Source organism: Heterocephalus glaber, unplaced genomic scaffold, assembly GCF_053883595.1.
Source record: "Heterocephalus glaber isolate CG9 unplaced genomic scaffold, H.glaber_assembly_v1.0 deba00000896, whole genome shotgun sequence".
NCBI classification, from domain to species: Eukaryota; Metazoa; Chordata; class Mammalia; order Rodentia; family Bathyergidae; genus Heterocephalus; species Heterocephalus glaber.
Window position 1 is genome coordinate 6,949,399 of NW_028258170.1, and position 72,089 is coordinate 7,021,487.

The 72,089-nt window shown below is 41.1% G+C and overlaps 1 protein-coding gene across 1 annotated transcript; it reads right to left on the bottom strand.

Moving 5' to 3' along the window:
* Positions 1-19,646: 19,646 nt before the first annotated feature.
* Positions 19,647-23,344, bottom strand: Marcks (myristoylated alanine rich protein kinase C substrate). The gene is made up of 2 exons (XM_087207924.1): positions 22,728-23,344; positions 19,647-21,620 (listed from the first exon to the last, which is right to left on the bottom strand). Exons 1-2 carry the CDS (start codon positions 22,827-22,829, stop codon positions 20,838-20,840), a joined length of 885 nt encoding a protein of 294 aa, XP_087064050.1. The 5' UTR covers positions 22,830-23,344; the 3' UTR covers positions 19,647-20,837.
* Between the last annotated feature and the right edge of the window lie 48,745 nt (positions 23,345-72,089).

Sequence of the window (72,089 nt, forward strand, 5' to 3'; positions counted from 1 at the left end):
GTCAAGGGCAAAAACCTTATGATCATCTCAATAGATGCAGAAAAGCCATTTGACAAAATCCAACACCCATTCATGATACAAACACTACAAAAAATTGGAATAGAAGGTCTTTATCTCAACCTGATTAAGGCTATCTATGAAAAACCAACAGCCAACATCATACTAAATGGTCAAAAACTGAAAACGGTCACCCTAAAATCAGGAAGAAGACAAGGATTCCCACTATCACCACTCCTGTTCAATATAGTTCTGGAAACATTAGCCACAGCAATTAGAAATGAGAAAGAAATAAAAGGAATAAAGATAGGAAAGGAAGAAATTAAACTCTCATTATTTGCTGATGATATGATACTTTACATAGAAGACCCAAAAAACTCAGCCAAAAGACTTCTAGAGTTAATTGACAGATTCATAGAGTAGCTGGATATAGGGTCAACACTCAAAAAAAAATAGTATTATTATACACAAATAGCAGACTCACTGAGAGTGAAATTAGGGAAACAATTCCTTTTACAATAGCATCCAAAAAAATAAAATATCTAGGAATCAATCTAACAAAGGAAGCAAAAGACTTCTACACTGAGAACTACAGCACTCTGAAAAAGGAGATCGAGGAGGATATAAGAAAATGGAAAGACATCCCTTGTTCCTAGGTAGGACAAACCAACATAGTAAAAATGGCCATACTTCCAAAACTATTATATAGATTCAATGCAATGCCAATTGAAATTCCAAAAATGTACTTCACAGAACTAGAGAAAACAATCCAAAAATTCATTTGGAACCAGAAGAGACATAGAATAGCAAAAGCAATTTAAGGCAACAGAGACATGGCTGTGGGTATCACAATCCCCAACTTGAAACTATACTACAAAGCTACTGTGATAAAAAAAAAAACAGCATGGTACTTGCAAAGAAGCAGACTTGAGAATCAATGGAATAGATTAGAAGATGCAGAAACAATTTCAGACTTACTCAGCCACCTCATCTTTGACAAAGCAGTCAACCACCTTCTTTGGAGGAAAGATGACCTATTTAATAAATGGTGTTGGAAAAACTGGATTTCAACCTGCCAAAGATTAAAACTAGACCCATACCTATCACCATGCACTAAACTAAGATTGAAGTGGATTAAAAATCTAAATATTAAGACAGAAACAGTAAACTTTCTGGAAGATAAGTTAGGTAGAACTCTTGAAGACATTGGCATAGGAAAAGACTTTATGAACAAAATCTCAGCATCACAGGAACTAGCAGAAAGAATCAACAACTGGGATCTCATCTTATTAAAAAGCTTCTGCACTGCAAGAGAAACCACCAACAGAGCTAACAGACAACCTACAACGTGGGAAAACATTTTTAGCAGCTGTACCTTAGACAAAGGACTACTATCTAGAATATATAACGAATTGAAAAAAATCAGACCCCCCAAATTCAAAAACCCAATTCAAAAATGGGCACCTGAAATGAATAAACATTTCTCAGACAAAGAAGTAAAAGCAGCAAATAAATATATGAAAAAATGTTCAACATCACTGGTCATTTGAGAGATGCAGATGAAAACAACACTGAGATTCCACCTCACCCCAGTAAGAATGGCTGCTGTCAAGAAATCAACCAATAACAAATGCTGGCAGGGGTGTGGGGAGAAAGGAACCCTTCTCCATTGCTGGTGGGAGTGAAGACTGGTGCAACCACTGTAGAAATCAGAATGGAGATGCCTCAAAGAACTAGGGCTAGAGGTTCCATTTGACCCAGCTATTCCCCTGCTGGGTATTTTCCTGAAAGAATTAAAAGAATCATACCACAGAGATATATGTGCACCCATGTTTATAGCAGCACAATTTGTAATAGCTAAAGCTTGGAAACAGCCCAAGTGCCCATCAACTGGAAACTGGATAAAGAAGATGTGGGGTTTTTTATAAAATGGAGTACTACTCTGCCGTAAAGAATGAGAAACTAGAGACATTCATGGCTAAATGGATGCATATTGAGGCCATAGTCTTAAGTGAAATAAATAGGAGACACATGTGTAAATACTGAATAGTTTCTCCAGTGTCAGAAACTGCAAGTGTAAATAAGGATTAAAATGAGTAATTAATCATTTGAAACAGGAAAATGTCCAGAGGTGTAGGGGTGACGGGAGGGGAAGGGGAAAGGAAAGAAGGGAAAGGAAAAATTATGAGAAAAGAAAAACAGTGGAAACAAAGTCTATGTAAATAGGGAAGGGTGGAGGGGTGAAGGGCACACAGGTAATGGGGAAAAAATAAGAACCAAGATGCATCATGTACATGTACAAGCACCCAAGGATAATTGTAAATGTACTGTATACCTAAAATGTACCAATAAAAGAATTTATGGAAAGCAAAACGTATCTTTTAGGACAATCCAACTGTGGAGATGAAATGTGGAAAACACACACACACACACACACACTCACACACACATACAGGAGCGTGGCATGGGGTTGGTATAGGCCTTTGCAGTCAGAAGGCCTGGCACCTCCCTAACCTGGTGCTCTAACCTGTGAGGCTTTGGGCAGGTAACGCACCTTCCTAAGGACTCAATTCCTCTCTCAGCATGTTGTGACAGTGAAATATGCACATAATCTAAAGTCACTTCTGGGAACATGGTTCTTGTGGGCTCCTCCATTCACTGAGCTGGTGGCTGGTACTTCACAGCATCTGCTTCACTGTCCCTGACCCGGGCATTCGGGGAGGAGGGTGAAAGAGCTATTGGGCCCCAGTCCATCCTCCAAGGGCCATGCATGCTAACAGATGAGGGAAATTGCTAGAGTGGTCCTAGGTGTGTTGAGAAAAATACTGGGGACAGGAGAGAGTGTCAGAGGTGCACTGTGAAGTAATTTGATTAGAGAAGGTTGTGCTAAGAAAGAATGGGCTCTATAAGAGTTAGGTGGTGTGATTATTAGAGTTATAACACAGTCTACATTCACACATGGAATTTGCAAGTTTTTGGGAGGGGACTAAGGAATTGGACACTATTAATAGCAAACACAGAAGACAGGCACGGTGGCACACTTTCATAATCCCAGCACTTAGGAGGCTGAGGCAGGGGGAGTCACTGCAAGTTTGAGGCCAACCTGGGGTACACAGTTAATTCAAGTTCAGCCTGAACTATACAGGGAGAGCCTGTCTCAAAAGAAAGAAAGGAAGGAAGGAAGGAGGAAGGAAGGAGGGAGAAAGAAAGAAAGAGAAAAAGAAAGAAAGAAAAGAAAAGAAAAGAAAAGAAAAGAAAAAAGAAAGGAGGGGAGGAAGAGAAGGAAGGGGGAAGAGATTATTAGGCACACATACACCGGCCATGGTCAGCCTTTCACTGCAAAGAATTTAAGATGCCAGAGTTGTCCTATGGCCTCTTATCATTAAACACTTAGTGTACATAAAATTTTATAGTTATCTGGCATAAAAATTATAATATCGTTATGGTAAAAACTAGCCTGAAGTTATCTAAATAAATTAATAGATCTATCTCTTTAAAATCTTTTCTGAATGAAGATGTATGTATGTGTGTGTGCATGTGTACAGCTATCAGGGCATGAATACATTCTTGTATGTGTACATATTTTATATAGCAGAAAAAGTAAAAATGAAAATGTTTTCTGTCATGCAGTATCCATCTTGCGTTTCCTTGGCTTGGCAATATCACCCATTCTTGCCTACAGCTTCCTTTGAAGCAGGTATCATATCTGAGAACTCAGGCCCCGGCCCTGCCTCAGAACCCGAGGAGGACATTTCACTAATTCACAGAATCGGAACCTTATCCCAGCTCCTGATATACTGACCCCACCTAGCTCTTTACTACATTTCTTACTGTCTTATTTTCCCCCCTACTTTCCTCTTTTTTCTTTTCTTCCCTCAGATTCCTCATCTCCTTCTCTTCCTTCTGTTTTCAGCTCTCTTCCTATTGCAGCCTGTGTAAGGAACAGGAAGTATTTTCACATCAGGTGAGAGTGAGAGAGGCTGTGAGTGAGCAGCTTCCTGACCAAGAGGCCCTGTGCTCTGAGCAGCCTGGATTTTCTGCAAGCTCTTCCCAGCCTCCAGTCCAGAAGTGCAGTCCCAGAGCAGCTTGTGTGTCTGCAAGAAACCCAGCCTCTCTGAATCAGTTTCCTCAACAGAATACAATTAGTCTTTTCATTAAATCTTTTATCAGTTAGAAATATGATATGAAAAGCACTCAGCTCTATGGCAGTGCAGTGCACCAAGTCCTGAGTGAGGTTGATGAATAGAGCTTGGAAGGCTGGTGGTCAGGTCATTGCGTGTTTCAATAGCAACATTAGCAGTTCTGTAAAAGTGCTTGACATATTGCAGACAGCGAAATGTGGGAGCCACGACACCTTGCTGGGAGAGAGGGTTCTCAGTAGTCTCACTGTGACCCAGGCCTTCCTTCTCTTTCTCTCTGGTGTGTCTGTCCCTCTCTTTTAGTCCGCTTTAGCTTTTGGAGTTTCTGATGGCTGCCGAAGCAGCAAGTCCTTTTCTTTAGAGTCTAGAGCCCCGGCCTAGGTCTGGCACACACTGGCTGGTCATTGTCTGTCTCCCATGAAGCTCATTGCTGGCACCGCAGGAGGCGGCACCTGGGCTCTTTCTTCCCAACACCATATGGCCTGTGAGAGCAGCATTTGATTTTCATTTAATTGAAATTCTTGTAGAAGATCACTGACAATAGCATCCAGTCACCAGTTCTTTTCATTACCGGATGCTCTGGTCCGTTTCTGTGCAGATGTTGTCTTGTGAGTGGGTGAACTCCTCCTCAGGGAGGTGGACACCACCCGAATGGCAATCAGCATAGAAACCTAGCAAAATTAGCAACAGATTACCGCTCTGGCTGCCAGGATGTTAAGGCCAGACAGCCTGCTTTTGTTTTGTTTTCTGCACATTGGAATAGGTTGCAATTTGGAATAAGTCTTTGTGGACCGTGAATGAAAATACAGGTTCACACTCAACTGACAAGCTCTGACGGATCAGGCGGCACACACATGGCATGTGTGCATGAATGAACCCAGCCTAGCAAGCAAAGTGTCCCTTCCTGCCACCCCCTTACCTTAATTACCCACGGCAAAGCTAATTAAACTCCCCTTTCTCTTTACACCGCGGTCCTGCTGAGGAACAGCCAGCAGTAAATGGTGCTTCCCGTCCACCAAGGGTAAGTGAGAAGCTGGATCACAACAACCACAGCATGTATGGCTCACCCGGGCAGAATCAAACAAAGCCAAGTTCTCTTTCCACACACGCCTCTGTTTCGAAGTCCAAGGAGCAGAGTGAGTAACATCTAAGTTAGATGCATTTCGCTAAACACAGATGTAGACAACTTTGTCTTATCTCTTCTTGCTGCTGCTATACATTGTGGATTTTCCCCAATGCTTCTATCAGCTTCCCTCAATGTCCTCTTTTACCTACATTGTATAGATTTCCCCCCAAATTTCTGCCTTCTTGAGGCACTTAAAACATAATGCCATAAAATTAAAACAACACACTGGGAACCCTGGGCACACCTTTGAGTGCCGGAGATTTATGCAGCCAAAGGCCACCAGGCCGTCTCTCGCGTGTGATTTTGCCTGCCTCCCATCCTTTGGGAACTGTTACATGACTTCATAGATTAATACTCTTGTGGGTCAAGCAGCGAGGTGCTATTTTCTCCACTCTCTTCTAGGTATTTCTTTTGGACGCATTTTAAAATTCCAGTTTTTTCTTAATCAGTCCCTTGGTCTCTTATTCTGTTTTGTGTTACTATAACTGAATGCCTGAGACCAAATAACTTATAAAGGAAAGTGGTTTATTTGGTGTAGGGTTTGGGAGGTTGGAAAGGTTCCTCAGACCTCACTGGCTCCACCCCCTACCCTCTGCATGAGCCCCTTTCACGGCACAGCTGAGGGATGGGGCACTCTATGACAGGATAAGAGGTGAGCAGAAGAAATGACTTTCAAAGTACTTTGGAGATAAAACTTAATCATCGTGACCATGAAATACTCTCCAGTTTTTCTTTACATTTTCTTCACATGTTTGAAAAGTCACTTTTACATATGTCACTTTTAATATATTGTAGGTTAAAGGTGGTTTAAAAATAGTTTTGAGTTTAAATCTGTATATATTTTATGTAATAAAATGAAATAGTGAGGACTGAAAAATCTTAATGAGTTTTAAAGCTTTATACATCCTATGAAAATCAAAATACTGTAACTGACCTGACATTCCATGTGCACATTGATTTAAACCCAGACTCTTGAATGTAAATGCACAATTAGATGTCACATATGGCTTCTTTCCATTGTAATTCAAGTGGGACATGCCTAGTTTAAAATTCACCATTGCCACTGCTTGCTCTAGATGACTCTTCCTATCAGAATCACCGTGTTTGCAGTCCATCCGGAGGACAGTTCCTGAGCTCCTAACGAGGCACCCTCGGTGAAGCGACTCCGAGTCCTGACACTGTTCTTTTCCTTTAGACAGTGATATACTGAGGCCAAATCTCTGTACTTCATATCCATCGAAGGGTACAGGGAAATGTCAAAGTTTACTGACACCTTCTTGACTAATATCAGGTAGTTTTTCCTTTTTTGCAATTTTCAGCTCAAGTATCTTACAGTGTGCTGTGTCAGGAAGTCCACACACTTGAAGCTAAGCCTTTCCAGAAGAAATTAAGCTTAGTTATCACTCTCCTCTCTCACAATCCCTTCATAGACCCTGAGACTCTCTAGTCTTATTCCTTCCCACCTTTAGACAAGGATATTATTTTAAAACACCTACCATTTTCACAGCTCATCTACAGTCTACACTGACCTTCAAAGCTGCGCATGTTTCCTGGAATGTCCGCGTGTTCTGTGGGCCAGGCAGTGGTCACAGTATTGCACCTCACATACACGATCCCTCCGATTCTCACCTCAACCCTCAGTTGTATTTCTGTTGACCTTGTTTTAAAGGTGAGGAACTTGAGACAAACAAAGGCTAGGTAAATTGCCCAAGGTCACATTGCTTGAATCCAGCAAAGCTAAATGAATGCTTACAGCCCTTGCTTTGCACTCTTTGTCCTTTTGTTGGGCTTGCTTATTTGGAAGCCCAATTACCAAACACAGATGATACACATATACTTAATCGCCCTTAGAACATTTCCCTGGAAACAGTGTTATTACAAGTCTAAAAGTAGGCTTGCCAGTGGAGCTCACTAAAATAATCTGAAAAAGAAATTACACTGTGAACATGGCTATCCCAGCACAATTTTTTCCCCAGCCACTCCCACTCTGTCCTGCATGATTTTTGTTCTTTTTTCAACTACCTTCAATATTTAATCCCTTTTTGATGTTGAGTACAATGACATTCACTTTTTTTCTACCAGGTCTGTCTGTGCAGCATATTTAAAAGTGATATTAGAGATTATATAGAAAATCTTAGCTTAGAACTGTCAGTTGAAAAGTAAAGTAATTATTAACATGACAAATATAAAAATTATATATTGGGGCCAGGAATGTAGCTCAGTGGTGCTGCACCTGCCTGGTAACCACAAGGTCCTGATTTTGATCCCCAGTACCAGAAAAAAAAAGATATATTCTGAATCTTTCATAAGAGATTAAGAAATGTCTTAGGAACAATTTTTGATGTGTCATATTTATCTCAACCACTGCCTGGTATAAATGAATATCTTCAGATAGAACAAACCTAATAAATTGAAAGTAATAGAAATCACAATAAACTGAAACCCTAGTTTGGAGACCAACATTATCATTTCACTAGGTCTAAATTTAGTGCTTAATCTACAGGGCATGTCTCTGGAGGTGGAGCTGAGGTCCAATCCATGCCTGTGACCTCCCTATGTCACCACTGAGCTTTTTGTGGCTCCCTCTGACTTCCCTCTTCAACCAGTTCCCACCCCAGGGCCCTCAGTGTTCCTCCAAAGGCCCCTGAGAGAATGGTTTTTATCAAAACTAATCTTTTCCCAAGACAAATAGTATCCAGTATAAAAAGAAAGCTCTTAGTTAATTTATGTTGCTTAGAAAACCAAAACAGATAAAGGGATCTCCTTTAAAAAATCACCACCAAGCTGTAATATAATCAGGAACTGGGAAAATTCAACAATGGAAGGAAGTCAAATAGACTGACCTTTCCCAAGTTGTTTTAAAACTGACATGAGAGTGGGAGTTACTGCTGTTGTTCTGGTGTGGCTTCTGATTTCCTAAGGAACTTGGAATCAGAACAGGGAAATATCTTGTTCTTTAAACTAGGAGGAGAACAAGAAAGGACATACCCATCCTTCTAGGGAAGAAAGACAGGTATCCTAGCTGGGAGGCATCTTCCCTAAGGATGCACCATTATCACTATCATTTCCTTGTCATTATTAAAGTTAATGCTCTACTGTCTATATAACTTTGATCCCTGGCTTTTCTAGCATGGTACCTACACACTGTTGTATATTCTTTGTCTTTTTATTACATATATTAACACATTATCAAAAATAGGGGCCATTGTTAACCCATGTGTTTTTATTTGGGTTTATAAAATACAGTCTCTAGAATCATATAACCCTGTTGTTAAGTAGGTTTATCCAATTCATATTTTTCAGTTAAAAAAGTAATTTCTCTAAACAGCACAATGCATTTCTAATAAGCAGAACCCTATAGTCTGTCATTCCTTGGATTATGTCTCCATCCAGAATTGTCCGTGTTTGAAATACTCCACTTCACATCAATAATCACCTTAGTTTTTGTTTCCCTTCACCACCCTGGGGCCCACCCCCATCCTCCAGTCCTGGCAGGCACTGCTCATTTTCCAGTCTCCCTCCCCTCTGCATTCCGTACAGGATGGTGTGGCCCTCTGCCTCAGTGGACACATCAGTGACCTTCTACTTCCTCTGCTCGCCTCTCCCCCTGTGACCTCCATCTCCACCCTGCATCCATTCATCTGCACAGAGGAAGCAGAGAAAAATCTCATCCCTGTGTAGATGATAATGTTTCCGAACTCGTGTGTTTTTGACCTAGTATTCTACTTCTTCTTACTCCTCTTCTTCATTTTCTATGAAAATGCTGCTAACCTTTTTCATTTTCTTGAAGTCCTCCTCATTCTCAAAAACTCATATTCAACAGATGGCCTTGCCTGTTCTTTCACATAAAAAATGGACACCACCAGGCTTGACCCCTCTCAGTTCCTCCTTGCTCCTTCTTACTAATGTGTGCAAGTCATCTTTCCACTCTTCAAGACCTGGTTCAAAATTGTTCTCTTTGTGGTGGCAGCCCTGGATTACTCTTTCCCAACTCAGTCCTTTATTCTCAGAGCACCAATCACATTATGAATATGAACACTACTACAATGATAGTTTTTCAGGGATACATTTAAAATTTTCTGCCCTTAAAATTTTGAAAAGAACTTAACTTTTAAAAATAAGCAATGCATTCATACTGCTCAAATTTCAACAGATACAAAGAAGAGTCAGTGAGCATTTTTCCACAACTGGGCCTAATTACCCAGTTTTTTATGTATTCTGTAAGCTATTTTTGGCACACATAAACAATTAGGTATATTCTCTCCCACCCCTACACTTTTGTATACATAGATACAGTACCGTTATGTTATACATACTACTATGCAACCACCACTTAACAATAGATACCAGGAATTTTTCCAAATCAGTAGATGAAATTTTACCTCTCCTGTTTTATAGATCCAGGGTTGGTAGATTAAAGACAGATTCTTTACCATTTCTCTAATTCAGAGGTGTCTTGTCCTTCCCTCCCTTTGTATCTGGCTGGCTCTGTGACTCATTTTGCGCTGTACAATGTGTAGAGGTGACACAGGACCGATGGCTTCTGAGGCTGGCCCTCAGGAGGGGTGCAGCTTCATGCCCTGGGAACACATCCCTGGAAAGTTAGCCAACACAGTTGAAGAAGCCCAAGCCAGACAGCAGCCACAGAGACGACAGCTAATACGAACAGCTTCAGCTGGTTCCCATCCAAATGCCAGCCCTAGTTGACAGCTATGGGTGTGAGGCAGCTTGGATATTCTAGCCTGGTTGAGTCTCCAGATGCTACAGTCCCAGCTGACATCACATAGAACACAATTCCCCAACTAAATTCAGTCACCCAGAGAACATGCATGTCACTGTTTTAAGTTACTATGCTTTGGAGTGGGTTGTTACTAGCAATAGATAATCAAAACACATGTATCCTGTCATGTGGATGTACCAATCTATTTCACCCAGCCTCTATTTTTGATCATTCTGTTTCTACTCTTTTTCTGTTACAAATAACACTGCTGTTAAAAATAATGTATTTAATGGGGTGTGGTAGTACATACCTGTAATACCAGCAGTCTGGGAGGCTGAGACAGGAGAGTCACAAGTTTGAGTTCAGGCTGGGAAACTTAGTGATTTAGAGAGACCATGTGTCAAAATAAAAAATAAAAGGGGCTGAGTATGTAGCTTGGTGTGAAAGCCCTGGGTCAATTTTCAGCGTCAGCCAGTCAATCAATCAATCAATCAATCAATCAAATGATGTATGTCTTTTGGCATGTGTGAGTATAACTGCAAAAGTTTGTAAAAGTAGACTTTTTGGATATAGAAGAATATTCATTTATATAATTGTTATCATAGGAGATTTCACTAGCTTACATTTTCTTTTTTGTTTTGTTTGTTTGTTTTTTGGAACTGGGAATTGAACTCAGGATCTTGCGCTTTCAAGGCAGGCACAGTGCCACTGAGCTAAATCCCCAGGCTCTAACTTACACTTCTACCAGTAAAAAAGTCACTATTCTCCCACATCCTTACTCTGTCTAACACTGTATATTATCAAACTTTATTTTTGCTAATCTAATAAGAAAATTTTAGAATTTTAATTTATAGTTACATTTTAAAAATGAATTTGAGTAATTATAATTTACTGAACAACTATTTGTATTTCCTTTGAACTGAACATCAGATTTAACTTTGCTCAGATTCTGTTGGAATATTGTTTTGTTTAAACAATACATAAACACTCTTTAGGAAATACAACCTTTCATTTATAAATCGCAAATAGTTTTCCCAGTTTTTCATTTTTCTTTTGATTTTAATTGCCATGTGTAACTTTTTGTTTTTATGTAGTTAACTTTATCGGCGGAGTCATTCTGCTGTGATAGAAATTCTGCCTCAGATTCTTCAGTACTTTCCTATATTTTAACAATTTTTACCATTTATGTCTCCTCTGGGTCCACCTTTTTGCTCCAGGTGGCTTTATATTTTATAGTCTATTTACAAGATGACCCATTGCCTGTGTACTTCTCAGGCAGGAAACTTGTCTTTTTTCAAGGCTGTATCCTGAAACCTAGCACAATAGCTCATATATAAAAGAATTTCAATAAGTATTGATGAGCACATGAGAGAAACTTTAGTGCTACACAGAGTTCCATGGATGAAGTCACTTTTTATCTGGAAGTAATTTGTTAAGAAAAAACAAGAAGTTTTTGTGAATAAGCATGTTTGAAATTCTAGAACTTAAGGCTCAGCAAGATAGGACTAATTTTGGTTCTTCACCTATATTTTCTCTGTTTTCTGGTGCTAATTAATTAACTTAATGCCCCAGGTGACACACTTTATTTACTAGCCTGCATACACTGACCTCTTAGGGCTCTGGAATGGTGATGGGTAGTTAAGTACTTTAATTTAGACCAACCTCTATCACAGTAATTAATTTTAATTGCTCTTCATCTTGGTTACAGGATCACCTACATCCAAAACCAGAACATCACTTTGTAAAGAAAAAGATTTTTTAAAAAATGATCCTCTTAAAAAACAGGTGTAAAAAATGATTTAAATATTCAGTAACTAAGTGTACAGGATGTGCAAAATAAAGCAAAAATGTTGTTCTAATTACTTGTTTTAAGTGATATTTCTGTTCTCCAAAAGAGTCCCACAGCCTTAAACTCTATTCATCAACACACACTTCCTGCTCCTATAAATCACCTTCAGATTTACCAGGTGGTCAAAGCTCTACCCCATGGCCATCCTTAACTTCAGAGTCCTAAGAGACAACATTTTTAATGGCTCTTGGCAATCTCCCTGATAGAGGGATTAGGGGTGCTCCCAAAGGAGTCTATCTTCTTCTCATTCCTGTACGCTTCAGTCAGAATGGGGATGCCTTAGAAATGACCATGCAGTGGGACACTGGAGACACAAGTATCACTAGTGCTTTTTTAAGATGAACTGTGATTAAAGGGAATCCAAGAGGGTTTAGTGAAGTAGCTGTTTCTTTCCAAGGACTTGCCACTTCCATTGAAAAAAAATTATTAGCCAATTCCATTGAAAAAAATTATATAATACTAATAATGATTAGTAATTTGATTTAAATCCTTGTGAGCCAGGGACTGTCTTCCATGTGTAAGACATATTTATACATTGTCTTTCCCTTGTGTTTCTCAAAAGACCACAGTAAAATCATTCTCCTAAAAGGTTTACTTCACTAACTTAATTTTTTTTCACTGCGTTTTATGCTACAATCACACATTTTACATGGTGGCTGAACATTAAGGAAATATATTTTCACTGTGATGTGATGACATTTCTTCAATATTCTACCCAATAGCCGGTTATATTTGTTCAGAAAATATGGTGCATCTACTTGAAATAATCTCTAGTAAAATTTGTTAAACTATAGCATATCCATTTACAGAGTTATAATCCCCACCCTCAATTCTTAAAAGATAGAATTCTTATAAGGTAAAGAACAGTTGATTCCCTGCTAATGTACTTACACAGCTAATATATGCCACTAATGATATAATTTCCCATAATAAACAACAGCATTTACCCTGTAACTTTGATCATATGCATTTGTATCCAAGATACATAACATGTATACCCTATCCCAGCATAACAACTCCAGGTTATTTGAAGAATGCTGTTTCTTGATAAAAAGCAAAGAAGACAGAGTAGTCAATGAAAAGTCTGCTATTACTTTCACCTTCTTCCCCTATTACTGCCCTCTTAATGTGCCAAGTTGTTTGCGTGCCAAGTTGGGTCTTGTTTTACTCAGAATACAGGGTACCCAACCTCTATTTGGTGCTTTAAAGATGGCTAACATTTCTTGGACATTTTCTCCTGAAGAGATGGTGGCAGTGTTCGTTCCTAGGATCAGGGTGGGCTCTGTGTCCCAGCAAGCACCGCAGACTTGAGACTGCTGGCTTCTGGGGTGGGGAGTTCGGCAGCTTTCACTCCCTGTGTCCTGGAACACTCTCTCCCCAAACTCTAGCTCTCGGGGGGAAGCAGGGTGCTGCGTAGGAAGTCTATCCTGAGATCAATGTGCATGCAGAGAATACCTGTGGGCCTCTGCTGCTCTACCCACCCCAGCCCAGACACCAAGACCAGTCATCCAGGAACCATCTTGGACCTTCTCATGCCAACAGGCTCCCACAGAGAAGAACAAAGACCCTGGGCATATGGCCTCTGTCTAACCACCCCTGCAGCCCCAGCTTTCTGAAGCCCCCAGCTGTGGTCACAAACGGCGCCTATGTGAGCTCAGCTGTCCCTGCTGCCACCTCTGACCTGCAGAATCATGGCCCACGTGGATATGGTTATTATCTTGATTTGGATGATGTGTCATAGGTGTGCACATTTGTGTGCTTTTCAAACTGTACACTTCAGTATGTGCCAATTTATTGTATGTCAATTATACATCAATAAAGCTATTAAATTTTTAAAATAAAAATGATTGTTATTTTAGACCACTGAATTTTCAGGTGGTTTGTCATGACAATGATAACCTGAACATGTACTTCTATGTTTAATTTTTCTCTGATATTTAAAAAATGTTATTAAAATATACTTAGTATATGAGACTTTACAAGGTATATTAAGTATTCTTTTATGATATTCAGTTTGTTTTCATTATATGGCTATGTAATCCATACTGTAAGATAATTAAATGAGACTTTTTAAAACACATTGTAAATTATTATTGATAGCATTGGTATTATTTTTAACTTGAGTGATTTTCACATTAGAATAAATTCTGGATACACATATATTCACTTGTATGTTCTTAGATCCAGCTCTATTCCCTAGCATATATTAGACATTCCATAAGGTTTTGCCAAAAACAGAAGAAATATGGAATAGAATCTCAATTAGAAATCTGTCCATTTGTCTTAATATCTTTATTTAGATCACTTTAATTAAAACATATAGAGAAAGAGAGAGATTACAAACCAATAAAATTTTAAAAATTAACATTAAATTCCTGGAAGTAATTTATGCTTTTAAAATATCAAGAAGTATATAAAAAAAGAAAAATAAGACATTCTTGGTACTATTGTAATCCACTTAATGAACTAGATAATCCCTCAAGACTAGACGAAAATTACATTAAATTGATTTTTTTCAGTTATTAGTATTTTATATGGCCTCACCAAATCCAAAAATTCCTTTTTCTTTATAACCTTACTAGGTATCCTCAATTCCCTTCAAATGGTACCTATCTTAGATTATCTACTGCCTCATCCACTGCTTGCTAATTTACTGAGAACACTGCCTTCCGGTGGTGGTTCACGGGGAAGTGTTACTGCTCCCTTAGGTCTGGCCTGTCCCCCAGGCCTTCTGCCTCCGAGCCGGCTTTGTGTGGAGGGGTTGAAGGGTTGCATCCAGCAGCCCTGACCGGCTTTGAGAAGGCAGGCCTGGGGAGCAGCCTGGGGGTGTACTGTGTTCTCCTCCCCAGTCCTCCCTTCCCGCTTCCTGGTCGCCAGGCCCTGAGCAGCTTCTCCGCTGGGCCCCTCTGCCACGCTATTCTTCCTCAGAGCCTGCAATCTTGGATTGAAACTTATGAAACTCGAGCCAGAATACCGCCCCTCCTCAGCGGTGTGTCTCAGGGATGAGAAAAGTGACTTAAGACAGTTATCTTATGCTCACTTAAAATTCAATCTTCCCAAAATTCTTTACATAAAGCTGCCAGTGAGTCTTGCCATAGAAAACTCTGGGTCTGGTAATGAGTCTAATTTCTCTTTAAACACTGCCAATTTCTACTGCACACACTTGATGATTCTGCTAGTTAACTGGATAGAGTATTGACCAGCGTGTTACATTTAGCGCTCTGCTTCACCAAGTCTCTAACGTCGTCTCCAGTGACTCGTGAGCGCTGCGTTCTGGTGCTAGCACATCCAGGCATTCCCTTAGTACAGGGAGCAAGATGTTGTGTTGACAGATTTCAGTGACATTTAAATAGAATTATGCTATCATAATTAGAGGGTAAGAAAAAATTGTCATGCATCTCAGGTCTCTGAAATTGCATACAGTGGAAAAGTTCTTGGCATGACACTCAGCTAAAATTTAGAGATATACAAGCACTGATATATAGACACCCCACACAAATATCCAAAGTTGCTCAACTCCGTCATATAAAATGGAATCATATTTGAATATAATCTGCACATATCCTCTGTATACATGCTTTAAATCATTTCTAAATTCCTAATTTATTATATAACTTACTATAACTATTATAGTGTAAACACTATGTAAATAGCTGTTATACTGCATTGTTTTGGGAATAATCACAAGAAAAATGTCTACATATTCCATGCACAAATAATACTTTTTCTGAATATTTCATATTCGGTTTCTTGAATCTGAGGATACCAATATACTGTGCTTATTTGGCAAGACGATAGCTCAGAAGCTGCAGAATTAAAAACCTTAAGCTTTTCAGTTTGGGCAAGCCTCTATAGCCTGTATGTCCCAAGATATCTTTGAGAACTACTAAGAAATCAAATAATGAAAACATACCAGTTTTAGAAACAATTTTAAGGCAAAGCAATAGGAAAAAATGTCTTTGGAGACTTAAAGCTTGATAAAGACTTTTTGTAATTACATCTCATCCTTAATATCCCCAATTCTGATTGCCTCCTATAAAATGATCTGTTTTGTGTAAAGTCCACACTGAATATTAACTGCATTTATGCAGACTTCCAAATGATTCCTGAAGCAGCAGCTCTGTAGCTACCACCCACAGTGGTACTTTGGGTGAATCGATTTCCACTCTGGAGCACTAAGCTGAAGGAAGACAGATCAGGAGCAAGAAAAGCAAAACTTCAAAGTTCCACTACTTTTTTGGAAGGAGGGGATGGTACTGGGATTGAACACAGGGCCTTTGTACCAAGTTACATCTCCAGCCCTTCTTATTTTTATATTTTGAAACAAGGTCTAAGTGGCTAAGTTGCCTGGGATGGACCTAAACTGTGATCTTCCTGCTTCAGCCTCCCAGAGTGCTGGGATTACAGCTATGTGCCACCACATCTAGCTTCACTGCCTATTTAAAAGGGTCAATCACCAACCACTACCCTTGTCACAAAGAAAGCAAAGTAGTGTAAAATGGACTGCTGGAGATCTTGCCCCTCACTTGACTGCCTCAGCACTGCCCGTCATTAAGCATGAGAATCGATGCAAACATTAATTTAACTGCTTCAGCATTATAATCTTAAAATTGAATTCTTCAGAGTTAAAATGCTCTCCTTCTTTTCCCTTCTTGTACTTCCAAGGGCATACCATACCACTTAGCTGTGTATTTAACTTCTTTAACCTTTACCAAGGACAGGAACAAGATGATTATAGAGAATGCTCATATTTTGATACTAGATGGTTGTTATCTTGGTAATGTAGAGTTAGAACCTGTAATTACTTCAAATTCTATGAAGTGTTGCTTCTGAATATTTACCTTCAAGTCCCAATAAATGAGAATGAAAAGAGTTTCAAACATTCCCAGAACATTTATAAAGTATTATGAGAACTTTTCTCCTGGAATGGAACATCATCTATGTAACCAAAATATGAGGTTTCCCTTGAAAAGCTTATTTGGTTGATGCTTCAGAGATCAGAGCTTCTTCACAAGGAACGAACACTACATAGAATAGTTTTTCTAAATGCCAAACCGGTGTCTTGGGAGGGAAGGTCTGGCTCTGGGAAGTGAGCACTGCTTAGTGTACCAGACAGATGATGCCAGGGATTCTCATTCTGGTCACCTACAGCCCCAACCATTGACAAGAGGAACTTCAGAATACCTTTAGGATTGAATGAATTCTAGACAAAAAAAAAAACTATCTCATTTTCACCTACAATGTCTAAAAACGTACAAATATTTAGCACTGAAGGTTGTTTCGTAATTCATTTGTGATTGTCCTATTACTAGAATAAAGGAACAATGGGAGAAAGATAATCCTACCTGTTTTAGTAAACTACACCCCTATTTAGTACTTTTTAAACACTGAAAAAACAAAGAATATCCTAAAGCAAATTAGTTGAAATTCATAGCTAACCTCTCAAAAATATTTATTTTCCATTTTCAGAGCGGCATCCTTGAAGTTAAAGTAGTTCTCAAATGTGAATTCCCAACAGGAACTAGAAGACTTACATGTTAAAAGCATTTAAAAACTGTTGTTAAAAAAAAAAATTCTGTTGGCATATGCCCTTTAAGTACTTTCATGTAACTGAGAAATGGAGAGGGGAAAAAAAAAATGCTCAATTTGCACAGTGAGACATTAAAGTTAAGATAAAAACTAAGTCCTGCTATTTAACCAATTTTTAAATTTTCAAAGTTGCCCTGGGCTGTATTAAACAGTACTCCTCTCTAAACTGCCATTCAAGGACCTACCTAGAGTTCAATAAGTATCTTACCCCAAACCTTCAACTACAAGGTTGTTTATATTTGTATGAGGAAAAAATATAAATGAATTGTACTGTTCTTCAATTATCAAGTTCCATCATCAAAATTTTTAATTGACTAGCAACCGAATAACTTACCTTCAGTGGACATAATTTTAAACCTTAAGTATAATTAATACCAAGCATATCCTCTAAATCTTTTAAGCTGAGTAATAGTAGTGCTTACTTTTTGTTTGTTTGGTTTCTTTGGTACCGGGGATCAAACTCAGGTCTTTGCGCTTGCAAGGCAGGCGATGGAACCACTGAGCTAAATCCCCAGCTCAGTAGTGCTTACTTTTAATATAACTTTAAATTTTTCTCTAAAATTTGTATTTAAAAATAAAATTTGTAAAAAATCCTATTTTAGCAGGCTTGATTATATCAACCGGTAAAACTTTATTTTATAACAGGAATTGGATCAAATGATTATTATAATCCAGAGGAAGTATTTTATAACCATAGCAAATGCCATTATACATACTGCTAATACAGATTTAATAGACAATACTGAACTATACAAGAATTATTTATTTTTCCTTAATCTCAAAGCTATTATTAGTAGTACAAAAAAGCCATATTAACATTTTCCATTAGAAAACAACATGATATACAAAACTTTGGATGAAAAGATATGTCAAACTTCATTTATCACTTGGAAAAAAATCCACCACTCCATCAGTACCACCCAAAGTATTTTAGGCAGTGATTAAAATCAAAATAATGCATTTTCATAAGTTCCAGCTGTTAAAAGAACAAAGCTAGTAATATATAATAATAGTTTTGTACACAGTAGTTTTGACTACTCACTTTGGGAGTTTTGTTTTATATCCTTTTTTAAAAAAACAGTCCTACTACATACGGAGCAAACAGGTATCTATGAAGTTAGTGTGGGATTCATAGATCAATCCTTTGGTTACCAAATTTCATTTCTAACTTTCACATGTCCTTCAAGATCAAGAAACCTAAACAAAAAACACACACCCTTCCAAATGTTATTAGTGGGGAGGATGCTTTTTAAAGAGAGGTCATGAATAATTATTTTTGACCCACCATCCCAATTAAAAGAGCACGTCAAAAAGCTATTTTGTCATTTTCCAAATGAGGTGAAGATCTGGCATTCAGGTGTTACAAACGCATTTCACTGATTCATCACCAACCCTGCACTGCACACTTCTCAAAACCCGCACAACAGGTGGGCAGGAACAAGTCTGCACCAAATATGGCAGTGGTACCCGACATGTACCCTAAAATTCAATTCAGGTTAGGGTCCAGAGAAGAAAAAAAATCCACTTACCACTTAGTGAGTGGTAATGAGCAGAAGAGGTGAACTAGTTTAGGGTCATTAATGTCTAAGGAATTATCATCTACAGTAAAAAATGCTAACGCGCTTTCACTTTAAAAAACGGTCCATAAACTGACATTACCCATTCATTCATGCCATTGCTGCTATGACAGGTGTCTGTTTCCTTAACCACAACACATCATCTAAGCAACACTCCGGACATCAGCCAAGTGCTACGCCATTACAGTGCCAGGTGATACAGCATCAATTCCTGCAACACACTGGACCACTTTCACCACCCATCTGCAGCTTGGATTCACCAAACTCTCCCTCACTGGCAAGTTTTTGGACTTGCATGACAAGAAAATGAGTTTATGGAATATTCTCGTAAGACATTTATATAGTCTTAGGGTCACACTACTTTCGTCCTAAACAACTTAATCTGACATGCTATAGAGATACAATAAAACATAACTGTTCAGTTTTAAAATGAAAACTAAATGCAGACAAATGGTGACAGATTTGACATGGAATGTTATACGATCTACACATGTAATCTGACACTGCTGATTATGGACTTCAGAGCTTGAAAACTTCAGATTAGAGACCACAACCAAATTCACTTTTGGAGACATGCAAGATCTCCCTAAAAATTAAGCTAAGACCTACAAGTCTTAGTCATTATCAGGACATAAAGAAAGACAACAGATTTGTACATTTTATTCACATTTATTTTTCGCTTTTAGTGTGCTCACAGAAAATTAGAACACCTTAAGCAGGAGTTTAATAGCAATTTTTGTAAGCAAAGTTACATTCCATCTCTAAGTCAAATTGGTCAAAGCTTCTCCAGTATTTACAAAACATGATAGACAAGATGCTACACAAAACCATCGCATCTGAAGATTTTTTTCCTTTATTCTCAAAGACAACTGGAAAAGAAAGCATCGTCTGCTGTAATCAAAAACATACCACAGTATAAACAGTAACCATTCCACTTATCACAGCTTGGTTGAGTTTAAAATTTGTGTTTAAAAGGTCCAAGATGACTGCAGTTTTACAAAAATGGGCAGGGTGGAAAGTTGCAAACTTCATGTGCTTCTGGATATCAAGATTTGTTTTTATACAATAGTCACAGTTAAAAACACCCTGCTGGTAATACATAATTACACTTTATTAAGGTCATAAACCAGCAATAAACAATAAAGCCTATACAACTTGTAGTTCTACTTAATCACTGACTGGTACAGCTAACATGAGATAAGTGAAAAGTTCCTATGGTTTAAATGAACTCCTAAGACTATGATCTTTTTAAAAAATCTGGGTATTGGTGTTTTAATCTTTCCTTCTTAATCAAGACTTGTAGTGTTGTAAACCTGCCTCACAAAATACATCCTAGTAACTTTTCTTTAAAAAAAAAAAAAAAAAGACCGCCTTTACACCCTCGTGTCGGGCAGCACGGCATCCAGTGAGTCACGTGCCGCCTCCCACGTGGCCCTCTCACTTCATCAGATGTCCCTTTGTGACCCACCCATCTCCTTCATATATGGGCACGTCCATAAATTGATAAAGAAAGTTTACACTTTTTGAATAAAGATGCAAAGAATGCAAAAACATTAATACTGATGCAAAAAAACTTAAAAAAAAAGGAAAAAAAGGCCGAGGAAGACATCTAAGCCGTCTTCGACCTGTTGGAATGGTGGTAACAGAATGATCTGAGATGGGATCTGTGGGGAGGGGAAATAAACACAAACAAAATTTGCTGCTCAAAAAATGGTGAAATTAAAAAAAAAAAAGACATCCTTAAAATCAATCCCTGGTTGTAGACGAGTTCTCCAAAACCAGTACCTGGCACCACTCCAACAAACAATCGGGGGAGAGTCCGGCGCCACGCGCCCCGTGCCTACTCAGCGGGCTCTGCTGGGGCCTCGGGACTGCACTCGGGCTGCGGCTCGGCGGGCGCGGCCGCGGGCTCCGGGGCCTGGGCCTGGGCCTGGGCCTGAGCGGGCTCCGCCTCCTGCTCCGGCTCGGGCTCGGAAGCCGCGGCCAAGGGCGCCTCCCCGGCGGCCTCCTTCTCCTCGGGCTGCTCCCCGGCGGCGGGCGCGGGCTCCTGGGCGGCCGGTGGCTCCTGGGCCGGGGGCTCCTCCGGCTGCGCCGCTGCCTCCGCCTCCCGCGCGCCTGCCGCCCCGCCGCCCGCCACCTCCGCGCCCTCGGCCCCCGCCGGCTCCCCGGGCGCCGCCGCCTCCGGGCCCGCGAGCTCGTCCTTGGCGCCCTCGCCAGCCGCGCCCTCAGCCTCGGCGCCCTCGCCCGCCTCCTTCTTGCTCTTCTTGAAGGAGAAGCCGCTCAACTTGAAGGACTTCTTGAAGGAGAAGCGCTTCTTTTTTTTTTTCGGGGTCTCCCCGCTGGGCGAGGGCGCGGCACCGTCCTCCGCCTTGGGCGACGACGTGGAGGACGCGGCGGACGCGGCCTCAGCCTCGGCCTCGGCGGCGCAGGGGGACCCGGGCTCGGCGGGAGGCTCGGCGGGCGCGGCGGGCTCCGACGCGGCGGCAGGAGGTTCCTCGGTGGGCGCGGCGGGCTCCTCCTGCTCAGCGGCCGGCGCGCTGCCATTGGCCTGCGGCTCCTCCTTGGCGCCCGGCTCGGCGGCCGCGGGTGAGGCGTCGCCGTTGACCTTCACATGGCCGTTCTCCTGCGGGCACAGAGAGCAGCGTCACTCGGCGGCGGGCGGGCGGGCGCAGCGTCGGATCCGCGCCGGCGCTCCAGCCCCGCGCCCAAAGCCACTCGGAGAGCGGAGGAGCCCGGGCCTGCCAACGCGCATCGCAGCGCCGCTCCTCGCTGCCGGCAGGGGGCGCCGCGCATCCACTGCGGGCGCCGTTGGCCGGGGGCGGGGCGGGGGGACGGGGGGGAGGGGCGGCGCCCCCCACCCAGCGCAGCCGGGCCCTGCCCGCGGGCCGAGGCGCCCCCGAGCCTCGGCAGCCCGGCTGCAGACAAAGCTCTGGCGGCATGCTGGCCTTCGGCCGGCCAGAGCCCACAGGCTGGGAGAGGCGCTGCCGAGGGCGCGCCTCCGCCTCCACGCCCACCCGCCCCGGACTGCGGAGCCGGGCGCGCCCGGGCAGCGCACTGGGCGTTTAGTAGGTTTAGCCTCCCAACAGGACTGTCTCCCTCCCGCAGCCCAGGCGTCGGGGCTGTGCCCCAGGAGGGGAGGCGGGGTGGGCGCTGGCTGGGGTTCCCCAGGCCCAGCCCGTGCCCGCTGCCCGCCGGGTCGGGGCGCCCACCCTGCGGGGCTCCTGTAGGGGCCCGGCACAGATCCCGTGGGGCTACCGCTTACCCAGAGGGGCGCGGCCCCGCGCACAGCTGGACACAAAGGCTCGGGTGGCGGGGAAGCCCCGGGGAGGCACCAAGGCCTCGGGACTGCACAATGAGGCGGCCTTTCCCTCCGCCCGTCCTCGAGCAGCCCCGCTCGGCCCTTGCACACACACTGCACACGCGCGCACACCAGCTGGGGACCGCGAGGGAGGCTGTCTCCGCCGCCCCGGTCCCCGCACACGCAGCCGGCTCGGAGGGCGCCCCGCAGTCATGTCCGGTCCTCTCGCCGCGCTGGGTCAGCGATCGCCTCTCCTCCCGTCCGCCCCAGGAACCCTCGCGGGGCGGGCGGGCTGGGGACACCTCCGGGGGGCCGGTGGCGGCCGGGGCGTCCCGAGGCATCCAACTTTCCGACGGCAGCCGGGCCACGCCGCTGCCCACCCGGGCCCCAGGAAGGGCGCGCAGGACGGAGGCCCGAGCCTGGGGGTCCTACCTGCCCGTTCGCTTTGGAAGGCGACGAGGCCACGGCCGCCTCCCCGGGCCTCTCCGCGGTGGCCTCTCCCTTGGCGGCGGTCTTGGAGAACTGGGCGCCCATGCTGGCCTCCTCAACAAAGAAACTCCGCAGATCCGAGAGCAAGACAAAGAGCCTGGGGCGGCGCGGGGCCGGGCGGCGGCGGCGCGCACCGGGGTGGGAGGCGAGACGACGGCGGGCGGGCGGACGGACGGACAGACAGACGGTCGGCGCGCTCCGGGAGAGAGGGCTGGGGCGCGGCGATCAAAGGGCGGCAGCGCGGGCGCGAGGGGAGAGGTGGGAGAGTCGAGCGCAAAAAAAGGAGCCCAAGTGTAGTTTAAAAAAAAAAAGAAGTAATCAAAAAAATCCCAGATTTGTAGCCGCACTGTAGACAAGAGGAAAATGGAGAAATCTCCCTGGTCGCTAATAAGATGCGGGGTCCAACGCCCAAGTGCACAGATGAATGGGCTCGCGGGCGCTGACGCGGCCCCCGCGCGCGCCGGCCAATCCGCGCGCCGCACACAAAGCAGGGGGCGGGGCCAGCGCTCCCGGCGAACAATGGAGCCGCGCTTTGCGAACGGTTTGAAAAATCCGTCTCGGCCGAGAATTAATGTCCTCCAAATAAATAAATCAATTAAAAAATACATGCCTCTCGGCTCCCTCCGCTTGCAAATCATAATGTGGCCCTCGATTGGCTTGCTTTGTTTGGAATTAATTAACGAGGGAGGGGGTACTTGTGGACGGGGCGGAGACAGCGTTAACTTGACTGCCGCGACTCTGGCGTCTGTCTCCGCGTCCGCCTCCTCCCCGCCCCCACCCCGTGTGTTTGCGTGTGTGTGTGTGTGTGTGTGTGTGCGTGTGGTGCAGACAATGGGTAGGACCAGGTTGTTTGCAGCCTGTTTTCTTTCTCCACGTTCCTTATGGGATTCGCAGACAGTGCGCAGGGCTGGCTTGCTTTCTTTTTTTAAACTGCTGCAATTGCTAAATCTTCCCACATTGAAAGGTATTTAAACCACGAAGATCGAATTTCATCAAACCAGATCTCGAGTTGGAATTAGGTCTGTAGGCCAGATGTGGAAAATGCAAAAGCAGCAAACAGCAGAAGCCACACTCTCTTCCCTCTCCCACATTGGCGTGAAATAAAATATTTTGCGATTGGCCTTCCGAGTTCATCAGATTCCACCTCTCTGGTTATGCATTCCCGATTCGGGATTACTTTTCACATGGAAAACGAGAGCCTTTTGCAGAAGATCGAGATTGCTCGCGTTTCGTCACCGTGAATGACATAATTTCCCTCTGTGCGGAGACCCAGCCCGGAGAGTCCGGTCCGCGTTTGCAGTTGGAGTGCTTCGGTCCACGGCCGTAGGGCTCGTTTTCAGCCTCCCGCCGACCTCGGAGGGGTTCCTTTGTTTTGACTGTGAGAGTGTGGCCCCGGCAGGGCCGGCAGGCCGCCGGCGGCGGTGAGGTTCTAGACCACGACTCGGATCACGACTAGGCAGAAGCCTCCTGCGGTCCGGGCAGCGTGAGGCTCGGGCGCCCGGGTCCCCTCGGTGTGTAAACAGGTCCTGGCCCGGCCGCCGCACCCTGGTTCCCAGCGCCCGGCGCTGGTGGCTGTGGGGGCTTTAATTTAACGTGCCTGGAGGGTCAGGCGTGCACCCAACAAGCTGGTCCTCTACCACCCGTATTGTGGAGAAAAACCCACCACACCATCTTTCTAGTTTTCACCTAGTGATCGATCCTGCAGTGTGAGTGATCTTCCCCTGTGGACCTGAGAAGCAGTCGAGGGAATGGCTCTCTTTTGGTTCTAGCTCTGAAATCTCAGCTTTATTTTCTGCTCATTGTAGGGAAATAGGTCAGACTCTGAGTGAAAAAGACAGCTGGTTCCAGCCAATAACTCTTTGTTCAAGTGTTGTTTTGGAAATCACCAAGCTGAACGTCGTTACGCGAAGCGCCACCTCCTCGCTGTCCAGCTCCCGCGGACGCCTTACTGGATCGCGAAGTCAGTCCACACGGCAGACGGAAGGCCGCCTTCGCGGAAAGGCAGCGCGCTGCAAGGCCTGAGACCCGGCGCAGCACGCCACGCACGCCTCTCCTCCGCACACCTCCCACCCGAGCGGCCGACCCGCTCGCCGTCCGGAGATCCCGAAGGCGCGCTTAAGGCTGTTGGTCCCCCACCCCCAACGTGAATTGCCCCCCTTCCTCCTCACCCCCTTTCTGCTTTAGATTGGGTGACTGCTAGCTCGCTTTCGGATTTTCTCCCAGACACGTCCCTCGCCTCTATTTGGGGGCTGCTCTGATTGCTCCTTTGTTACCAGGCTGCAGTGGAGCTTTCCCCCTTTTCTTTCTCGAACGCCTATTTGGCGGTATCGGCGCGTCTCCCAGGCAACGGCCAGGGCTGCGGGAGCCGGGGGAGGGGGCGGGGTGGGCCTCGCGGGCCAATCGCTAGGGCGGGCGGGCGAGTGTAAACACTGTGTACATGCGCTTCCCCCGCACCGCGAGCCCGGCCCGGCGCCCCCAGCCTCGCGCCCGCTCCCGGGAAGGGGTGCGTGTGGAGCAGGGCGCCGGCGGGCTGGGAGAGGGGTGAAGTGGGTCTTCTCGGGGAACCGCGAAGCGGGAAGGCGCCGCTTGCGGAGCCCGGGTTCCAGTGCGGCGCGAGGCATTCCCGGCCTCTCCCCAGGGCCCTCGAGGTCGGGGCCGCGTGGGGCTGGCACCGTGACCGACTCGCCGGGAGGACGCCGGCCTTCAGCCTTTGTTGGTGTTCCCTTTTTCCCTGCCCTAGACTATTTCGAACATAATGATAATCTGTGTATGGCTTCCTCCAGAAAAAGAACGATTTACATAGGAGCCCTGAGTTGTTTTTCCTTAAAATGACAGGACTTGAGAAATTTTAGAGATCAAGCTGCGTACTCTAGCGAGCCTGTGGGTGTCGGACGTGCTGCCCAGGCCTTCGCTCCAGGGAGGACAGTCAGCTCTTGCGGACTCGGCCTAGAAGAAGGGGCCCGGGAAGACCCAGGCGCTGGATCCAGGACTGGGCTCTCTGTTTTCTGATTCTGAACCTGGCGCGCTTCCGCCCAGCAGGGCCTGAGATGGCAGGGTTCCCTCCGTTTATGAGCTGAGTACCGGGGGGGGGGGGGGGGCGGCTAAGGCACCAGTTAATGCCAGGAAGGAATACGGACATGTTCTTTTGTATTACTCTTTCCTGAAAACTTCTTAAAATACGAAGAAAAAGCGTGAAAGTAAAGATTAAATATGTTTTAAGAAAAGTGTAAAAGATGAGGGCCACTTCCTAGATTCCAAATTACATATGCCCCTTTCATGGAAAGTGTTCATGCAGCCTTCACAGCATGAGGACCCCGCTGGTTCTCCGTCCTTCATCACAGTGTAGATTTCATACGGCGATCTTTAATGCCACAGAAACTGATTACCGTAGAGTAGTGGGAAGCCAAATAGACACCGCCCCTTCATTTATTCAGCAAATATTTATTGATTCCTATCGTGGGCTGCTCACTTGCGATATATCAAGGAACAAAGCAGACAAGAAATCTTTATGCACTATACACGATAGGGTGCGTGGAAAAACACCAGTAAATAAATGTAAGTGATCTGAGATATTAGACGTTTGTAAGTGTTGTGAGGGGAGAAAAAACCCAAAGTGAAGGAGGGAAAGGCTTCACTGAGAAGCTAAACTCTGAGCAGATTTGAAGAGTGAGGGAACTAATGAGAATAGCCCACTCAAGTACTTTTTAATAGTAAGAAAGGGAGAAATAGAGTTAAGAAAACAAATAGAAATGTAATTTTATATGGTGGTTGTATGTGCCCTGCGGGACAAGGCCGGGTGCTATCAGGTAGTATGATTGATTAGGAACATTAAAGAAGTCCTTTTCAAAGGAGTGCCTTGAAATGGGAAGCCAGGGCAGGAGTAGGCCTAGCGAAGCAAGGAGGTGGAAGGTTGGGTCCAGGTGGTACAAGTGTAGTGGCCCAGGACAGTACAGAGATTGGCATGGGGTGGGAGGAATGCCAGAAGATCAGTTCGGACATATTTGGTAGTGTCTGTAAGACATCCTAGTAGAAAAGTCAAGTGCACAGGTACACGAGAGTCTGGAGTTCAAAGTGGTTCAAATATAAATATGCATTTGTGATTATTCCATATGTAAGTATTTTCAGAAGGAACAGGAATTACAAAAGGTCATAGGCTTATGCAAAAGACTGCAAAAGTCATCAGCTAAGAGTGAGGAAGGGAGGGTGGAGGTGGAAAGTATGGAATATTGATGGGAGGCATAGGACTGGGGCTCCTGGGCGTGATGAGGCTACTAGCAACAATGTGTGCCCGTTTGGGTTTGATAAACCTCAGTGCTGCTTAGTGAAGGCAGCAGTTTCTCTCACATATAAACTTTCCATTGAGTAATGGAATCCATGACAGTGCTTTAGGACTACCATGCATTCACCCTCTCAGGCTGTATCCAATTTATATTGTACCTATATAGTCACAACTGTACAAGTATAGATTAAAGTAGCACTGTGTGATAAAGCTTGATCTCAGTTAATTCTATGTGATTTCATACAGATATATAGAATAAAGAAGAGGATCTACTGTATACCAGGGTCTGTACTGGATAAGTCTTATTGGGCTTGTATTTTACCCTTATAATGCCTCCATGGATTTATATTATTATTCTCATCTTACAGATTTAGAAATATATTCAATCAGATTAGGAATGTAAAATTCAGCAGTATATTAACCATTTTCATTGAGGGGTGCAGTATCTGGCTTCTATTCTTCCTTATTAGAAATCTATTAAAGGCGCAAATGATAGTAACAAGCATAGAAGCTTTTAAATAGAAGTTTTATTAATTTTAAGACTTGATGTTAAAACTGCAATTTTGTGTAGATTTTGCTTTAGCCTACTTTAACTAGCCCACTTTATTAGTGTTCTACCTAGTCCCACTCACATGGACTCTCTCATGCTTGGGAGCATCGCTGCTTGTTTGTCCTGACCTGAAGAATCAAGGACCAGAATATCTATGACAGAAGTGAGGATTTGGAATGTTAGGCTCTTCCTAGATACAGGGGTAATCGCTACAATGCCACTGTGAGCTTGTGATTATTATTGGCCACTGTTCATTAGGCATGCCAACTGAACTAACAAGAAGTTTGTATTTGAAAGATAATAAAAAATTAGCCTCCACTCTAGAGATAGGTAAACAAAAGGCAGAAAATAATGAAACAAAAAGTTTCCTCCAGAAATTTTGAGTCATATCTTATTCATAGAAGTATTTCTCAGAAGTTGCAATACCTACCCTCCAGGAACAGACTGAAAACTTTCCATATAAGCTTTTGCAAGAACAGAACTGGAGAAGGGGTACCAGCATCATTCCCTTCTCAACTTTGTTCTCAGCGATAATGGGTGGGTGAATAAAGAAACATAATCTGTTACTTCCTTCATTAAATTGATTCCTAAGTACTTCATTTTTTTTGATGCTATTGTGAAAGATGTGGTTTCCCTAATTTCTCTCACAGTGAGTTTATTGTTCGTGTATGGGAACACTTTTGATTTTTAGTGTTGACTTTGTATCTCACTGTTATACTGAATTAGGTTATTAAATCTAGAAGTCTTTTGGTGAAGTTTTTGGGATCTTCTATGTAGAGTATCATGTCATCTGCAAATAATGATAATTTAGCTTTGAAAACTGCAGCACTCTGAAAAAGGAGATAAAAGAGGATATCAGAAAATGGAAAGATATCCCTTATTGTTGGATAGGAAGAACCAATATAATGAAAATGACCATACTCTCAAAACTGTTATACAGATTTAATGCAATCCTCATCAAAATTCCAATAGCATACTTCACAGAATTAGAGAAAATAATCCTAGAATTCATTTGGAACCAGAAGAGACCTAGAATAGCAAAAGCAATTCTGGGAAACAAGGGCAAGGCAGGGGGCATCACAATCCCTGATTTGAAATTATACTATGAAGCTACAGTGATAAAAACAGCAAGGTAATGGCCAAAAAAGAAAAAGGAAAAAAGCCAGACCCAAGGACTAATGTAACATACTAGAGGATGTAGAAACAACTCCAAACACAGTCACCTTATCTTTGACAAAGGAGCCAAATACCTTCATTGGAAGAAAGATAACTTATTTAATAAATGGTGTTGGAAAAACAGGCTTTCCACATGCCGAAGGTTGAAATTAGACCCGTATCTCTCATCATGCACTAAACTAAAGTCAAAATGGATCAAAGATCTAAATATTAAAACAGAAACATTAAATCTGCTGGAAGATAGAATAGGTACAACTCTTGAAGACATAGGTGTAGGCAAAGACTGTGAACAAAACCCCGATTATACAGGAAATATCACCAAGAATCAACAACTGGGATCTCATTTTATTAAAAAGGTTTTCCACAGCAAAAGAAATCACCAGGGCCGGGATTTAGCTCAGTGGTTTTGCTGCCTAATGCGCAAGTGCAAGGACCTGAGTTCAATCCCCAGTACTAAAAAAAAAAAAAAAAAAAAAAAATCACCAACAGAAATTTTTTTTGCCAGCCATTCTTCAAAGGACTAATATCTACAATTTACAAAGAACTAAAGAAATCTGACCCCCCAAATTCGAAGGCCCAACCCAAAAATGGGCATCTGAAATGAATAGACACTTCTCAGATGAAAAAGCAGAAATGGCAAATAAATACATGAAAAAATGTTCTGTATGTATCACTGGTCACTTGAGACATGTAAATTAAAAAAACACTGAGATTCCATCTCACTCTAGAAAGAATGGCTATCATCAAGAAATCAACCAGTAACAAATGCTGGCAGGGCTGTGGGGAAAAAGGAACCCTTCTCCACTGTTGCTGGGAGTGTAGACTGGTCCAACCACTGTGGAAATCAGTGTGGAGATTCCTCAAAAAACTAAAACCAGAGGTTCCATTTGACCCAGATATTTCCCTTCTTTGTATCTTCCCAAAAGAATTAAAAGCATCACCACAGTGATATATGCACATCCATATTTATAGCAGCACAGTTTGTCATAGTTAAATCTTGGAAACAGCACAAATGCCCACCAACCCATGAATGTATAAAGATGTATTTTTTTATACAATGGTGTACTTTCTTACATAAAGAAGGATAACTCTGAGGCATTTCTAGGTAAATGGATGCACCTTGAGACCATACTCTGAAGTGAAATAAATTGGACACACATGTTCAAATATCACATGGTTTCCCTGGTGTGAAAAACTGAAAGTGTAAATAAGGACAAAATGTATAATAGATACTGGAAAATAGGAAGAAATGTTCAGATGGGAAGGGAAACTAGGGAGGGAGAGAGGGAAGGGAAGGAATGGAAAAGGAAAAAAGAATAGAAGGAAAAAATGGAAACAAAGCTTTTGTAAATAAGAAGGGAAAGGGTTGGGAAGGAAAAGGGAAAAACGAATCAAGATATTTCATGTACAGTACAAATTCCATATAATGAATGTTATGTATATCTAAAAGGTACCAATAAAATTAATTTAAAATAAATAAAGTAAAGGTCCATCAGATCTAAATACTCTTGCCAATAAAAAAATTCAATCAAAGTTTTCATTAAAAGGATCAGGTTCCTAGTCTTACAGAATTACCCACTCTCCTTTTCCATTGTTCTAATACTGAGTTCTTAACTGGCTGGAGAAAAGGGAGAGTAGAAAACTCACTTAGAGAAAGCTGACTCTTTGGGGTGATGACATAGGAACCATGCAAAGGGGAAATTTTCATTGTGATTTTAAAGTACTTTCTAATATTAAAAAGGAAATTAAATACCTTGCTAAAATGAGATTTTTGAACTATTCTTTGGTTTTAGAAATTAAAGTTCAAAATTATATTTAAAATGTCCCTTTAGTCCAAATAGTAATGTAGTTTTTTTAAAAAAAGGATGCTTTAACTTTTAGAAATTACTTGATGCAATCAATAAATTGAAAGTTTTTATTATGCTACCGTTGAACCAGAGCCTCAGTAAGTTTCCTGCAGTCTGGTGGCCTTTATTGGCTTCCGCACTGCTAGGGATTGTGATGGGAAGAGCAAGGCCCTGACTTCCTTTTGCCCAACAGACACTTACTAAACACCTGCTCCATACCAGGTACTGGGCTATGGTGCTTTATTAAGCCCCACCACAAGCTTACAGAGAAGAAGCCATTATTCCCCTCTCCTCCATCAATCAAGTCCCCAAAAGGTTGTATAATATGCTCAACTTTATGTTTCTCATTATATAGTCTGGGGCTTGGTTCGCAATCCAGGTTTCAGTGACTCCAAATCCTGTGCTGCTGTTTCCCTGGCTGTACCACATTGCCTTAGATACACAACTTCATGGGAGGTTTCCACTTCTCTTGGGGGCCACACAAATGTACAAGATGCTAAGAGTTAATAAAAGGTATTAAACTTTATGCATTGTGAGAGAAGTGGTTAAGGCTACATCTATGAAATGGGAACTAACATTTAAAGAAGGGAATGCACAAATACACAGACACACACAGAATCTGACAGATTGGATTCCCAAATATGGACACATCTTTATAACTTTATGCAGAATATAGTCACTACATATCACATTTTGGCGGGCTTGAATAAAAACAATCATGGTCAAATTGCACTAAGAACTTCCTTCTACTTTTCCTGAGTATAAGTGTGTGTGTTGTCAAGCGGAGAGTGAAGCTGTTGGGGATGTAGGTAAAACAGGGCGTAGAGCTTCAGAGAAGTTACAGGTGGAAAGGAAATCAGATGTGAGGTGTGGCTGGGAGGAAGGTCAGAAATTAGAAGATATAGACCTTCCCGGTGTCTCTGTGTGACTGTAAGGATTCCTGGGACAGAGAGCACTCACTGAAGGAGATGTAGGTGTCTTAGTTACCTTTCTCCTTGTGGGGACAAAATACCAGACACCCACAAGGAGGAGGGGTTTATTTTGGCTCACAGTTTATAGAAGTTTCAGTCCAGAGTTGGCATTTCCTCAAACACAGATTATCATTTTTCCACCCAAACCAGCTTTACTTTCTGAAGTGATTTCTTCAGCTTTCTTGGAGACAGGCAGGGCAACATGGCAGAGGGCATAGCAGAGGAGAAACAGTTCATGGCAGGACATGCAGCAGGAAGCAGAGAGAGATCGAGGGAGGAGGAGGGCTATAGATCCTTGCAGTCCACCCCCACTGTGGCTCATGTCTTCCACCAGGCTTCAGCTCCCAACATCACACCCAGCTACAAACCCATCAGTAGACTAATCCAGTGATGAATGTCACACACCCATGATCCAGTCACCTACCAAAATCCCCACCTATGAGCACATGAGGCTTTGGGGGGACATCTAGATATAAACCATAAAAATAGAGGATGATGAAAATGTGCTATTTTTTGCTGGGTATGGTAGTCCATACCTGCAGTCTCAGCACTCCGGGAGGCTGAATTAGGAGACTCACATTCAAACCCAACCTGGGATATGTGTGAGTTCAAAATCAGCACTGTAAGAGCCTGTCTCAAAAAAGGGGATGGACATTTTTCCATTGAGGTTATAATTGGAATTTGATCTACACTTTGATTGTAGGTGTAAATACTTGACTGTTTTTAAATATAAAGCACTTTTTTCCTATATTACTTTATTTCATATATACTGTAAGATCAGATAACTAGGTTAATATCCAATTATTTGGAAGTTATAGAATGTGCTTAAAACCCTAACAGTAGCTGATGAAGACCAGCCAGTATCTCGTGGTCTATGGGACTAGACAGGGCTTTCTCATTGTCTCTCCTGTAACTTGTCTTCCAATCACATTCCTTTCCAGCATTTAAGAAAAAGATTCTTATGATACTAATTTTGAGAGTTGTTCTCAATGCTTTAATACAGATTCAACATTAATGACAGAATTCCTGACCAAAAAATCAGAATTTCCTGTCCTCTTAATTCAAATTGCAAATCTATATTTTCTTCCTTTCTGATCTGGTCATTATTGCTCATAAATTTCTTGGCATTTCCTCAAGCTCAGGTTATCATTTTCCTGCCCAAGCCAGCTTTACCTTCTGAAGTGATTTCTTCAACTTTCTTGGAGACATTTTTAACTCATTCTCTCAATTTCCAGGCTAAGAATAGAACCAGGGATGAGACCTGCTTTGAATTCCATAGGACTAGACATTCTATTACTAATTGAAATAAAAACTAAAACAAAAAATAAAGTAACTAAAACAAGCCCTGAAGCTGCTCATTTGGTTGTCTATAAACCTGTCTGCTGCCAGTGTCTTTCCTTCACATCCTGAGCTCATGTTCTTGGATGTCTCCTCCCCCTCTTTAAAATTCCCATTGATTAGAATTTACCAAATGCAAACATAACTAACAAAGAGGACTGGAATCTCACTGTATGATTTGCTACAGCTCTGAAGACCCCTTGAATCATCCTTTCCAGTTCTGTTTCTCTCCTTTCAGACATTCTCTTGCTTCTCAGAGTTAAAACTGAAGTCAGTGTTTGAGACTTTCTGCCTAAATTATCTCCTAGGTCATCTTTTCTTTCTCCAGGACACTGTATGCCACAGGTCTCTACCTTGTCCCTCCCCTGATCAATAGTAGACTCTTAGCTAACCAGGAGTTAACCCTCCATGCCTAATTTCCAAGGCTCTTTTATAATATGTCCCTATACTCTCTCAGAAGAGAAATGGTTTGGATTATTACGTGATAATTTGCTAAACTGTTCCCCGGAACTGTTTTAACTTGCTTCCTGGTCCCGAACCATTAAGCACAAGTTTTTAGTAGCGCTAATATTGTTATGGAACAATATTCCTTTTGGCAGAGGCATCTTGACTTTGAACTTCTCCCGGTCCTTTCACAGCTTCTCTGTCTGGATCAGCTAGGGCAACAGTGGCCTCAGCAACATTTTGCATTGAAGTGTCCTCCTAAGAGGAAAGGAGAGAGAGCAACAATGGGCAAGCAGACCTCCTTGCTCTGATTATGGAGCTGAGACTAGTTTTTTTCTTGACCCGAGTATTATTTCACCGCCTTAACCTGGTGTTTTCTCACGTGGACACTTAATTTCTGTACCTCATCTTGTGTTTTTTCTTTCGTTTTTCCTCCAATTGTGTCTTTAAATGTCCTGAGTACTTTGAGTTTAAGCTCTACAATGGTAATAAAATATAATAATTTTTCTTGCATCTAATTTTGTATTCTTTTCACCAGATTAGGAAAAAAACTCTCTGCAACTTTTCATTTGCAAAATCCATATTTTGTAATTGTGGTATTTTGAGAGCATCTAATAATAAACACAACAAAGAATTATTATATTTTAGACATCATCATTACTTTTTGAAAATAATTTGGTTTTTACTTCATCTTCTTTTTACTTAAACAGTCAAAGGATTCATTCAGTTTCACTGGGGTGTGGTAGTTGGGTAGTAAAAATTATTTGATACTTTATAGGCAAATATCCAGTTACATTGTTTGTGTCATATCTTTTATTCTTTACTGAGTACCTATTATTAATTCATCTAATGATTTCCTCAGGACTATTTCATGAATCATATTAAAATGGAGTTTATGTCATTTTATGAATATATACATTTTATAGTAAATATATATATGCATAAATAAGGCAGTAGTATGAAGTTTAGAATATTGATTTCCATTGTCATTGTGTCAGAAGCATGGAAATAAGCCACCATTCCTTGAAATTATTACTTTTACACAAAACCCATTAAACCAATGCTAATCTTCAAATAAATTTAAGAACTATTCTTCTTGGGACTTGTCTTACACACCACATAAAAACTGTGTTGGAGTCCCATATTTCTGTAGCGTTGTCCTGTGCATATATGTAAATAAACATAGTTTTTCTTTTGTTCAAAAAAAGAGAAAACTTTGTCTTAATATTTTATAATTGTATTTAGTGTGATGATTTTTATTACTAGAAATTGTATTACCTTCTTGGATCTTTTTCTTTAATAATACTAAAAATTTCCAGGGGTAGTGAACACTTTGGTATTCAACTTGCTTTCAAAATATAATTTTATTCACTGTGCTTTTGGCTGTCCCTAAAATTAATACTTGTTCTTAAATTTGACTTGTTCTTTTTCAGTGAAACAGTCTCAGTGTAGAGGGATTATGATGGGTTCGATTTCAGCTTCCATCCTGGTAACGCTGTCTTGTGACCTTGTACTGTTGACTTGGTTTCTCTGAGCCACAGTTCCCCATGTGAAGAGTGGATAACGGTTCTCATTTTAAAGCATTGTGAGGATTTAATAGCACAGATGCTTCTAGAGGTAGGACGTTGTGCTTCCTGTGTTTGTAAGAAGTTTCTTAAGATTTCAGTGAAAATGGGCAGGAGATGGGATGCGTGTTCTGAGGTAACACATGCAATAGCTCAAGACCCTGCGTTGATAGATCCACAATAAGAGCTGCTTTCCCTTGCTGTCCTGGAACAGAGAGGGTGGATAAAAATTTCTGAATAGGTTTGAAAGTGAATGGAAAATAAGAAAAATAAATAGCAGAACTGCTATACTCATTTGTAAGTTAAGAATCTGCAGTGAACTCATTGTTTGATTCTTCTCTTCAGCAGAATTCCCAGAAAAATTCTGGACAAAGCTAAGGACTGTTGAAGGTCCTGGATGGCTGTGGAGAACTAGTGATTTCATGTGGGTAGGTGTCTTTTTCTTCAGCAAGCCAGCCTCTCATTTAAGAAAGGTGGGATTATATTTCCTAATTAATGTCAATTTCAATTAATATTTAGACTTTCATATGATTAAGCAAACACTATATCCCCATGCTTTGTGTTTCTCATAACTATCTTTTCTTTGGTTTGTTTTGGTTTGTTTTTTTCTGGTACCAGGGATCAAACTCAGGACTTTGTGTTTGGGAGGCAGGCACGGCGCCACTTTGCTAAATCCCTAGCCACTTATCTTTTCCCAATCTATGCTTTTCCTCAAATATTTTACAGATCTGAACTATTTAATCTTCTTTGGACATCTCATCTGAGGTTTAGCTACCTGTGCCACCAGAGGGATATTAAGGGTAAATAGCAAGTTGAAAAATTTGCATTAGATTTTTAAAACCCTATCCTTCTCATAGAAAATCCAGATGAGGTAATGAGATTCAGCTCCTCCCCCCCCTTCTCTCTCTGTCTCTCTTTTTACTGAGTGCTAATTAAAAATCTTGTCAGCAGCAATGTATAATTTGTTTACACCCTGAATTTTTTGAACAATATTTTTAAATATATGCAAATTTTATTTCTGCAGGTATATTTTTCCTCTAATTTTGAATAAACTTGAAAAAAGATAATTTATAACATCAGAATCCTCATAGTGAGATGATTATCAGCTTCCTTGTCACTAAAAGATGCGAAACATGAACACCCCAGGAGGCAGGAGTCTGTGTGGAGTAAGTTAAGAGTTTTGAAATCCAGTGAATTTGGCTTCAAGTCCAGGCTCTGCTATTTTCTTGCCTGCAACTTGGGGCTGGGTACCTCATCTTTTTCCTCATCTGAGAAACAGAGGTTATAGGAGTATTGTCTTCCAGAACACTTTTGAGATTTTTCCTAAGGACTTACATACAAAGGAAGCTTTCATTAAATGATAGCAAGCCTGATTTCAGTTGAAGAGGAAAAAAGAGAGGAGGTGGGAATACAGATTCCCTTGGGATTTGTGAAAATCAACTGTCTACTTATTGGTCAAAGCCAGTGCCTTCCAACAGCCTCCGAGCTTCCAGAGGATTTTGGATTGGTCACTGTGCTTAATCTGTACCTGATGGTAGGTAAGAGTTAGTATCATTCTTGTGATGAGACAGATACTAAGGCCTGGAAAGGTGCATTGCAAATAAGCAGCAGAGTGTGGTCTCAAATGCCTGGTAATTGGGCTCAAAAGCACTCTTTTCCCAAAGCAGCAAGAGCCATAAGACCTCACAGTAATCAGGCACCGAGTCCAAATCCAGTCCTCATTCTGTAGTCACCAGTCCCACGCGGCTGAAGCCTAATGTCCATATAGGTATATGGGTTTTTGTAGGATAAAATTTAAGATTGGCCTGCTAATTATAGAAATATTATTTTTCTGAATATTTGTTGGGTTTCTACTGAATTAAATCAAACTCCACAAAATTTACTATTGAGTCCACTCTTCAGAAACCTGAAATAACTGTAAATTCAAGTTCTTTTTTTTTCCTTAAGTATAGACTCAGTGTTGTCTTCATTACACATTATCCAGTTACACCTGGATAATCTATCATTTCATCATTTCCTGTTGTTTTAAAGTGGAGTGCTTACATATGTGCCACAGTAGGAAGAGGTGGCAGTACAGGTGCTTTGTCCAAGTGCAAGCAGTTAGTTAATAACAGAATTCAAGTTAGAATCCCAGTCTCACAATAGTCTGTGCTTCTCTGTGTCTCTCATTCTCTTAATGTGGCTTTATGTTGAATAATGGATCTGAGCCAAGGGAATATATCACAGACCTTTAAGTTTTGGAGTTATAAGAAATTGGAAAAATAAACTCTTATAAGGTTAAAATTTCTCAAATTTTATCCTTGTTCAAAATGAATAATATTTATATTAATAGTTTTAATTTCATGCTTTACCTACAAAATAAAACTATAAAAGGTCATCTTATTCATAAGTTTACATTTCACTGAAGATTGAAAATCATGCTAGTGAAGCTTCATAGCTGTCTTATTTAGTGTGGTTGTAAAACAGAGTTGTTTAATCATCAGCAATTATCAGTATGCTATGACTCTGCCACTGAGTATTTTGATGCAAGGATAAGTCTGTGGATTTTGATAAATACATCTTGAAATAAATAAAACCAGAGTTATCTTAACAAAACTTGAACTTGGGGCCATAAGTGTAAAGCTTCGAGCTTCGTGACATCCCCGAGGATCACTTGCACAGCAGCCTTGTGGGAGGAACCCGGATGCAGTCTGTTCTTTGATAGTCTCTGCCATTTCCTAAAGTTAGTAGGTGTGTACACTAATTCCATTTCACAAGAAGAAGCCTGAAATTTTAACAACCTCTGCATGATCTTTACTCTGTTCTTAAGCACAGTGCCTCAAACAAGATGCTAGTTAGCACCTGCTGGGTCAGTTCGGGCATTGGAACTACAGGCTCTCATGGAGGTGCTCATCAGAACCCTCCACAGAAGCACTGTGGGACTGAGGATTCTGATCCCCATGTTGCCTCAATAGTGAATCCAATGGAGACGAACCCTCTTTCACCTCTGTAGGTTTGTGGAAGCGAAGTGGTGTCTCGTACAGCCAAATAGTGGCATTTGGGCGAGTCTTTTTGTTTGTTTGTTTTTTGGTACCGGGGATCGAACTCGGGTTCTTGCACTTGCGCAGCAGGCGGCGAAACCACTGAGCTAAATCCCCGGCTGGGCGAGTCTTATATGAGAGGGAACTGTTCATGTCAGTATTCACAAGGGCCTCATGGATAACTTTGCCTCCTCATTTGAATGTTTATGGCACTGTTCTGTTGAAAAGGGTCCTGGGAAGACCTGGTGCAGAAGGCGACCTTTCCTACCTTGTTCTGCTAGTCTCTGTCCAAGAAATGCTTTCCTTTCATAAAGGAAAACATTTAAAACCATTGCACAGGAGCTTCAATATCTTTATTATTTCATCCCTATGTGATTCACATGAAGTCCCTGAGATCAGCCTGGCAAGTCTCCTGCCTTCGTTCTTGTATGGGCAGCCACATCTGGAGTGGGAACCACTGGAATCTGGTGCCCAGCCACAAGACTCTAAGTAGCATCTCGGGATGTTGGTGCCCCAGCTTTCCACTTTGGCTGACCCATATCTGCTCGACTAAAGCACATTTGGAAGAAGGCTGTGAACAGTGTAACTTGCCTGCTTGGCAGTCTTGTTTCTTTCCTAGCCAAGAAGAAGCAAGGGGCTCATCAAACCAAATTTGAGCCTTCAGCTCCACTTGCAAAATCATAGTGGTTGATGTAGGAATCAGCAAAGCCTTTGAAGTTCTCTGGCATGCAAGGAAATTACAATTTGGTTCTTAACTGAAATGTGAGTTTCCTTTTGACTTGTTTGGTATCCTGAGCACAAAGTTTCCCAGACTTCCACAGCCAGCATCATGGGTATTTTTATATCACAATTACATACAACATTTTTTCTTTCTCTTTCTAGATAAATTTCATCCTTTTTATGTGAATAATTAGGCCAAGAGAATTTAAATCTAGTCTTGAGAGTCAAATACACTCAAATAACACAAAAATTGAGTGGCTATGGAAAAAGAGGCACTTTATTAGCAACAGGTTGTATTTTTATATTCATTAGAGCACCAGCAATAAAGATCTTGTAATCTAATGTAACAGAAATTCATCAAAAACCCATCTTCTTTAAATCTTCCTCATTAATAAAATAAATGTCAGGTAATGAATCAGCATTTTTTGAGTGTCTTTGAGTTCAAAGATGATGAAAGTCCTGTGCTGGATCTGCAGTTATGGCAGCCGTGGCTTCTAGACTCAGTAAGGGGTGGCATTCTCAGCACACCAAGTCCAGGCTTAGCGACAGAGCATCATTCCTCACCAACTGAGAGCCAGCACACACCACCTCCGGCCTCATCTTGGTCCTCAGCCTCATGTGGTATGAAACTGACTTCCAGTCACTGACTTCCTGCTGTTCCTACAGAAAAGACACAGAACAGTGAGGTGCCCCTGACATTTTAAGTTGAAACACCATTATGGAAATCCATGCAATGAAAAATATTGTGCAACCAACAGCTAAAATAGGCATTTATTATTTTTTAATTCATGAAATTAATAAAAACTATATGTTAACTAAGAGCATGGTTGTAAGAACTGCCTCTCCAGTAATTTTCCTGTCATCTTTTTACCATTTCTCTGCCTTTCCTGGGGCCCAGCATTGCCAGGTTGAGATGGCCTCCATGGCCTATCTGTGTGGTTTTCTTCAGGGGGACAGTCCTGTGTGCCGAGGTCAGCAACACTTTTGTTTAGATTTTGTGGACATATTAGTTTCCTAGGCTTCTGTAACCAAATTCCACAAAGTAGGTGGCTTAAAGCAACAGATGTTTATTCTTGGTTAGCTCTGGAGGCTCTGGGAAAGAACCCCTGGAGTCTCCTTCCTAACTACTGAAAGGAGTGGCTGGGACCCTTGGCATTCCTTGGCTAGTAGTGCCGCATGTCAGTGTCAGCAGTGGCTCTCTTTCCACTACCCGGGGTCCACTCCAAGGATGCTAGTCTTCGGATTGAGAACCCATCTGAGTCCATTATGACCTCACTTTACCTTAATTACATCTACAAAGTCTTGTTTCTAAACAAGGTCACATTCTGAGGTTCTGGGGGGGAATGAATGTTTTGGAGACACTATCAAACCACCACAGGCAGGCTGTATGTTACATACTGTGTTATCCAACTCTGACGAGTTGTCACTGTTCACTTCTTTCACACCACTAAGCATCCACAGATACAACATAAATGCACCAATTAGTAGGCTCTGTTCTAAAAAATGTTTATTCGTGAAAACTGTAATTTGAATTTTATATATTTTTCACATATCCTGAAACGTTATTTTTCTTTTGATCTATCCGGCGACTCAAAACATCATTCTTAGTCTGTGAGCTGTAGCAGAGCAGGTAAGTGGGTAGGGGCAGATTTGACTCTCAGGCCATAGTTTATCAATAACTGAAATATAGTGTTAGTGAGCAGGCAGAGGTAACTCCAGGGTAATTTTTCTTCCTTCTGCTTATAAATAAAGGGCCAAATTCTGTGAAAATCTGTTTGTGATTTGCATTAAGGAAGTTTCATTTGATAGCCTCATGTTTCAGTGGAGAGGAAGCCAGTACTGATCAGCGCTGATGCTGGTTTGGCAGGATTATTCCTGGTGCACTTGCCAAAATTTGGGTGAGGAATTTGCAGTCAAGATGGAGAGGTGGGATGCAGGCTTAAGTGAAAAACATGACCTAAAGTCTTTGTGTTGAGGGATTAGAGCATTTCCCTCATGGGTTCATAGAATTCCCTATGCCAAAGTTTTGAGTATACTTTGGAGGTACTTTTAAATAAAGGCATTTGTGACTCAATGCGGCGTGGCATTCGTCAATGTGTTGTCAATCCCTAGAGATTCACTTGAGGCCAGATATTAGATAATACCCTGAACATCTGAACAGACTTTAGTTTCTAATGCTAAGACTTGTTAAATCATCCAGGGACAAAACCAAAAATCTCATCTAGTAAAATAATGGTGTTTAAATTTAAAATTTTAGCAGTACCTCATCTAGTAAAATTTATATAATATAAAATGAGGTTATTGTTAATGACTGTAATTATGTAATTGACTTTTCTAATTATAAAACCAATACTTGCTCATTGTAGAAGATTAAGGTTAAGAATACTATAGAAAGTGAAAGTTTCTCATAATCCCAGTCCCCACAGATAATTTCCGAGAAGATTTTGATATTTCTTTTTTCAAATATCCTTCCCACTATGTAATTGTAGGAGTAAGTGAAAATATACACCCAGAACAAATATTTTGCATGTTTTTAAGATGAAGTTTATGAGCATAAAGAGCAAAGCATTATTAGGTATTAAACCTAATTATTCCCTGAACTCATAGAATGCTGATAATAGGACAGGAAATTGTCCCAGTAGTAAGGGATAGTCTTTGGTCTTTGTTTTTTGTTTTTGTTTTATTTCTAATAAGCAGAGAATGACCAAGTATAAGCAATAACTTTCATGTGTATGAAGTCCTATTATTGAGAAATCACTATGGCTCTAGTTCAGCAATGGATCTTACCCCTCTACTTCAACAAAATTTAAAACAGGTATCCACCGTCTTCAGTGATATCAACATTTATATAGCACTTATGATCCACAACACATGTTATTAGCAGAAGTTTTATCTGGCTAAGAATTGAGCAAATTCTGTGAGGTAGCCTCAGTGGGATTTAGTGAGGAATTCATTGCCAGGATTCTCAAGTGGATTTTTTAATGGTGTGTTTCATGGACTTAGTGGCCTCAAATGGAATGGCTGGATTATTACCATTCTTAAACAACATGAACAATTTTTGTACTTGGAAGGAGACAGATAACCTTCTACTTGGATACAGAAGTGTGTAGAAACTCATAACACTTAGGACACATCTAGATATGTCAACATGCTTTACTACTAGCGTCTTCAGATGCAGTATTGGCCTTGCAACAACATAGACCTGGCTATGGATCCTAACTCTATGGCCTCAGATTTGTGGGCTGTGTAGTTTGGCAAGTTTCCTAAGGACACCAAAAGGTGTCTTCACTGTAAAATGGGAATAGACAGTATCTACCTTGCAGGAGTGCTGGAAGGATTAGTGTTGACGTGTGTGTAAAGCCAGCTAATGTCTCACATTTAGGGGAAGCTTCAGAAAAAATTGTTTTGTTTTGTCTGTGGTGCTGGAGATCAAAGCAGGACCTCATACCTGATAGACAGTGCTCTACTACTAAGCCACACACCTAGATCCTAAATTTAAAAAAAAATGTTATTATTAGAGATAGATGATCTGGTCTAGCCCTCTTATTTAGCAGAACAAGGAATTGGGTTCAGAAAGCTTATTGCTCTTTGATTGCTGAAGTAGCTGGCAGAAGACTATGAAAGATACTCTTTACAGGCTGATCGTTGCTCCAGCCTTTTTTCCATTGTCTTTATTCACCATTAATTACGCACCCATAAAGTTCCAAGTATTGTGCTGAATGAACCTTGAGAATCTAAAGGCAATTAAAATACAGGCTGTCTTGAAACTTCATAGTCTAGTCAGGGAAAATGCAGAAATGTATTAATTATAGTTTCTTAGGTGTCATGATGGAGCTGTTGTATATGTATATTCATGCGGAATAGTTGAGATAGTAATCCACCTCCACTCTAAGGATCCAGGAAGGCCTCATAGTGGCACTGAAATATTTGAATTAAGCTTTAAAGTCTGTATTGGTGATTGCCAGGTGTGCAGTGTGTGTGTGTGTGTGTGTGTGTGTGTGTGGGTGGGTGGGTGGGTGGGTGGGGGAGAGGAGCTGGCATGTGGTATTTTAGATAGAAGAAGCAGCCAATGGGAAAGGTCGGGATATTACAGTGGGGCATGTTCATGGCAGCTTGGTGGAACAACAGGGTTTGGGAAGTGAGAACTGATGGGGCCAGAGGGTGCCATGCACCTCTTTTTCTCCTGAAACACTGCCATGCACTGTGTGGTAGTGGGAATGTTAAGAAGAATTAAATGTACATAAAGGAATAAATAACTCTTCGGGAACTCATATGGGAAACCGCCTACCATTTATAATACTGTTTTGGGAAACATGTGGTCCAACTTGAAAATGACATGATCAAAATAAACCTTTGGAACCTTAGTCCATTTGAACAGCAACAGCAAAAGTCCCCGAGTGGGTAACTTATAAACAAGAGACATTTATTGCTCATAGTTTTGGAGGCTGGGACAGCTAAGACCAAGCTGCCTGTATGTTTTTTGCTTGGTGAGGCCATGTGTCTCATAGGTGGTGGTTTCTTGATGTGGCCTCACATGGCTGAAGGGGTGAAAGCTCCCTTGAGCTTCTTCTATAAAGGTCCTAATCCCAGTCATGCACTAATACTTCCAGAGGCCCTGCCCTTCCATACCATCCATCACCTTGAAGGGTAAGGCTCAATGTATGGATTTGGAAAGAACCTAAACATTTAGGCTGCAGGAGAACCCACATCACATAAGAGACTCTATATGATTCACTTTTACTTTGTAAATAAACTCTAGTTAAAGAATTTGCTGCAATGGTCCAGTTACGTTTTTAGTAACTTTTGATATGGAATGTTAGGACAATGTAATAATTTATATAATTCCATAAAGTATAATAAAATTTTACTGATCTGTATTAAAATCTTAGGTCTCTGATTATTAATTCACCATTATAATCTGATTGTTAGTTTCATTTGGAGGACTTAATCCAGGTTAGTTTAATTTTGATAGTTACTTATTGGACAAGAGGAATAGTCGGTAATGTCATGACTGTATCCTCTTAATTATATCACATTTCTGTCTAGTTGAAAGTATGTCTCTTCTGCTGAATATTTTTGCTGCCTTTATGTCCTTACATGCATGAATATTCCTTATATTTTATTTCATTGAGGAGGTTTACAGAAGCTTGTGTGATTTTTTTAAAACTTCACTGTGTGTCTGTTTTTAGTGCAGTCTAAATTATGTTATAATTTATTATATTTACATAAATTATATCTTTGGAAAAATATTATATATTTGGAAATAAGTAATATCAGTTCCTTATGTTAGGGTTTACCTGTTACCATAACCATATTTTCTTATATTTTGTTGATTTGGTGATTATTGTTTTTCTTTTGAGTTTTTCACGAAGTTATCATGGGGTATGTTTGTTACACTGAATTTATTCACAAAATCTTACAACTTTGCCACAATTCTGAACATGACCTGAGTATGCATACTTTAGGCTTTATTTTGTTAAATAAGCAATCCTTAAGTGCCTTTTCTAATGTGTGTCATTTAGGGTAACTGAGGAACAGGACAGTGGCCTGCTGAAGGAAGTAGCTCCAACTCCGCTATGCAGGGGGCAGGAGCAGCTGAGTAGCGGGGAAGGAGGGCAGGGTAAAGTGTCAATTTTGGGATTTAGTTGAACAGAAATGGTAGTTAAGGGGCCTCTCATAAAATTTCTGAAGTTGTCTTTAATAACGCATCAAAACTTCTGTTTACTTATTGGGTCATCTTTAGGAACACCAAAGTATAAGGTCTGCTCAAGGGGCCCGGGGATGTAGCTCAGTGGCACCTCACCTGTCTCACAAGCTCAAGGTCCTGAGTTTGATCACCAGTTTTGAAAAAAAAAAAGAGAGAGATCTGCTCAATCACTTAGCTCCATTAGTTGAATAACCTTTTCAAATAAAATAATTGCACAAAAATATGGTCAGTCCTTTGTATCCACAAGTTCCACAGCAATGGATTCAAGCAATTACAAAAACAAAACAAAACAAAACAAAAAACTGTATTGATCATATATAGATGTTTTCTTGTCATTATTCACTAAACAGTAAAACAATGATTTACATTTATTAGGGGCTTTTTTTCTATGTACATTCTCTTTAATTGAAGGATTACTTGATGAATTTTAAGTACATAAATCACTAATTTTGAATGTGTTTTAAAATATATGCATCTATATCAGTTTACAACAGTAAAACTACCATTCATATGAAGATATTGAACAAAAATCTTGCATGTGAGTGCCACATAGTCTCTTAAATGTGAAATTCCTTGAAACATCTTTATTTCTGCCTAATAAAAATGTTACTCTCCACTTCTATGACCTAAAGAGTTTCCATTAACTTTAAACCCCTTTTATTTTATTTTATACAAATGTGAGTATCTCAATTCACAGACTAATTTTTTAAACTCAATTTGGATCTTATTAATTGGGAATTTAACCAGTTTATGAGTATAATTCACCTCTATCTCTGTCAATATCTTTTATGCAAATTTTAATGCTTCCTTGGTATTTTTCTTCTGCTGCTTTCTCTTGGGTTTTTACCTGTTTTCTATTCCAGAAACTTAGAATGCATATAACTATTTTTGTCCACAACTCAATGACAAATTGCCTTAAGAGAACTACCATTCGATGCAGTAATTACTGATTTTCCCAACCAGTATTTCAAACATTTCCACCCCTCTCCAACCAGTGCTTTGGAAATTCTCTCCTTCATCATTAGTATTAACATTATGAACTTGTTAGTTTTTTTAAAAGGAATTAAAACTGTACCATTTTCCAGTTTTGTGAGGTGAACTTTTAGAATGTCTTTCCTGTACTTGTCTTACCCACAGTGACAAAGCACGTTTATTTAACATAACTTTGGCTTAACAACATGCATCTTTATAATGTTACATGGCAAAAATAAAACACTATTCATTTACATCAACTATTTGGTATACATTTTGGCAGTTTAAAACTACATAAACTGAAAATTTTAGATGTAGCTTACAAATTTATTTGCATTTAGGTTTATTACCCTATATGTAACAATTTATGACTTCATGTCATTAACTGGTTTTAACCATCAAATCTTCCATGCAACTATCTTCCTAATCATTCAGCAACCTTTTCAGAGAAGGTCCTTGGTCCATACACTTTCTTAACCCCTTGGTGTCTGAGAATGTTTTCCAGCTGCCTTCATATACAAATACTAAATTGACAGGGTCTATAATTCTTAGTTCAAAATTATCTTCCCTTAAAACTCTGTAAATATTGTTCCATTGTTTTCTGACATTTAGAATTGTAGGAGAAAAATCTGAGGTCAGTCTGACTTTTGCTCCTTTATGGATAACCTGCTTTCTCTGCTGGATACCTAAGGATATGTCTACTTGCTGCTTTCTTCCCAACCTCCTCCTCCTCCTCCTGCCCTCCCCATTCCCTCCCCTTCTCTGTCCCCTCCCCCTCCCTCCCATCCCCCTTTTCTTCTCCCCCCCCCCCTTCTTGCTATGTAGCCCAGGCTGGCCTCAAACTTACAGTGATCCTCCCACTCAGCCTGCTGAGTACTGGGATCACAGGCCTGGACCACCATGCCTGGCCTTCTCATTAAAATTTAAAAGTACGCTGTGAGCCTTCTTCATTTGCAGGCCTACTTTGTTCTCAAATCTGGAAAGTTTCTTCAATTAGTTCTGTAATTATTGTTTCAGCTTCCTTTGCTTTGTCTTCAGTCTCAGATATTCGTAGTACATATAGATTATATCTCCTGGACAGGCCCTCTACATCTCTCTTTTTTTCTTCTTTTCTCGTCTTAATTTCTTTGGCCTTTTGCTCTGCATTCTGTGAGAATTTTTCTTGTTTTCCATTTACTTCCAGGATTTCATTTTGTAACTGACCCTTCTTATGTGCTCTCTTTATTTATTATTTTTTTTCTTATGTACTTCCTTTAAATGGAAGCCCTCCATCTCTTCCATATGGTCACACTCCACCTGTTTTACAATTAAGTGCACTGGGTAATGAACTCTTTTATAGGACAGACAGTACTTTCTAGAAGATAGCTGTCGACCCATACATCCATATCAAGAGGAGGCATTTTCTCAATCACATTGCTCTACTGCTTTTTCTGAGTTGTGGTCTTATGGCCTTTGCAATGGCTCTTTGCAATGGGGTCCAAAAGTGCAGCGTTCCCAAGCACCGAAGTTGAAGAACAAACAAAATGGCTCCCTTATGTCATCTCTGTGTCCCTTACCTCCATATTAAGTATTGTATGTAATATAGAAGTGGTTTAAAGTGTGAAGGAAGGATATAGGCAGGTTATATGCAAATATTATGCTCTTTATGTAAGAAAATTGAACATCTGTGACTTTTAGCAATGCTGGGGCCCTGGAACCGATTCCCCATGGGAGCACATGGATGATTGGATAGTGGTTTGATGTCTTCAAGATCTTTTGAACACAGAAATAGCTATTCCCTAAATAAGCCACTGAAGACTTGCTTCTAGAAATTTCTGTAGCTAAGGTAACCACTTTAGGTCGATATATCAATAAGTCTTTGCTGCAGAACAAACACCTCAAACTTCAGTGGCTTAAGAAAATAGCTTTGAAGGCTGGGGATTTAGCTCAGTGGTGCCGCCACCTGCCTTGCAAGTGCAAGGTCCTGAGTTCAATACCCTGTACCAAAAAAGAAAAGAGCTCAGCTGTCTATGGCCTTAGAAAACACCATACTTAAACACAATATTTCTATAAGCTACATCTATAAAAAATTTTAAAGGCTGATTAAGAAGTTTAAAAATACAGTAACATTTCTCTACTACTTTACACTGTATGAAACATTTTCACATACATTGTTTTTTAAATAACCTTTTAGGACTCTCTGTAAGCAGTCATTGGCCTCACTCTGCAGATGTTTAAACTAATGCACATACACATTAAGACTACCGAGTACAAGAGCGGTATTTGAACTCAGTTCTTCCGATGGTAGAGCTTGCACCTATGCCTCCCAGCTGTACCCAGGAACCTGGGGTGCTCCACTGGGTATTTAATTCAGTAAGGGAAAAAATACAGGTGTTTACTAGAAATGCCTGTAATTTTGTTAGCCATAGCACTTACTATATATCACATTCTCATTCAGTGAAAAGTTTGAATCTGTAAATTTTTGTAAAAGAAAAAAGTCTATATAAATGATGCATTCATTAAAGATTCAGTAAATTCTCTTTTTGCATGTGTTTTCTATTTCTTGCGTTTGTTCATATCTTATTTAGTTGTTTTCACACTGTACCTATATGTTTACTGAATTTCACAAGAAGAGCTACATTTTACAAATTTGTCTGGACCCTGAGTATTAACAATCCTGGTATCTGTTGTTACTGTAGGAAATAAGTTTACCTCATACCTTTCATAAACTTCAGTATGTATGTATGTGTGTGAGTGTGTGTGCATGTGCATCTGTGTACATATATATGACACTTATTTTACACCACACTGGCATGGTTCTCCAAGTGGACTCTCCGTTTAGGCATTAGTTTAGCAAACAGCACCAGAGAGAAGTAGGCTCCCACAGACTTCTCTAATGGGAGATCAGTATTCCTCAAGCCTGTGCTCTTCACACAACAACTGGAGGGCAGTTTTCAATGACATCTTCTCATGTACGGACTAATGTACATGCAGTCCTGGGTTTAGACACAATGTGCAGTCAACGTCTAATGCAGTCCTTGACTTAACAGCTCACCTTGGCAAAATGACCCAAAGAAGCTCTGGCTAGTGAATTTCCCAGAGCCATCAGAGCATTAGCTGATCTTGAGCTTGCTTCATGTCCTCAGGTTCTGTTAACTTACCTTACACACTTGGGACATTCACATGAGATAATCTAGGTAAAAAAACCATGAAAAGCTATAGAAACACGAGTTAGTAAAATAAACATGCCCTAACAATGTATCAGTAGAAGGGGCCAAGACAATCATCTTAAATTTTTAATTACTGGGCTCAAAAAAGCAAGGGTTTTGGAACCATTCTCTGTAAAACTTGAGCTACCTTCCAAATCTGGGAATAATCACAACTACTCCTGATTGCACCAAGCCAGGAACTCGGCCAGCAGTGAAATATTTATGGTTAACCTTTTGTCCCCATTAGGAGGCCTCACCCCAAAGGAGCCTGGAGAGTCTTCGTAATCACTTCAGGGGGCTTTTCAAGAAGAATTAACATTTCTGTTTGTCCATTCTTTGATTGCTTTCCTCATTGCACAATACTTAGACTTCTTTTTTCCTTGGTCTGAATTCTTTAGTGAGTCCTAATGATACTTATGGCCTTGGCTTTCAGTTTAGGGTAACCTTCATGGCAAATTTGTGGGCTATTTTCAAAGAAATTTCCTAGCGTTTTACAGGGACTTTATTTACTTTCATAAGACCTCATCAATGTATTCATTATAAACAACCTATCAGTTTGCTTTTCTACTCCTTCTTTCCCTGCCACCTATACAGGAAATTATATTGCAGGCAGAGACTTACATGGACAAAAGTTACCTCCTTATTCACTGGAACCCATTTCTGTCTCAAGTGTTACTTTGATGGTCATAACATTCCCAGGCATGAACTGTGCTCTCTCGATTAATATTTATAACCCCCTTTAGGCACCTGTAATATCAGTGCCTGTGAGGTGGGAAGCACACTGCATGGCAGGCAGGTGAGTGAATCTAGTCTGTCGCCGCTTAAAGAGGTCAGGGCTGTCTCCAAGTCCAACTGTCAAGCAATCCTTGGACTCAGGTTGGCTACCCACCAGGAGGGGCACTGCTATCCAGCCTTCATCTCATCCTAATTGGAGGCAGCGTGACTATGAAATCTGGGTAGAAGACCCTGGCTCAGGATCTCTCTTGTGGAATGCCTTGGAGTTTGATCAGTTTATCTCCCCCACTGGAACATGGGATAAATGAGTAATTGTCTACATGGGCTTGTTACAAAGAGTACATATGGCACATCTGTGCAGCTACCTTCAAGGCATTCTTCTGGTGTCTCCACATTTAAAACTAGGGTATTTAATTCCCCCTGGAAAGAAGGGATTTCCAGGAGCAGTTTAGAGTTACAGGCTCTGAGAATCCAGATCTGTGTGGATACTTTATTGGCTCTCAAGTTCTGCCTACCTTGGAACAACTCAACAGTCTCACACACCTTTGTTAGATCATAGTCCAGAACCTGGGAAGACTAGAACATTAAAGAAAAATGAAGCTGGGTGTGGTGGTACATGCCTGTAATCTCAGCACTCTGGGAAGTTGAGGTAGCAGGATTGCAAATGTGAGTCCAGTTTGGGCAAATTGGTGATGTAGTGGACTGTCTCAAAAAAAAGAAAAAAAGAAAAAAAACGACTGTGGATGTCACTCAGTGTGAAGGCCCTGTGTTCAATCCCCAGCACTGAAAAAAAAAAGTGTGTCTTTTTGATTGAAAACTGCTTGTGGGACATTGAGCATCTATAGTTTTTCTAAACTTTGTCATTAAATTAGTGGATAATGTTTGATAAATCACTTTGTACTTTGTGTTCATTTTCACCATGTATTATAATTTACCCAATCAATAGATAATCTTGGAGAATCTAATATGTCTGAGACAACAGGAGTGCTATCCAAATTTTAGGATTCAGGTTAAATGCGGTCTTTTCCAAGATTTCTTTTCTCTAATAACTTTAGTTGTAGATACTCTTTCTTTCTTCGGTTTCCCTACTTTCTTTTTACTTTTTTCTTTTTTTATTCACTGTGAAAACAAAAGTTTATTTAATATACCTAATAGAGGTCAAGTGCAAAACAGTTTTATTTTGGCCAGTAATTTCTTGCAATAACTATTTTATATCTTGTTAATTTCAATTAAACATGAATAGTTCAGAACCATAATTATTTTTGTTCATTAATAATTACCATTTGATCCATGCACACTAACCTAATGCTGTCATTATGTTGACTGACCACCCCACTGAAATGCTATTTAATTAGGTGATAGGGTTTGCACAAAACTTCAGGTAGGCAGAATCTAAGGGTAAATTTGTAAGATAGCATCCCTAGCAGTAGTCAACCTAAATAAAAAGTGATTAGTCATGCATGGACACACCTTTTTAATGCACATTAAACATGCTTATGTCTAAAAAAATTAGAAAGTAAAAGGTCAATTAATAAATTATTAAAAATATTTTGTTTCTGCTTCCATCTTTAGTGTAAAATTTAAATATACTGAGAAAGCCTTTTATCACTTTGTCTCATTGCTAAAATAATTAGATCAGAAGAGAAACAAAACTACTCAGCAAAGGATTGCATTTCAATAATTTTATTGAAAGGTATATCTCTTAGTACCAAAGGTAGTTGGTTAGGTTACCTCTGCCAACTCAAAATTAATACTGATATTTTCAAAATATTGAAATATATCAGCCTTATGGTAAAACTGAAAGTATCCACAAAACATGGTTTACAAAAAGTTAAAGGTAGAATATACTGCGGTTCTTTGGTTTATTTTTCAATGCTTAGTTATCTGTAACATGATGTCAAAATTGGTTACATCCATTCTGGATAGACTCAGGCTTCAGGCTGCACTAACTGTTTGCAACACTAACAATATATGTACATTTCCTTATATTTATTGGCTCATATGGAGAATTCCAAACACTACCTCAGCAATCTCATAATTATGGCAGTGCCTCCTGTTCTTAAGACACATTATGGAAATTTGGGAAAGTATATTCTATTCCTTAAAAAAACAAAACAAAACAAAACTGGAAGCAATGGCAGTTTTATAGAAACAGTCCATAGTAAAACCTGGAGTGCTTTATCTAGCCAGAACTTAGGCTAAAGGAAGTTTTCAGAATGGTAATTGATTTTGACTTAACTATCTAACATAATAGAACATATGTATTTTTTAAATGGAACTAGATAAGACTGAGGAAGTAGATTCTGTATAGAAATTTTTATCATTGTTACAAATGTCACCTGTGTTTTAGAAGAAACATTAAAGATAGCTCAATGACTATGCCAGACTTAGTAGGTCTGCATTTTGGCTTAATACAAAATCTTTTTAAATGTAAATGTAATTCCCAAATGTAACATTCTCATCTCTGAACTATCTATGACTTGATTACTTATGGGTACCAAGAAACCATTACATTATCTAGAATATAACCTTATTATGCTTTTAAAAAGTGCATGTGTGAAATGTTGGTTTTGATGTAAACCTCATAATTTAAAATTTTAGGTTACCATTTTCCAAGTCACCTAAATATAACATATTGATCCAGTATAGAAAGTTAAATTAATGTTAGAAAAGAAGATTCACAGTTCACCCTTTCAGGCTTGTTTCACATTTATGTCTTTAGCTTTACAGATGAATTCAATCTAAACAATCTTACTGCAGCATTATATTAATTAGGCAGTTTTCCAAAGATGGAAAACATCATACTAATCTAGTTGTGATGTTTTGAGGGTTCATAATTTTATTTATTTTTTTTGTTTTGATACCGGGGATTGAACTCAGGTCCTTGTGCTTGCACAGCAGACAGCAGGTTTCCCTACTTTCTAATTTTCTTATAGTACTTAAATACTAATACATATTAACATAATTTATGAGAGTTTCATTTCTCATAGAATAGATTTTATATGTCTTTGAATCTCTAAATCACCTAGCACATGCTCTTTGACATTACGGATACTCACTGATATGTAATAGAATATATATATATATATATATATATATATATAAAGAGGACTGCAGTAATGGTAATGACAGTAGTGTCATAGAGGAATATGGGTGCTTGGGGACAAGGGAATGTGAGCTGATGAGCAGGGAAAGGCACTCACAGGCACTGGTGGGTGGAGATGTGATCAAAGCATTCTGGGGGAAAGAAGCATTAGATAGGCGCATGGATGGTGTGCAGTTGATAGGGCTGGAGGATAGGGTGTGGCAATGTGAAGCTAAGATGATCAGGCTCTGATCACAGATTAGGTCCCCCAAAGTTTTGAGCAACTGAGTCAAAATCAGTGAGAGGAAGGGGATCAAGAGATGGGAGGGGATAAAAAGAATTAAGATGTGTCATGCACATGTACCAACTCCCTGTGATGAATGTAATCATTATGTACTGCAGACATGTGCTAACAAAAAAGTATCAGTGAGGTATTTTAGGACCATTTCTCAGATAACAGTATGCAAGGTAGTGAGAGTATGGAGGAAGAGGAGTCAGAGACATTAACTCTTAATGCAAGAGCATCTGAACATCTCTTCACAGATACAAAGGCCTGAGGCCAAGAGGCCAGGGGAGATTATAAAAGAAGGCTCAACCATTCGCAAGGACTGAGTTTGAGGGAAGTGGTGGAATAACAATGACTTCAAGATCTTCTGTTTGGATGACACTGGAAATAGTGATACCATTAATAAAATTTGGAAAGTCAATTTTGAATGGAAAGACTGCATGTAGTGTGGGCATCTTCAGCTTGAGAGTGCAGTGGGCTGCAGGGACATTGGAAAGGCGGTTCACCAGCTTATGACAGGTTAGGGGCTCAGGAGGGAGTCAGTGGTTACAAAATGAAAATTGATAAAAACAGATTTGCCTAGTTTCTTGCTTTTGTTATAGTTTCTTTTTTATAAGCTCCCTGACAACAGGACCACATTCTACTTATTTGTTATCTGCCTTTATAGGTAAAGTACCTGGCAGTTAGTTAATAGGCATTTTGTGAATCATTCTTATTGAAAGTTACTTGGAGTGCTCACTTAGGCAGCAATATACTAAAACTGGAAAGGTAAATAAGTCTACATTACCTGTGCCACTAAGGCATAAAGAGAGCACTTTAATGTGAAATTCAGAGAAAAATAAAATTTTAGGTAGCAGCCTCAATCCTCTCTCCTTGGAAATATTTTATTAGTACAACTTGCCAAATTAATTCATATTTTCTTTTCATCTCCTGATGAAAGGCTTAAAGCCTATAATAGACAGGATGCTTCAGTTAACTGGTGTTTTGTACTCACTGATTCTTAGGTCTTTTAAAATTCTAAGACATCTGTGAAGTCAGACAAAGAGGAACTAAATACAACTGCGAGCCCTACGGTATTGGGAATGTGCACTCCCCCAAGCATCCCTTCCCCTGGTGTGTCAGTGTGCACTAATCCAGAACCGAGCAGCTCTTGCCGAGCCTAGGGAAAGAACTCCTTCTGCTTCAAGTCTGTAGCTTCTCGTTCTGCTTAGCCCAGAGCTCAGTGCATCTCTCTAAGCGCCGAGGGAAGGTCTGCTCCAGCCCTGGCTGCTCTCAAAGGATCTGGCCTGCTGCCTGGTGGCCCTGGGAACTGTGCAGCGGCCAGCACAGCTGCGCTCCTCCTTGCTCAGTGGCCAAGAAAAGTCCTTTCTATGTGCTGGTCTTTTAGCCCATAGACACTGAGGCACCAGGATGCTGTAGGGGATTTGGAGGTGCTTTGCCCTATAAATATGACCTCCCGAAATCGTCCCTCCTCTCCTTGCTTAAGCCTGGCCTCCGGTACACAAGGTAACAGCAGGCTGCACGGTTAAGTCCTTTCTCTCCTCCAGGGAGGGACCCTCACTCCTGTTGAGGGGCAGAGAAAGAGAGGAATAATAAAAAATGGGATTTCTTTGTTTACTTTCAGTGTCTGGAGGTGCTGTGGTGTCTTAGGAGAGCTCCAAATCAGGAGATAGGAAGTCTGCTCCTTCCTGGCTGTGAGATGCTTTCCCAGTTTCTCTACCACCCTGTGCCTCCATTTCCCTTTTGTAGAATGAGGGGCCCTAACAAAGTGATCTTTTTTCAGCTGATAGGAAACTACATGTTTTTCCATGGGACAAAAGACAGAACACCCTCCAAATTATTGTTGTCTTGTTCCTGCTGGAGTAGTGGACAATGTTTAGCTTGCATCTGCTTCTATATGGCTTTTAAGTATTTTAGGGAGAACAAAAAAAAGTAAATTTCATAGGATAAAATTGATCCTGATATTTCAATAAAATTCAGGAAACTACACTCTTGAACTATGGTTTGAGCAAGTGAGGCTCCCAGCCTGAAGGACTGTGGTACAGTCTGGGGCTCACTGGCTCTTCTCCCCTCCAGTAGTGGGGACTGAACCCAGGAGTGCTCAGCTCTCTCTGTCTTTATTTTGAGACAAGTTCTCCCTAAATTGTGCAGGCTGACTTCAGACTTACAGTCCTGCTGCATCAGCCTCCTAAGTAGCTGGGTTTACAGGCATGTGTCTGGTGTGAACTGGCTGGTGATGGAGTATTCTATCCAGCCCTGCTTTGAGGATCACAGGTGTGTTGCCAGTTGCCACTTCAAGGGAGAAGGGTTCTATGCAGACACATGGCAAGGGTTGGCATTTATACTGTCATGTGTGCTGCTTGTGCTGCAATCCGCTAATATCTCCTGGCAATTTAATTCTGTGGTGCAACCAACTTGAATAATTAAAGATCTGACAGCACTATACTTGTGGTATAACATGTCTGTGATGCCATGAGCTCAGAGAGAAGGAGCTGGGGGCTTCTGTCATGCAAATGTGTGCTTTGTAACAAATAACACTCTAGAAGCAGCCCAAGGAGGCTCCTGAGAGCTTGGTCTGTCGGGGGCGTGGGTTGGGTACAGCAGGCAGGGGGTGTCGCCCTGTCTGTGAAATGAAGCTCAGGGCCAGGATGGGTCACCCCATGATGTTCTTCCGTAAACACTTTTCCTACCTGGTTTCTAGATGACTGTAAGTAAGTAAGTAAGTCTTCTTTAGGGAAGAAAAGACAATTCTTCAGAACAACTAAAATTTTGGTGCCTTCTTTTTAAGTCTGCGATAACCCTAAAGATTGAAAAAGACCAAAGACTCTTTGGCTATTAGATGCAGTAGAAGTTTGTATATTTGAAAGAGTTTCTTCCCTGCTGCTTTTTTTTTTATTGAGTAAGGCTTTGAAAAATAAAAATAAAAAGATTCTTAAGAAGAAACTGGTGTTCTGATGTTAGGCCCTGGAATCTCTGTTGCAAAAGGCTTCTCTTGCTTTCCCCGGAATGTGATGGCTTTTTGTCCCCGAGCAGGACAAGGATCTTTTGAATGTCTGCTTCCTCTCCCATCTTGGGCAGGCCTGAAGAAGGCATTTGTGGACCAAGCTGATCTGTTCAGCGAGAAGAGGGCAGTGAAACATTGGGAAAATCTTACTGAGTAGCAAAAGAGATTGTGCCTTGGTTTCAAAGACTTTTGCACTACAGGGATTCGCTACCTAAATACTTGTAGATTAGGATGTCATTTTAAAGAGTGGTAAAATTGTTATATGAGATCCATGCCTTCACTTCAGAAAAGCCACTCTTTTTTTTTTGTACCGGAGATCGAACTCAGGACCTTGCACTTGCAAGGCAGGTGCAGTGCCACTGAGCTACATCCTGGCCCTGGAGCAGGGACTCTTGTCATGCCTTTGCTTTGTGATTGATATCACTGCACTTGCAGTAGTCTTCCCAGAGAAGGCCATTATGGGCTGGAGATGTAGCTGGTGGTAGAGCGTTTGCCTAGCATGGTATGTGAGGCTGGGTTTGATCCCTAGGCCCCTCCATCAGTTTACCTCCAAATTCTATTTCTCTCATTTTTGATACAAGCAATTCATTCAAATCCAAAACTTCTGAAACCTGACCCATTTTAAATTTTATGGAAAAGATGTGAAAACAAATATTAAATGTTGATTTTCTTTAAGTCTCTCACACCCTCCTTTCCATCTGGGCTGCCTGGGCACCCTTCTTTCTGGTGCTTCTGGACTCCCGGGTCCTGTTGTGGACACTTCCCCGTCTACTGAGCAAAGGCTGTGTGCTGTTGTCTGCTCACCAGCGCCTTCCCCTGTTCTGATCAGCCCCTTGAAGCCAGTGTGAGTCCCGCTCAGGCCCCTGCCCTGCGCCCAGCTACTGGTCTGGTCGTCTCCTCCACTGCTCCTGCCCCTTCGCTGAGCTCACGGCGAGGCCCCTGCTCAGCCCCTGTGCTGGTTCCCACTGGGTCAGCAAGAGAACCCCGGCATTTCTGTGCCCCCGTGACTGGCCTGCCCATTTCAGTTATTCTGTGTCTCTGTACCTTTACTTGCTTTCCCTGTCTCACTCCGATCACTATAAAATATCTTGAACCAAAAATGTCTTTGCTTTCTAGTGTTTTTAAAAAAATATTTTTAAATTTTTATTTTTAATTCATTAAGTTTATTGGTACATTTTAGGTATACAATGTGCTGACATTCATCATTGGAAATTTGTACCTTTACATAACATATCTTGGTTCTTATTTTTGCCCCATTCCCCTGCCCTCCCTTCAACTCCTCCACTCCTCCCTATTTACAAAGACTTTGTTTCTGTTTTTTCCTTTTCTCATATTTATTCCTTTCCCTTCTTTCCTTTCCCCTACTCCTCCCACTTCCCCTTCCCATTTGTACCTTTGCTTCCTATTTCACATTATCTGTTATACATTTTGATCCTTATTTACACTTTCAGTTTCTCACACTAGAGAAACTATTCAGTATTTACATGCGTGTCCTATTTATTTCACATAAGAGTATCACCTCAATGTGCATTCATTTAGCTATAAATGTCTCCAGTTTCTCATTTTTTATGGCTGAGTAGTATTCCATTTTATGAAAAAAAACCCCCACATCTTCTTTATCCAGTTTCCAGTTGATGGGCACTTGGTCTGTTTCCAAGCTTTAGCTAATACAAACCATGCTGCTATGAACATGGGTGCACATGTATTGCTGTGGTATGATGCTTTTAATTCTTTTGGGCAGATACCCAGCAGGGAATAGCTGGATCAAATGTGACCTCTAATCCTAGTTTTTTGAGGAATCTCCACACTGATTTCCACAGTGGTTGCACCGGTCTACTGTATTTTTAATACACTTTGCTTCAAATTCTTTTACCAAATTTTTCTTTTTCTTTTTTGAACAGGGTCTCAAAATGCAGATCAGGCTGGCCTCAAACTCATGATCCTCCTACCTCAGGCTCTTGGGTTGTGGGGATTATAGTTGTGTGCAACCATACTCAGTGACTTATCTCCTCTTTAGCTTTCCCTTCAATTTACCCACAGGTAATGTTCAGGGCAAAGCTCCCAGCCTTCATTGCTTTTCTTCTTTATGCACTAGGACCTTTACTAGAAAGCCTCGCTGCGTCCGCCACATCTGGCCCCAGAATCGCTCCCAAGTGCACTCAGGCCGCAGCCTCTGCTAGGGACCCAGGTGCTCATTGTTTGGCCACCTACCTGCCTATCTGCTGTTCAGACTCACACTTGCTTGGACTTAGAACCCGTCATTTTTGCACAGTTCCGTGCAGTTTTTCAGAGAGACAGCTGTCTTTTCTCGTACCGCAGCCCTTGCTTTACAGTAGTTCAGTGTTGCTAACTGTGCTGCACCGTGCAGCAGTGCATTCATGTTCTGCTGCACCTTACAGCCCCGCATGCGAGAGGCAGCAAGTTGGAGTTTCCTAGGTGATTCTCTGTTCTGCTTTTTGTAATGTGCATGCCATATACAAGTCCTTATTTAATGACCAACCCATCACATGACCCGGTGGCAGGAAGGTGCTCCGTGTTAATCGAGGAGCATCCGTGCCAATCCACTACTGCACTGAAAGGCTATCTGTGAAAGATGAGTGGGTGATCGTCAGACTTTTCAGGGTTTGAGCTGTAAGTCTCTTGAGTCTCAGTGAAATAGAAAACCTCATCTGTGTATTTTGAAATATATTGTGGTACCCCGGACTGAACCCAGGCTTTCACACAGCCACATCGCCATCTTTTCTTTTTATTTTGAGACAGGGTTTTGCTAAGTCACTAAGTTGCCCAGGCTGGGCTCTAACTTCCATCCTCCTGCCTTAGTATCCAGCATGGTAGAAGTACAAGCATGCTCCACCACCCCTGGCTAATTTATTTAAAATTAAAAATAACTTTTTTTTTGCCTTGGCATGGTGGTGCACACCTATAATCCCAGCATTTAGGAGGCTGAGATGGGAGGATCACTGCAAGTTTGAGGCCAGCCTGGGCTACATAGTAAGTTCAAGGTCAGCCTGAACTACATGGCCAGTCCCTGTCCCAAAAAACAGAACCCCCTTTTTTCCTGTTAGAAAAGCTATATACAGTAGGACATGCCTTAATGGCAGGGATATGTTCTGAGAAATTCATCAGGTAATTTCATCTTTCCATGCACATCACAGAGTGTACTTACACAAACTAAAATGGCCAAGGGATCACCAGGGGCTATAATCTGATGGGACCAGCATTATATATGTGACCCTCTACTGACTATTGTTTAGTATGTGTCAGATATATTTTCTCACCTATAAAATACGCATACATAGACTATACATCATATATGGTAAGTGTGTATATTGTACAACTACACACATTTATGATTTGTGTGTATGCATAAACATATACTTCTGCAAATTAAAAAATGCAATCCCATCACTAAAAATACCTATTGCATATATATATGTTTTCAGATTTTTTCTGTGAATTATGTTTATAGATTTTTTAAAAAGTTGGACGTTTTATAAATTCCATCATTTTGTTTTTTAAGACAATAGTGTGAACTAAGTGCCTATTTTATAATGAACAGCAAAAGTGATTTAAACGTCCATCTGGTTTTTGTTATTTTTTTCTTCCTACATACCTACGTTTTTGGTTCCATTTTTTTTTCTTTTAACCTCTGTGGTATCTGGTTAGAGTATTACAATTTAAAATGCAATTTTTAATTTCAAAGAGGATTCAACCTAAATTATACAAAATACATTAGCACTTCAGAAAATGTCCTTCATAGCTTTGCTTTATTACTTTGATTTTCCATTTATTTATTTATTTATTTATTTATTTATTTATTTTTGGTACCGGGGATCAAACTCCGGTCCTTGGGTTTGCGGGGCAGGTGGCGGCACCACTGAGCTAAATCTCCGGCCCTGATTTTCCTTTTTAGATTGACTTTTAAATCTGAAATTTATAATGGAAATTCCTCCGGTGAGTTTTGCTTGAATACTGGGATTAGAGTCCTAGTAGTGGCGCCGGTGTGAGACATGCGGAGGCAGACATTTTGAGGAGGTCAGTGGCCGCGCGGTGCATGCAGGGATTGTTGCTCCGCCTGCTCCGGGTCTCACCATTTGCTCACGCTAGCTCTGGAGCTGGTGGGGGTGAGGGAGGACACAAGGCTTCTTTCACAGCTTTTGTCTAGGAAGGACTTTCAGGTTTCACTCAGAAGAGTGGCAAAATGTCTGAACAGAAGGTCACAAAGATGACAGAAAAATGACAGTGATTCAACCAAAAAGTAAAACTGGTTTACCTTGTATAGGGCACATTTTGTAAAGAAAATACATCAAAAAAATAAATCTAAGTCCTTCAGTGGTGATTCAGTCACAGGGTGCTTGCCTTTCCCTAGAGTGGCTTTGGGGAACCTCGACTGAGTTGAGTGTGAACCAGGAAGTCGGAAGTAAACTGTCAATAAACTGTCTCTGGCTTTACAAATATTTACCACTTCTTCTACCTCTTGTCATAGAAATAACAAAACAAGGGCGGAAACATAGGAATATTCATTTCAGTTTGAGGTTTATGAGGTGTTACAGATAAGGAATTAGAATTATAGGGCCAGGCCAGGGGATTTAGCTCAGTGGTTTCGCCGACTGCTTCTGCTTCGCAAGCGCAAGGACCGGGAGTTCGATCCCAGGTACCATAAAAAGAAAGAAAGATTTAAAGGGCCCTCTTTTAATTTCTCTGCACATACTTTTTATTTACTTATTTATTTTTAATTTTAACTTTTATTAGTACAGGTTTAAAGGGCCTTTGAAAAATACCCAGGATTTGGGTTTTCTTGGTTCTCTGAACCAGCACAGCTATACTCAACTCAGTGTTGTGTTGGACAGAATACAAGATCGCTGACTGAGGAGGCACGGCTCATTTTAGCTCACAGTTTGCGAGGTTCCAGTCCATGCTTGCTGGTCCCTGTGGCTTTGGACTTGTGGTGAGACAGGACAAAAGGAGACAGAAAAGGACCAGGCTCCTCGGAGCCCCCAGGTTGCCCTCCCAGCGTCCTACTTTTATCCAAGAGGCTCCGTCTTCTGAAGGTCCCACCGTATGAGGTAGGAATTTATAGGACTTATACGCAAAATGTACCTAAATTTACTTTACAAGTTTTGCTGATTTCTGAGTCTAGAGATGAGAATATAGAAGGAGAAGAATAAATAGTAATACTACTATTGTTAAAAGTTATCCTGGTGATTTAGTTGTGTCTGTAGAGATAATATTTAATAAAATAACAAAGGCAACTAATGTTGCAGAAATGAACAGTTTTTGTTCTGTTTTATTTTGAGTTTTTGAGACAAAAAATTGCTGTGTAGTTCAGGCTGGCCTTGAACTCACTATGTAGCCCATCTTGACCTCAAACTTGTGGCAACCCTCCTGCCTCAGCCTCCTGAGTGCTGGGGTTATAGGTGTGCGCCACCATGCCTGGCTAGAAATAGTTTATCCCTATACTAAACGGTAACTGTAAATCAAAAATTACAACTTTCACACCAGTCAGTGTTCATGCAGGAGCTTTGAATAAGCACATATGGCATGTTTTCCCAGTCCAATGATCAATAGCATGTGTAAGCCAGACATACTTCATTATGCCAAAGGTTCTGCAAAGGAATTTTCAGCAAAGTATATCTGTCACTGTTAGTGTTCTAGTAATGTCATTATAGCTACTGGTGGAAAAGTACATTTTTGTGACACTAAATTTTATTTGCTTGGAGTTTGTCTTGTAAATGTGTAATGTCCAGAGAGAATCGCAATCCAAAAAGACAGCAGAGCTCCAGCTGGTCAGTTTCATTTCTCCCTCCCTGTAGATCTGTCTTGACTTGTGAAATACCAGTGGAATGGAGGACTTCCTGGAGTATTTACTTTCCAAAGATAATAATTTTCCAATGACTTCTCATATATCAGAAGGTCCTTGGAAATCCAGCCTTATCTGTCTTCTCTTTCTCCTGCCCTCCAGCTCCCAGCTTGGTAAAACTTGTGAATCAAATTGTTCGGGGACCTTAAGCTATTTGTATCCTTTGAAGAAAGGCACCAGTACAAAATGAAGCTTTTGAGGTATTGTGTTACAAAGGAAAAGTGTTGTTGATCAGTGTTCCTAATGTATCTCCGGCTTTGAATTTGGGAATGTACAGATAACCAGAAAAACAAAGCTGGAAGGAAGACTTCGAGTGATAGCAACAAAACCCTTCAGTTAAATATAACTAGAAGAGCTTTAAGATGTCACTTAGTTCTGCTCCAAACTCACACAAAGTATTATCAATTTTTTCTTCACATAAATGACACAGATGTTCAATGCAGACATTTGTAAAAAATAATAACTGCAAATACTGCAATGCACTTTGTCCAGGTTAAAATACAAAATATTACTCTACTTAGTGTGCTGTTCAGTTTTGTGTGTCTTTCCACTTGACCTAAATGGAATCACACGTTTTATATTATGCTGTGACTTCCTTCTTTGGGTCAATATTGTAGTTTTATAGTTGACCCATGTGGATAAGTGTGTCTGTATCTTTTTTATTTTCATGTCTGTGTGATAGACAGTTGCAAAACTGTGCCATGATTTACCCATTCTCTTGTGACTGAATATCACCTCCAATTTTATAGAGCGTAAACATTGTTGCCATGAGCAGTCCTACATGTGTCCTGGTGGAAAAGATCTAGAAGTAGACTTTCTGGCCAGGAACAGTGCATTTACTTCATATTTCCAAATTGTTCCCCAAAGTGGTTGCATCAATTTATATGCACACTTGGAATACTTACATTCTGATTACATCCACGATAGCACTTGGTGCAGATGAACTTTAATTCTTTTGTTTTTCTGGTCATTGTGAAAGAATACCTTGTGATTTTTAATTTACATTTCCATAACTAACAAAATTGAACATCTTTTTTATGGTTTTTGGTGCATTCTTTTCTTTTCAGTATTGTCCTCTTTTAAATTCTTCGCATTTTTCTATTTGGTTCTTTATATTCTTAAAATCTATAGAACTTTTTCATGTGTTTTGGATACTAACCCTTTGTCAATTGTATTATGCAAGTATGTTTTCTCAGTTAGACTTGTATTTTAACATCCTGTGCCTTTATTTTTGTTTTTACTATGGAAGGCCTACAAGCAACAAAATAAACACACACACACACACATATAAAATTACCACGTGTCTACACTTGGGTAGTCGTCACCTAGATAACACACTCCCAGAACCAGATTTGCACTGTTAGAAATGGTAATGGAGGCCCTTCAAAAAGAAAGAAAATGATACCAGATATGAATATGGATCCGTTCCAAGGAATAAATGTTTTAAAAACTTAAACCAACCTCTTTAAGTCATAACTAAACTGTTTAAGGCTAAAATAACAATCTCTTATGGGCTGTGTGGTAACAGCATATGAAGACTGTACAGTATAAGGGAATGACACAAAGTCTGGAAGAGTGGCTTTGGACAACGTCAGTGGGGGACCCTTAGGCTGTATCTGCATAGGCACATGGTACTGAGACTTCTTTTCTGAGGTCATGCTGGACCTTTATATTTTTACATATTTTCTTTTATGTCCTTCATAAGCAGCTTTATTTTTGTTTTATCCAGCCCTTGCTCATTTTATATTAGGTTCATTTAATTTTATTAAATGAATATATGTACATAATTGTAAGTCATATAATATTATAAAACAGTGTTTTTCTAGCTTTCCTTATCTCCATTTTTCATTCTACTAAGTCAAATATTTCTAAACTGTTAGGTTATAATAATATTTATGTTCATACTTCTAAAATTATGCTTATACTGCTGTTTTTCCATTTATTTAATTTTCTACTTATTTCTTGCTTTCCAAAAAAGAGGATCTAGCTCTTTCATACTACTCCCAAACATACCACCTTACTCCCACATGCTCCTGTTTCTTACATCATGAAGTTTTCTCTTAAACCAACATTCAAGTGTTCAAACTGCATGACTGAAAATTTTGTTCTTGGCAGAGCTATATAGGGTTCTAGTTCCCTTCTTGTACAATCTTATGTTCCTTTCTTGGGAGAGTTTTTCATGTGTCTGGCATTAGTCGAACCCCAGGCTTTTGAACATAACTACAATGTTTATTTCCGTATGGAGATGCATACTGACTGGGGAGACATCTTTCTTGCCCCCGCTGTCACAATGGTGGTTGTCATTGGCTCTGAGTGACTGCAATAAGCATTTTTTAGATACTGGATCTTGTGGCTTGTTCTTCTCATTATGTTTTTTCCATAATTTTCAGTCTCTTTATCATTTTTTTGTGATCTCTGGACTTCTCTCAACTTTACCTGCAAAATCTTTCTCTTGTCTTTGCCTTGTTTTGTTTTTCTCATAAATTTTTAAATTTCCAGAATTATGTTCTATGACTGTTTTGTCTTCCTTCTTTCCTTCCTTTCTTCTGTGTGTGTGTGTGTGTGTGTGTGTGTGTGTGTGTGTGTGTATCTTACTGGGGATCGAACTCAAGGGCTTGCATATGTCAGGTAAGCCCTCTACCACGGAACTATATCCAGGGTTCTTTTTATCTTTTGAGTCAAGTTCTCACTAAGCTTCGTGGGCTGGCCTTGAACTTCAGATCTTCCTGCTTCAGCCTCCCAAGTGTCTGGGATTATAGGTGTGTGTCACCATACTTGACCTTTCTTGTAGTTTTTTAAAAAAATGTTTTTATTTGTTTTTTGCTCCTTACATGTTCTTATTTTGACATTATTAGCCGTTTAAATCAAATGTCTATGGATTCATGGCTACTCATATTATGAGTGAGGCACTAGAGTTGATGGAAACCTCTGGGAATACGGGTTCTCCTATTATGATTCTGACTTTAAGGTTCCATTAGGTCCTCTACAGTGAATTTACTTATGAATATTTCTCTCATTATAAACTTACTGGGTGGATTTTTAAAACAAGGGTAGATTTTGTATTTCAGCAAATGCTTTCTGGCATCTATTGGTTTTGATAAAAACCATATACTCTTCAGCTTCCAGTTTGTTAATATAGTTTCCTGATAGTAGGAGTTTTCTAACAAGGATGGGTCAGAATGGTGATACTGTTCTTCCCTAAGGAGAAATTGACTTTTTGCTTTTTAGAAAAGGGGAAGCCTGGGGTAGGGAGATCGATACCAGGGCCAGTCCTGCTGCCTGTGTTTGGGGTTAAAGTCGCAGTTCTTTACTCTGGTCTGTGGAGAGGTTAAGATTTTCTTGTACAAAGATGTGACCTGAAAAGGCTATTTCATATTTTAAGGACTTAACTAATGTTGTGTCTTGTGTTCAGATGTCCTGTAAAGCCTCATGCAGAGGAGGTGGGCCTTTCTTTTTCAGAGGTGGCTGAATCTGGAATGTGTGATGCTGGGGTTAAGGGCCAATGATTACTAAACCTCTACACGTGAGTGATTGGTTTGGCCCCACCCTAATCCCGGTAGTCTGAATAACATAAAATGGACAGAAAGATGCTGTTAAACCCTCTTGTTGCCTTTGCTACCTTGTGTGCGCCATGTTGTTTCTGTTCTGCGATGTCTGTTTGCCATCCCACCCTCAGAGCCAGCTGATTATGGACTGAAACCTGTCCGAACTGTAAACCAAATAAACCCCTTCCCTTTTAACTTTGGATACTGGGTATTTTGTCTTAGCAATAAGAGAAAAGTAACTAACACAGCTAAGCTTGTGGTTACTCTTACATTTTTGTGTTCAATATAATTTTTGCTTTGTAAACAGTCCCTAAGAAATTAGATCTTATTAACAGGATGTCGAACACAATATATTTGACACATTTTAAGGGCAGGAAATGCAATTTACAAAATGTTTTTTCAGTGAATGTCTCGCTTGTGGTTTGGCTACTTTCCGTACCACAGCATAGTTTTCCTCCTACTCTTTATCCTCACATGGCAAAGAAAAGACCAAGACCATTTACCTACAGCAGTAGCTTGCTCTTCCATACACTCTTGTGAATAGAGATCAACGACCCGCTGCAGTCATTAGTGTTAGCTGTGGAGAGAGCGTCCCAGTGGCCTGGTCTGCCAAAGGATCTGTAGCCAAGATCCTGCCTTAATAGGTAAGCTAAGGAGTTTTGCACAGAAGTCTCAGAAACGAAAGAGAAAAAGAAAAAGTGAGAGGGGCTGAGGTGTGAGGGAGGGTGGCCTCCCTGGGTCAGGTTCCTCTGTCCCTCTCGCCTGCCTGGGCCTTGGTTTCCGCAGATAGAAAACAAGAAGATTTGGCTTCACTGGATCCTCTCTGTCGTCTTTTTGGGCTCTTATATTCTTTTGTATTTAAAACAATACCAACTCTAGTTAATCATCAGTGAAAGGACATAAGAACTTTATTGTTTAACTAAGTGTGAACTTCATGGTCAAAACTGAAAAAGATCTTACAACATGTCAGAATTGAATTTTTTCTTCTTTCTACAATCACTATTCTGATTTTAAATTTATAAGATAGAGGCTTCCTGGAGAACCCTAAATAAACCCACATTAGTCAGAATAATGACCTCCCTCCCAAATGCCCCCCAGGTCCTGACCCCTACACCTGTTATTGTTTATCTCTCATGGCACAAGGACTTTCCAGGTGTGATTAAGCTAAGGATATTGAGATGGACAGCTTATCCTGGCTCTGCCCAGGGGCCTATCTAGTAATTACAAGTTTCAGGTAAGGGGGAGAGGGAGGGAGAAGTTGGCGGGGTTGTGTGATGTGCAAGGGACTCAGTTGGCTGTCACTGGCTTCGTAAGCGAGGAAGGGCTGGCCGGGGACTGGTGTGGCCCACCATGGGGCTGGAAAGCAGGGCAGGGCTGTCCCCAGGCAGTGGCGCCAATTGACACTGATCACAGGCCTGTGAGCGTGCCTCAGACGTGCCCTCAGAACATAATACATTTGTGTTGTTTTAGGGCACTAAATTTGTGATAATTTATTCCAGTAGCAATAGGAAATTAAGTCAATCCCTTACTTCTGGCCTTTATTATATTGAACAAATGTACTTTAGTTTTTATTTTAGCCCTATGCATGTTGTTTACACAGTAGCAACCACTTGTGTCTTAATAACCAAGAATTATGGCATAGTGAGTTGTTTATATTATAGCTAAAGGAATAATTAGAAAATTGATTAATTATGCTTCTGAGTACCATTCTATTCCTGTTTAATTATTTCCTGGGACTGTATTTCACTCTTACAATTTATGGAATGTTGGATGAGAAAGAAGCCTAAATATGATCTAATGGAGTCTAAAACTCTGCTGTTATGAAAGAAGAAATTGTGATCTGTTGAGACAAACTTGTGAGTTTCCCCCGTCGCCCAGGTTGCTTATGACCCTGGGATTAAAATTAATTACTTGTGACTTCCAGGGTAACATTTGTCCTATCTCAACACACTATTTCCAAGTGAAAGAGTTAGGACAGGAAATATTGAATGAGCCTGGCCTCTTCATGTGAAATAGGAAGGTGTATGAAATTCTAGCATGCTTTTCGTCAGTCGACTCATTCTCACAGCGTACCATCTCAGTCAAGATTTAAACCCCGAAGCTAGATGCCTGTATGAAAATATCATTTCTACTACTTCCCAACAAGATGACTCTAGATAATTATCAAACTTCTCCGTACTGTCGGTTTTGTTTATAAAACGGAGAGAGTAATAGTCCTGAATACATGGGTTTGTGGAAAGAGTTAAATGCATAATAACTGTAAAGGTCATATAAAAGGGCCTGAACCATATTTAATACTAAATAATTATAGACAGTTATTAAAATAAAGACAAAATATTCCGGCTCAACAAAAGAACACTTTTATTAGAGTTAATATTGTATTCCCCGCTGGTGTGGTTATTAGCTACATCCTATGATGAAAGCATGAACACTTAATCCTAACACAGGGCTCAGATATCCTAGTAAGTTGGCTCTGGACTGAACCCCTTATACTCTTCCATGAGAGCAGATATTCTGTGGAGAATTAGCACATGACAGTCATGAGTACTCTTGGTGGTTAGAGTAACATTAATACCAAAGAACTGTTCCACGCCTGGCTCTATCCTGTCATTCCAAGCTGCATTGTTTTAAGAACAGAGCAGCTGCTGCACTGTTCCGTTTCTTTCATATTGCTGAGTATGGGCATCTGATAGACTTGCTTAGGCTGGCAAACTTCTGAGCAGAAGTGCTAGATTTGTGTGCATCTTGGAGAAGGGGACAGCTCAAGGCTAAAGCGAGCTAGGAAAGAAATAGGAAGTGAAAAAGTAGAACAGAAAGACATAGGTAGATAGAGGAAGAGAAAAGAGGAAGGAAGAAAGTAGGAGCCATGAAAGGACATGAAAGATAAACGAAAGCACAAAGGGGGAAGAGACCCTAAGAGGCTGTTTGGGTAAGAGGCAGCAACACAGGCAGAAGTCTTCTACATACAGTGGCTCTGGTGCCTAAAGCAGTGCTTCTCCAACTTGGACGTGCTTCACAGTCACCTGGAAGACATGTTAGACCCTTTCCTGCCTTGCATTCTTACAGCTTTTGATCCAACTGGACAGACCAGAGCCCCTTAACTTTCATTTCTAACAAGCTTAGCTGTGATGTGCCACTGGTCTGAGAGTATTTTGAGAATCATTGGGCGAAACTCTGTTCATACCAAATAAATTATTCTTGGGTTTCTTTTATTAAGCTGTATTATACATATAACAAATTGCACAGTATTAATGTTTTCCCAAAATAATGTTTTCCTAACATTAGCATTTCCATACTAATTCATATAAAGATCTATCTGTCCATATATCTTGTCCTGGTGGAGATGGTTTGGATAAAGTTCTGATGGCTCCATACTGTTTTCCACCAGAAAAATAGAATGAACTCCAGTAAGTTTTCTAGTCTTTGAAGAAAAGCATGCATGTGTGTAACTAGAATTGAAGGCTGAAGAACTAGAAAGTGGCTACATTTCTTTGATTGCATCTGGTCTCATTTAAGATATAGCCCTTTTGTTCTCTATCATTATTTCAAAAAAGAGGAGATTTTGGTATGTTATATGGAATTTCCTCCTGCTCCTTGGGTTAGTGATTGAGTGAATTTTACAGCAGGTGATCTCAGGTGTGGGGGAGGAATCTGTTGAGGCTGACTCCCTTCAACAGCACCTCTCAAACTGCAGTGCACTGTGGATCACAGGGCTCTTGGTAAAGTGCAGCTTGGGTGCTTAGGTTAGGTGTGGGTCTGGAGTTGTCTGATGAGCTCCTGGCGAGGAGCACCCTGGTGGTTCTCCAACCCTGGCATGCCTCAGACTCAACGCGGAGCCAGCGGAACCCGGGTTGTGAATCTCCATGCCGGGGTGTAATTCCGGGTGCGATTTGTGTGTCTGGGTGATGCTGGCAGACTGGTGAGCTCACTGTGCAGACTGCCTTCTGTGGACCACCCACCTTATTTGCTGATGCAAACTGACTTCCCTGGGACTTCTGTCATCGTGGATCCAACTTCAGATTGCTCTGCCAGGCTGCTCACTGGCCTCCTCATGAACAAAGCCAGTGGACTCCTCCCTGTCTTCTCATTCCTCTGCTTCTCAATGGCTTCTGATTGTCCCAATTCTGCTCTTTATGCCATTTAACTCTCTTGCTCACTCAGTAGAGTCTATGCTCTTTGTTTCTTCTCTGACTCGGGCTCCATTGTGATTCCTGTGCTCCAGCCTCAGTGGTGCCTCCATCTAACCTGCCAGGGTCAGTGTCTTCTGGTGATTCTCCTGCCCAGTACTGGTCTCCAAGGCACCCTGCCGCCCCTTCCAGAGCGCTCTTTCTGAAGCACAGATGCGATCCTGTGGTCCCCCTGCTTCAGATTCTTCAGTGACACCCCACTCATTGAAAAATGCGCTTCACACCCTTTAGCTTTTCCCTGTAGACTCCTTAGACTCTGGCCCTTATCTACCCTTCAGCATTTTTCCTTACCATGCCTGCACTGGGATTTCACCAGATATGCTTAAAAACATTCAGTTCCCATACTGGCTACAGTTTCCTCCTCCACACCTCTGTCGTCCTGCTTTCTCTTCCAAGCATTCCCTCCATCCCTCTCATTCCCCCTCCCTGTGTCCCTCTGTGAATCCCTTTGTGTCCACCCCAGGGAGCCTAGCCCTGCTTGTCCTTTGTCCAGGATCACAACCCTGCTGTAGTCACCATACTGCTGTGTCTGGGTGGTTCTCTCTACCAGTTCATAAAGCTCCTGAAGATAGTTTTTTCTTTTCCAATTTTGTGTTCCTTGTGGGTTGTTCAGGGCCTGACTCATTACCTGTCTGTTTTTTGAGGAGAAGAATGAATAGCAGGAATCAGAGAAGCAGAGACGGATAAAGATCACAGTTAACTGTGTTTGTTTCCTAAGGCTGCTGGAACAAATTGCAACTCTGGTACCTTGGAAACAGTGGAGCTCACTCCCTTACAGTCCTCTTGGCTACAAGTCTGAAATCAAAGGGTAGGCAGGGCCTGGTTCTCTCTGCAGAGCCTTTTCCCTTTTTCTTCCAGACTTGGTGCCTCCACCTGTCCTGGCTGTGGATGCCTAGCTGTGATCCTTGTCTCCATCTTTCCAGGGCCTTCTATTTTTTTCCCAATACTAGAGATTGAACCCAGGGGCTTTGCACTGCGGTATATCCCTAAGCCTTTTTTAGAAATTTAAATTTTGAAATATGCTCTTGCTAAGTCACTAAGTTGCCCAGGCTGGACTTGAACTAGCAATCCTCCTGCCCAGAGTGCTGGGATTGCAGGTGTGTGCCTCACCTGACTCTTCTGTCTCTTTTGAGGACATTTGCCATTCACATAGGGCCCACCTGGAGAGTGCAAGATGCTCTCTATTTCCTTAGCTCGATCACATTTGCAAAGATCTCTCTCTCTCTCAAATAATGTCACATCTCCAGGCCTTCGTGGCCAGAACATGGACATGTCATGTTGGCAGCCACTGTCCCACCCACCACAGTGGCCATTTAGAAAAAGGAGCTGTCCATACATAGGAATAAAAGGTAGAAATACTCTTCTGCCCTCTAGATCAAGGATAATAACAAGGAGCAGAAGGTGGTAGTTACTTCAGAGCATCTGCAAATCAGGTATTCCCCTCCCTCTCCTTCCCTCCCTCCTTTCCTTCCTTTCTGTCTTTCTTTCTTTCCTTTTCAATTAGTGTTTGGTGTGTGCGTGTGTGTGCATGTGTGTGTGTATGTGTGTGTGTGTGTGTGTGTGTATTAAGGAGGCAAAGGTCAACAAGGGTAAATCACTAAGAATATTCTTTCTGGTTTCCTAAATCATAACAAATCTTTGTCTTCAAGCTTAAAAACACAAGGATCTCATCTACTGGTCTTTGAAAAGTAATTCTTTCTTAATTGATTTTGGTTGTTTTATGACTTTGCATTGTTCCTAGAGGAGAGGAAACTGTTCTACTTTTTGACCTGATACCTTGCCTTCCCCTCCAATTCAGCACTGAAATATTTTTGATGAAAGACAAGATCTGGAGAGAAGCAGGGTTGAGAGAAGCAACTGCGGACCCTGGGAAAGGTGGCTGAGATGGGCTGGGAAAGCTCAGCCAGCTCAGGACCCTGAGCTTGAGGCCAGGCTTTCCAGTGGCACAGCCTCCTTTCCGTGCACACCTCCCAGCACCAGGCCCAGACCAAGCCGCTCTCGATTCACAGTGGTCGCACCAGCTTCCTCATCTGGTCTGTGACCAAGAGAGGGAGAAAACAGCAAAATACAAAATAAAGACTCTATAGTTACATTTCCCTTTCTTTCCACAAGACAAGAGAACAGTACAGATAGTTTAATTTGTCAAAACCTCAAGCAAAACAAAGCAGGTCTGTTATTAACACAGACAAATGGTCACAGCTGCAGGAAAGTTTCTACATGGAATCTTTCAGTCCTGAATAATCATTTTTGCCGTTTTGAGATCGCTTTTGCAGGAGTCCCTCTTCTCCCTGCGTATTTATTCACATTAACTCTCTCTATGGCATGGCCAGGCCCCTTCTATTAGAGAAGTATTTAACATAGCACTGCTCCTCACGGGTAGCTGTCTCATCTTCTAGTGCACAGTTCCACAGCACCCATGTGCCATTCCAGTTGGCACAACTTAGAAGAAGAGCTGCCACTGGCTTTTGAGGTCCCCATGCCCAGCACTCCGAGATCGAGCATGGCTTCCCACCTTGCTGCTAACTGTCGGGCCAGAAATGACCTCAGGAAGCTGGGAAGCCAGGTGGTCACAGCAAGGCTCAGCGCAGGTGCCTCGAGCTTCACAGTGTCTGACAGCCTTCCTTGTTGAGTTCCCTAAGTCACTAGAATTCTGGGAAGGCAGCAGCCCCAGAGAACTGGTCTCTGATCGCTGAAGACGGAAACTTCAGCCTCAGGCGAAACTGAGGGCCTCTGAAACCAATTCAAAATAGAAGAAAGTTGTGAGTGGCACTTCCGTGACGGAAACTGGAGGGTGCGCATCGCTGCTGTCGGTTCTCAGCTCGGCTT

Excerpts from the sequence above, each read along its gene's own strand:
- Marcks (XM_087207924.1), bottom strand. The coding sequence starts at position 22,829 with ATGGGCGCCCAGTTCTCCAAGACCGCCGCCAAGGGAGAGGCCACCGCG. Across the intron at positions 21,621-22,727 it reads CTTCCAAAGCGAACGGGCAG|GAGAACGGCCATGTGAAGGT; the intron begins GTAGGACCCCCA and ends CTGTGCCCGCAG.